The 72,089-nt window shown below is 46.8% G+C and overlaps 3 non-coding genes across 3 annotated transcripts; 1 reads left to right on the plus strand and 2 right to left on the minus strand.

Moving 5' to 3' along the window:
- Positions 1 to 29,116: 29,116 nt before the first annotated feature.
- trnan-guu (transfer RNA asparagine (anticodon GUU)) lies at positions 29,117 to 29,190 on the plus strand. The gene has a single exon. It is a non-coding gene; the product is annotated as a tRNA-Asn (tRNA).
- Positions 29,191 to 31,158: 1,968 nt separating this feature from the next.
- trnak-uuu (transfer RNA lysine (anticodon UUU)) lies at positions 31,159 to 31,231 on the minus strand. Its single transcript has one exon. It is a non-coding gene; the product is annotated as a tRNA-Lys (tRNA).
- Positions 31,232 to 40,128: 8,897 nt separating this feature from the next.
- On the minus strand, positions 40,129 to 40,202 carry trnan-guu (transfer RNA asparagine (anticodon GUU)). Its single transcript has one exon. It is a non-coding gene; the product is annotated as a tRNA-Asn (tRNA).
- Between the last annotated feature and the right edge of the window lie 31,887 nt (positions 40,203 to 72,089).

The following is a 72,089-nucleotide window of genomic DNA, read 5'->3' on the forward strand; positions in this document are numbered from 1 at the left end:
CTACACGTGCTCCTAAGCAAAGGTCGTGAATGGGTCTGGGAGTACAGCCAGGAAAGGGCTTTTAATAGAGCACACAATTTGTTCTGTTCCAACAATCTGTTAATGCGATATGACCCATGTAAGAAACTTGTGTTAACGTGCGATGAGTCGACCTATGGTGTCGGATGTGTGTTGCAGCCTGTCAATGCCAAGGGTCAGTTACAGCCGGTAGCTTATGACTCCAGAAGTCTGTCCCAGGCAGAAAGGGGCTATGGGATGCTAGAAAAGGAGGCGCTCGCATGTGTATATGCGGGAAAGAGCATGCACCAGTACCTGTTTGGCAGGAAATTTGAGCTGGAGACAGATCACAAACCCCTAACGTCACTTTTGGTCGACAACAAGGCCATAAATGCAAACGCACCGCATACAGAGGTGGGCACTCACGTTTGCCGCCTATGACTATACAATTCGGCAGAGACCGGGCACCGAAAACTGCGATGATTCACTCAACAGGCTCCCACTAGCCACCACTGAGGGGGCTACCGAGCATGCTGCTGAGATGGTCATGGCTGTTGAAGCTTTCAGAAGCAAAGGCTCACCCATGACAGCCCGTCAGATTAATGTCTGGACAAATAAAGACACGCTATTGTCTCTCGTCAAGTAATGTGTCCTGAATGGGGACTGGGCAGCCACGTACAGGGCATGCCCTGAGGAATTTAAACCATTTCACAGGGGCAGGAATGAACTCTCGATTCAGGCTGATTGCCGACTGTGGGGAAACCGCGTAGTCATGCCCCAGATGGGCAGAGAGGTGTTCATCAGAGAACTCCACAATGGGCATCCGGTCATTGTCATGATGAAGGCAATTGCCAGGTCACACGTTTGCTGGCCAGGGATAGATGCAGTTCTGGAACTTTGTGTTCGCAAGTGCAACACACGTGCCCAGCTGGGCAATGTGCCCAGGGAAGCCCCCCTTAGCCCCTGGCCATGGCCCGCCAAGCCTTGGTCATGCATCCATGTGGACTACGCAGGTCCTTTCAGAGGAAAAATATTTTTGGTTGTAGTAGACGCCTACTCCAAATGGATCGAGTGTGACATTTTAAATTTAAGCACATCCTCTACCACGGTAGAAATTCTACGGGCAATGTTCGCCGCCCATGGTCTACCGGACTTCTTGGTCAGCGATAATGGCCCGTGCTTCACAAGCACTGAATTCCAGGACTTCATGGTAGGCAATGGAATTAAAGTGCAGATAAGTGCAGAAAAGTGCAGATAATCAAACAGGGGATGCTCAGAATCCAAGTGGGTTCCCGACAAAGCAGGGAGACAGAGGGAAACAAAAAGGAGACAAAAGCAAAAGACAGAAAGGAGATGAAGAAAAATGGAGGGCAGAGAAACCCAAGGCAAAGAACAAAAAGGGCCATTGTACAGCAAAATTCTAAAAGGACAAAGGGTGTTAAAAAAACAAGTCTGAAGGCTTTGTGTCTTAATGCAAGGAGTATCCGCAATAAGGTGGATGAATTAATTGTGCAAATAGATGTTAACAAATATGATGTGATTGAGATTACGGAGACGTGGCTCCAGGATGATCAGGGCTGGGAACTCAACATTCAGGGGTATTCAACATTCAGGAAGGATAGAATAAAAGGAAAAGGAGGTGGGGTAGCAATGCTAGTTAAAGAGGAGATTAATGCAATAGTTAGGAAAGACATTAGCTTGGATGATGTGGAATCTATATGGGTAGAGCTGCAGAACACAAAAGGGCAAACAATGTTAGTGGGTGATGTGTACAGACCTCCAAACAGTAGTAGTGATGTTGGGGAGGGCATCAAACAGAAAATTAGGGGTGCATGCAATAAAGGTGCATTAGTTATAATGGGTGACTTTAATATGCACATAGATTGGGCTAGCCAAACTGGAAGCAATACGGTGGAGGAGGATTTCCTGGAGTGCATAAGGGATGGTTTTCTAGACCAATATGTTGAGGAACCAACTACGGGGGAGGCCATCTTAGACTGAGTGTTGTGTAATGAGAGAGGATTAATTAGCAATCTCATTGTGCGAGGCCCCTTGGGGAAGAGTGACCATAATATGGTGGAATTCTGCATTAGGATGGAGAATGAAACAGTAAATTCAGAGACCATGGTCCAGAACTTAAAGAAGGGTAACTTTGAAGGTATGAGGCGTGAATTGGCTAGGGTAGATTGGCGAATGATACTTAGGGGGTTGACTGTGGATGGGCAATGGCAGACATTTAGAGACCGCATGGATGAATTACAACAATTGTACATTCCTGTCTGGTGTAAAAATAAAAAAAGGAAGGTGGCTCAACCGTGGCTATCTAGGGAAATCAGGGATAGTATTAAAGCCAAGGAAGTGGCATACAAATTGGCCAGAAATAGCAGCGAACCTGGGGACTGGGAGAAATTTAGAACTCAGCAGAGGAGGACAAAGGGTTTGATTAGGGCAGGGAAAATGGATTACGAGAAGAAGCTTGCAGGGAACATAAAGGCGGATTGCAAAAGTTTCTATAGGTATGTAAAGAGAAAAAGGTTAGTAAAGACAAACGTAGGTCCCCTGCAGTCAGAATCAGGGGAAGTCATAACGGGGAACAAAGAAATGGCAGACCAATTGAACAAGTACTTTGGTTCGGAATTCACTAAGGAGGTTACAAACAACCTTGCGGATATAAAAGGGGTCAGAGGGTCTAGTAAGGAGGGGGAACTGAGGGAAATCTGTATTAGTCGGGAACTTGTGTTGGGGAAATTGATGGGATAGAAGGCCGATAAATCCCCAGGGCCTGATGGACTGCATCCCAGAGTACTTAAGGAGGTGGCCTTGGAAATAGCGGATGCATTGACAGTAATTTTCGAACATTCCATTGACTCTGGATCAGTTCCTATGGAGTGGAGGGTAGCCAATGTAACCCCACTTTTTAAAAAAGGAGGGAGAGAGAAAACAGGGAATTATAGACCAGTCAGCCTGACCTCAGTAGTGGGTAAAATGATGGAATCAATTATTAAGGATGTCATAGCAGTGCGTCTGGAAAATGGTGACATGATAGGTCCAAGTCAGCATGGATTTGTGGAAGGGAAATCATGCTTGACAAATCTTCTGGAATTTTTTGAGGATGTTTCCAGTAAAGTGGACAAAGGAGAACCAGTTGATGTGGTATATTTGGACTTTCAGAAGGCTTTCGACAAGGTCCCACACAAGAGATTAATGTGCAAAGTTAAAGCACATGGGATTGGGGATAGTGTGCTGACGTGGATTGAGAACTGGTTGTCAGACAGGATGCAAAGAGTAGGAGTCAACGGGTACTTTTCAGAATGGCAGGCAGTGACTAGTGGGGTGCCGCAAGGTTCTGTGCTGGGGCCCCAGCTGTTTACATTGTACATTAATGATTTAGACGAGGGGGTTAAATGCAGTATCTCCAAATTTGCGGATGACACTAAGTTGGGTGGCAGTGTGAGCTGCGAGGAGGATGCTATAAGGCTGCAGAGTGACTTGGATAGGTTAGGTGAGTGGGCACATGCATGGCAGATGAAGTATAATGTGGATAAATGTGAGGTTATCCACTTTGGTGGTAAAAACAGAGAGACAGACTATTATCTGAATGGTGACAGATTAGGAAAAGGGAACAGGGCATTGGTGAAGCCACACCTGGAGTATTGTGTACAGTTTTGGTCTCCTAACTTGAGGAAGGACATTCTTGCTATTGAGGGAGTGCAGCGAAGATTCACCAGACTGATTCCCGGGATGGCGGGACTGACCTATCAGGAAAGACTGGATCAACTGGGCTTGTATTCACTGGAGTTCAGAAGAATGAGAGGGGACCTCATGGAAACGTTCAAAATTCTGACGGGTTTAGACAGGTTAGATGCAGGAAGAATGTTCCCAATGTTGGGGAATTCCAGAAACAGGGGTCACAGACTGAGGATAAGGGGTAAGCCATTTAGGACCGAGATGAGGAGAAACTTCTTCACCCAGAGAGTGGTGAACCTGTGGAATTCTCTACCACAGAAAGTAGTTGAGTCCAATTCATTAAATATATTCAAAAGGGAGTTAGATGAAGTCCTTACTATTCGGGGGATCAAGGGTTATGGCGAGAAAGCAGGAAGGGGGTACTGAAGTTTCATGTTCAGCCATGAACTCATTGAATGGCGCTGCAGGCTAGAAGGGCTGAATGGCCTGCTCCTGCACCTATTTTCTATGTTTCTATGTTTCTATGTTTCCTGTTGGCCAATAGATCCCGACCACACTCGCTCACAGGGGTTCCACCCGCAGAGCTGCTAATGAAAAGGACGCTCAAAACCCGGTTATCCCTTAGACACTCCACCATGAAAGAAATTGTTGAGAGCGGCGCCAGTCACAATATAACTACCGTGACAGGAATGCGAGGGCGCGATGTATTGGTGTAAATGACCCTGTTTATGTCCACAATTACGCTGCAGGGCCTAAATGGCTCGCAGGCACTGTGATTGCCAAAGAGGGAAATAGGATTCTGGTAGTTAAACTTCCCAATCTGCCGCAAACACGTGGATCAAACAAAAAGGAGGTTCAGCAACCCCATAGAAGAAGCAGAGGAAGAACACGATATAGAGTTCACTCCACCACAGGTGACCGAACATTGGAACCAAAGGGAGGAGAGCCCAGTCACTGTGTGCAGTCCGGATAGACCTGAGGCACCGCAAACAGCAGACACACAGGCCAGCGCCCAACAACCGGAGCCCCAACTCAGGCGCTCTACACGAGAGCATAAACCACCAGAGAGACTCAGCCTGTGATCCCAATAAGACTTTGGGTTGGGAGGTGATGTCATGTATTCAACCAGCATTGTAACCCATGTATAAACTGTCAAGTTGTGCACTGTGAGAACAATGACCACTAGGTGGTGAACTTGTGGGAGACACTCCTAACCTGGACCTTCAGGTATAAAAGGGGAAGCTCCACCCGCTTCCATCCCTTGAGAGCGAAGGAATAAAGGACAGGTCACAGACTGACCTTCTCTCAAGCATGGGCCTCCTGTGCATTTATACTCTATAGTAAGGACGTATCACTTATGACTCCAGGAATCCGGTGCAACTTTTGTTAAAATTAACAGGACTGGCTATTTCACAGAAACAATCTTCTCGAACATAATGTTTTTAGATAATGCCTCGGTCGATCATTCTTCGGTGCAAAGTGGATGAACTGACCCTTCCTCACATTGAACCCCAGTAATCACAGTCAAGGAGATATTTAATCGATGTTTTCAGAATTATGGGGAAACTGTTTCCACGGGCAGGAGTGTCGGTAACCAGAGGAAACAGACATGAGATAATTGGTAAAAGGAAAAATCCGGGAAGGGGGATGTAGGGTGAGGAGATGTATTTTTACCTGCTCCTAATCCTTACATGTTTATCATCTTATGACCTTCCACAGGAGAACAATCTCGCCCCTGAGCAGGTATAAGGAGAAAGCTCCAGAAAATATTCCCACCCGGTGAGCTTTCGCGTGTGAGGCGAACGTGTTAACCGCGACACTGCGGAAACATCTCCACTTTCAGCACCAGGTCAGATGGTAATGTGAAGCGAGCAGGAGAACTGCTGAATCCCAATTTTAAGGAGTTGACGTGGTGCCAAGCAAATGAGTTTTGCTCAATGACGATAATAAAGAAGTGGGATTTGAACCTACGCTTCCAGAAAAAACTGCAAACTGAACACAGCACCTGACACCGCTCGGCCATCCTGACTATTTAATGCTGTATGTGGCCATCTGCAGGATGATTTTGAACTTTTGTGTCCTGTCACATGAAATAAATGAGGGCAGCAGGCGTATCTCTGCCTGACACCGGGGAAACAGTGAGACAGACCTTGGAGCAAGGGTCTGGTTATTGCTAAACAGCAAAGAAAATATTAATTCCGGAATTATCCAAAAGCAATGTGACCCCGACGTGAAATAATCCGGGGCACAGTTTTGCCAGTATTTTCACAACTTAATGTTGCAATGTGAAACAATGCAGGAAATCAGTGGTGAAGATAAAATCCCATGGTGCTCATTTTCAGATTCAACACAGTACGATTTGAAATAAAGTGAAAGAATTTTACAGTGAAAAGATTTGGAAGTGTTCCTTGTATTTGTGTCTTGAATTAAACTTTGTGGCGTCTGACTCCCGTTCATGCCATTGCTGAATAAGAAAGGAGGGTTTGACGTTGACCAGACTGCACTGCCCCTGATATTTGTGAGCTCATCCTTTATATTCAGTGGTTTCTCGCCCTTTGATGGGCTGCAGTGTAGCGGATATCACGTTGGCCTCACACGCAAAAGGTCCCCGGTGAATCCGTTTTCTCTCACTGAAAGTTTTCTATTTATTGAAGTGAAATAAAGGGCAATTAAGGAATAAGAGAGCCCTTTTGCCAGGAGAATAAATAGCAAATAAAAACAGCAAATGCTGAAAATCTCAGCAGGTCAGGCAGCATTTGCCAGGAGACTAAACTTGCCTCCGATTCTTCATCCACAGTAAGTTTAGGGAAATTCCAATTTCCTGGGCCCGTACAAAGTTTCTACGGATTGCGGGATTTATGCATATCTTGCCCAGCAAATATCCTCAAAAACCTTGCAGCTGAAAAAGCAAGCGCATAGCGTAATTTTACAGGCACAAGTGTTTAAAAACACTCATAACCACAATAAAATAAAATAAACACAATGTATTGTGAAAAACTCTGCCAAATAAGGTAAGTTTATTTTTAACCCGAATTACAAAGCTTAAAAAAAATTGGAATAATCTTGTTTTTTTCTAATGCGTTATTAACTTTAATTTCAATTAATTTTAATTATGTGAGGTATGTTTTTTATTATTTCTCAGTGTGTGTGTGTGTTTTGTTCTCATGAATAGCACTGAGAACCCGTAGGTACGCGAGTCCCATTGCTATTAATGGGAAAGCTGTGGAATACGTACCTGATTGGCTGAGCAGTCACACGTGGGATCCCTCCGGATGGGAGTGTGCTTCGCAGCGCGGGAAGAGAAGGCCTCCCCAGTGGAATCCACGATGCCTCCTAGACCACCAGGTAGGTTCGTAAAACATCTCCGGTCGGAAGGGAATTGCCCGTGGGAAGCCTCCAACCGGAATTTTTGGGCCAATATTCCCACCCGGATTGTTTTGCAGACTTACAGTCGATATTTCAAAAACTGAACTGTAATAATTTCAGGAGCTTTAATCATCGATGACATTTTACACCCTATCTGACTTAACACACTCTGTATTTTATGAGATTGGTTTAAAATGTCATTGCTCATAAGACAAGGAACCTGGGGTACTTGTGTTCAACTTATTTCACAGCAAATATATTCTAAAATGATGTTTCTGCACTGGCTTGAACTGGGGAACTTTTGTGTGTGAAAGACTAACATGATAACCGCTACACTACGGAAACCGCTGCTTAACTTCCTGCCCAGAGAGAAGTGTTAAACCAGAAGGTGTAATTCTGAATCCCTTTCTGTGAAAAAATCATTACACAAACATTGCCCTGACCGAAGCTGCACAAGTCAAAAATGTTCCTTTCAAAGTCGTTAAACTTCCAAATTTCCGTGCCCCCCGAATCTTCTGAATCAGAAAGCTCTAGTTGTACCGACTCAATCCATAAATAAAAAATAAAAACAGAATTGCTGGAAATCTCAGCTGGCCAGGCAGCATCAGCGTTTTTACCAGGAGACTAAGCTCCCCTCCGATTGTTCATCCACAGCAAGTTTAAACATAATATAGAATCATGGAACGGTTACAGCACGGAAGTAGGCCGTTCGGCCTGTCGAGCCCGTGCCGACTCTCAGCCAGTCCCACTCCTCCGGCCTTTACCCGTCCCCTTGAGATATTGTTCCTTCAGATACTTATCGAAATCCATTTTGAAAGATAAGATTAATTCTGCCTCCGCCACCCTTTCAGGCAGCGCATTCCGGATCCTAACCACTCGCTGCCAAATGGCCTTCTCCTGTTCCTATGTTTCTGTGTATAAAGTCTGGGAAACACGAGTTCTATTCCTGACACTCTCACAGCCTTCCTGAATATAGCACTGTCATTCTTTTCTCGTAAAACCAGCTCCTGAAGTATTGACCAGCTGTGTTGGTTAGAGCTCTGGTTATGTTCCTAAGACAACATCTACCACCGTGTGTCTGTAGTGTAGCGGTTATCATCTTCCCCAAACACACCAAAGGTCTCCAGCTGAAATCATTTTGAAAACATTAAAATAGGCCGAATGGCCGACTCCTGTTCCTAATTCTTGCGTTCTTATGATCTTATGTCCTTTCACTGGAGAACAATCTCTACCCTGAACATGCATGAGGAGAAAGTTCCAACAAAATATTTCCACCCGGTGAGCTTTCCCGTGTGTGAGGCGAACGTGTTAAACGCTACACTGCGGACACATCTCCACTTGCAGCACCAGGTCAGACGGAAATGTTAAGTGAGCAGCTGAACTTCTGAATCCCACTTTTAAGGACTTTGTCGTGGTGTCAGAACAAATTCTGGGTGAGCCTCCATTTGCCGGCGAAGTTTGAACTCTGCGGTTAGAACTTTTGCAAAGAATGACTTGCATTTTTACGTGGCCTTTCAACGACTCAGGATGTCCCCAAGTGATTTAAAGTCAATGAAGTACCGATGGAGCCTTGTAATGTGGGGAAAGATGGGCCCCAATCACCCCACACGCATCTGAACTCTTTCAGAAGCAAGAGAGTGTGTAACCTGGGTCTATAACATAAAGTAATGGGCTCATCAACGATTAAAGCCCATTATTAATCCTCTCACACACCTCAGTTATGTTTATGCAATGAATTGATGAAAATTTCAATAACTGAACTTTACTGAGTTAAGGATCTTTAATCATTGATGAAGTTTTATCCCCTATCTGATTTTACACACACTGTATTTTAGAAGAGTGAGTTAAAATGTTCATCGCTCATGATACAAGGAACCTGGGGCTACTTTTTGAAATGTATTCCACAGAAAAATATTCTCCAAAATAATGTTTCTGTCCGTACTCAAACCGGGGATATTTCACATGTGCGGTGAAGGTGATAACCGTTACACGACGGAAACCTCTGCTTACACCAAGACAAAAAGCATCCTGCACCGCTGCCTCACTTCCCAGCAACAGATCAAAGCCGCAAACAAACCCATCGATTATTCCCACTTCCCCACCTCCACAGATACTGCCCGACCTGCTGAGTGTTTCCAGCATTTTCTGTTTTTACTGAATACACAAACACAGGTATTTGTTCAAAATCAAACTGGAGGTGGCCACACACAGATTGAACAGAGCTAGACAGACAGACAGGATCGGGAAACTCCCGGAAATGGGGCGAAACCAACAGACGCCTGGCAGCAATCACCGACAGGGAAGTGTGATTTACATAATCCTGGCTAGCTCAGTCGATACAGCATGAGGCTCTTAATCTCACTATTGTGGGTTTAAGCCCCATGTTGGGTGAATCATTATCGTTAAATTTTATGTCGCTTTCTCGGGCAAACTTCATTAATTAACCGATCAGCCTATTTTGCACAGTGAAAGTAATGCTAACTGAGGGAGAGTCGATAATTGAATAATTGGTTCTGTGCTTTGCATGTTAACTGTTAAACCATATCCCATTTTACATACTGTACTTCAGGCATCTGATTCAGAATGTTCATTGTAACATGAACGTGCCCCTGGGGAAACAGTGAGACAGGTTTTAGAGCAAGGGTCTGGTTATTGTGAAACAGCAAACACAATATCAATTCCGGAAGAACAACAGCTAAATTAACTGATTTGAACACACAGCCTCCTGATCGGGAGTTCGACCTGTAACCGTTGCACCACGATGTCCAGATTCTACAGCAGTCCCAGCGGATTGGAAGGTAGAAAATGTAACATCGCTAATCAAGAAAGGAGGGAGAGAGAAAACCGGGAACTACAGGACAGTTTGTCTGACATCATTCTTCGGGAAAATGCTGTAATCCATTGTTAAGGAAGTGGTGTCAGGGCACTTCGAAAATTATAACATGATTCGACAGAGTCAACATGGTTTTATGTAAATGTCATGGGCAGTTACAGAAAATAATCAAATAAGACTAATGTTATGCTGGCCTTCAGATCTAGCGAACTAGATCACCAGCAATTGATCAGGAAGGCCAATGGAATCTTGGCCTTTATTGCAAAGGGGATTGAGTATAAAAGCAGGGAAATCTTGCTACATTTTTATTGGGTATTGATGAGGCAACACCTGGAATACTGCATGCAGTTTTGTTTTCCATATTTAAGAAAGGATATACTTGCTCTGGAGGCAGTTCAGAGAAGGTTCACTCGGTTGATTCTGGAGGTGAGGGGTTGAGTTATGAGGAAAGGTTGTTCAGGTTCTGCCTCTACTCATTAGAATTCAGAAGAGTGGGTGGTGATCTTATCGAAATGTATAAGTTTATGAGGGGGCTTGACAAGGTGGATGCAGAGAGGATGTTTCCACTGGTGGGGGAGAATAGAACTAGGGGGCATGATCTTAGAATAAGGGGCCACCCATTTAAAACTGAGATGGGGAGAAATGTCTTCCCTCAGATGGTTTTAATCTGTGGAATTCGCTGCCTCAGAGAGCTGTGGAAGCTGGGACATTGAATATATTCAAGACAGAAATCGATAATTTCTAAAATGATAAGGGAATAAGGGGTGATGGGGAGCGGGCGGGGAAGTGGAGCTGAGTCAATGATCAGATCAGCCATGATCTTATTAAATGGTGGAGCAGGCTCGAGGGACGGTGTGGCCGACTCCTGCTCCTATTTCTTATGTTCGTATAACTGGAACACAAGGGGACAGATGTTGTGTGCAGCTAAACAAAGCCCTGGTTAGACCTCACTTGGAGGACTGTGTTCAGTTCTGGTACCGCACAGGCAGCATCTGCTTTTTTGCCAGGAGACTAAACTCACCTCCGATTGTTCATCCACAGCAAGTTTAAACATAATGTTCCCGCCTGGGACAGAACCAGGAAATTTTCACATGTAAAGCAAACGTGATAACCGCTACACTACAGAAACCTCTGTTACAGGAAGCACAACAGAGGGGAGCTGAACAGTGAGCTCCCTCGGTGCTGATCGGGACCGATGCTGATGTGGAAGCAAGTCATCCTCGACTCCGGGGGACTGTCTCAGAAGAAGAGAGGAGGATCAGAAATGTGGTGGCTCAGCTTAAACAACTTCTGTCCCTCACTGAAAGCTCTCAATACTTCTCCTCCACTGCCCTTTACAGAAATGTCACGTAAATACCACCCACCATGTTCACTTCCACATCCTCACAGTGGGCCACAGAGACTCCTGCCGTCTCCCCGCGATCAGCGAATACACCCAGTTTGTAAAGTTACACCCGGAACAAGTGTCCCGCAAAGGACAGGAGAAGCCAGAGAGTCTGTAAACTCAGTGTGTAACAGGAAGTAACGGGATTATTAACGGTGATTACAGCAATTCATCATCATCATAGGCAGTCCCTCGAAATCGAGGAAGACTTGCTTCCACTCTAAAAGTGAGTTCTCAGGTGACTGAACCGTCCAATACGGGAATTACAGTCTCTGTCACAGGTGGGACAGACAGTGGTTGAAGGAAAGGGTGGGTGGGACTGGTTTGCCACACGCTCCTTCCGCTGCATGTGCATGTGTTCTGCATGCTCTCGACGATGAGACTCGAGGTGCTCAGCACCCTCCAGATGCTCTTCCTCCACTGAGGGTGGTCTTTATCCAGGGACTCCCAGCTGTTGGTGGGGATGTTGCATTTTATGAAGTGGCTTTGAGGGTCCTTGAAACGTTTCCTCTGCTCACCTGGGGCTCGCTTGCCGTGTAGGAGTTCCGAGTAGAGCGCTTGCTTTTGGAGTCTTGTGTCAGGCATGCGAACAATATGGCCCGTCCAACGGAGCTGGTCGAGTGTGGTCAGTGATTCGATGCTGGGGATGTTGGCCTGATTGAGGACGCTAACGTTGGTGCGTCTGTCCTCCGAGGGGATTTGCAGGATTTTGCAGAAACATCGTTGGTGGTTTTTCTCCAGCGACTTGAGGTGCCCACTGTATAAGGTCCATGTCTCAGAAATCGCAATTCTCCACTTTTTTTTTCTGCAGTTCTAGTGAGGTAGAACAGTTCTACTTAAAACATAATTTTTTCTTCAAAAGGGGGCGTGCCTGGCCACTGACGCCTGATTTCAAAGTTTCCACAGTGAAAACGTACTCCAAACTAAAGTAGAATGGAGCAAGTGAAGATTTTTGTAGAAGAGAAAAAACCTGCTCTACACATTAAAAAATCAGGCGCAGGTTACAAATTAGGCGTCCAGAACGAGGTGGGGGGGAGAGGGGGGAAGGGAACTCATTAAATTCTACAATCAATCCTTATTTATGCTTCTACAAATATTATACAAATAAATCCAACCTGAATAAACATTTATAAGCAAAGAAAAGATTAAATAAACCATCTTCCTACCTGTGTGAAAGTGCTTTTCAGCCATCGTTCGAAGGAAATCGCCGTTTGTTGCCGCGCAGGGGAGGGAGGGGAAGGAGACAGCGGCTTGTTGCCGTGGAGGGAGGGGAGGGAGGGGAAGGAGACAGTGGCTTGTTGCCGTGGAGGGAGGGGAGGGAGGGGAATGAGACAGTGGCTTGTTGCCGTGGAGGGAGGGGAGGGAGGGGAAGGAGACAGCGGCTTGCTGCCGTGGAGGGAGGGGACGGAGGGGAAGGAGACAGCGGCTTGTTGCCGTGGAGGGAGGGGAGGGAAGGGAAGGAGACAGCGGCTTGTTGCCGCGCAGGGTAGGGACGGGAAGGAGACAGTGGCTTGTTGCCGCGGAGGGGAGGGAGGGGAAGGAGACAGTGAGAAGGGAAGCCTCAGTGCTGATGTGCTGATGCGCTGATGGCAATGTGGTTTTATTAAAAAAATTTCAAAAATTAAAGAGCTCCAAAGAACTACAAAAATGGCCGAGTGCCAATGTTTTTTTTCACACTGAGCATGCGCGAACGCTCCAACGCGTACGCGCAGCGTTGCCGGCAGGAAAAAAACTAATTTAAATAGTACCCGCGCCCTCCCACTTACAAAATCGGTGCGAGTGTAGGTCCGCCCCCCTGGGCGCTGCGCCAAAAAGACAAGGAGCTGCAGAGCGCTCGAGAATAGCGCTTTTTTTTTCTGGCGCCGTTTTAGGCGCGTAAAACGGCTGCCCAGCTCGGAGGGGCGCCCATTTTTTATCCTGTGGAAACTTGGCCCTATATATATATATATTAATAGCAACATAGAATCAGAAATTTTCAGCACAGAAAAAGGCCATTTCAGCCCATCGTGTCCCCGCCGGCCGATCAAGAGCTATCCAGCCTAATCCCACTTTCCAGCTCTCGGTCCATAGCTCTATAGGTTGCGGCATTTTAAGTGCACATCCACATATCTTTTAAATGAGGTGAGGGTCCCTCCCTCTTCCACCCTTTCAGGCATTGAGTTCCAGACCCCCACCACCCTCTGGGTAATGAAATGTCCCCTGATATCTCCTCTAAACTTCCCCCAATTACTTTAAATCTACGCCCCTGCTTGTTGACCTCTCTGCCGAGGAAACAGGACCTTCCTATCCACTGAACCTAGGCTCCTCAATTTTATACAACTCAAACAGGTCTCTGCTCAGACTCCTCTGTTCCAAAGAAAACAGACTCAGCATCTCCAAACTATCCTCATAGCCAAAATTCTCCAGACCAGGCAACATTCTAGTAAATCTCCTCTGCACCCTTTCCAGTGAAATCACATCTTTCCTGTAATGTGGTGACCAGAACTGCACGCAGTACTCCCGCTGTGGTGTAGCCAGTGTTTTGTACAGTTCAAGCAGAACCTCCTTGCTCTTGTATTCCATGCCTTGACTAATAAAGGCAAGTATTCCATATGCCTTCTTAACCACATTATCTACCTGGCCTGCTACCTTCAGAAATCTGTGGACCTGCATTCCAAGGTCCCTTTGTTCCTCTACACTTTTCAGTATCGTACCATATAATGTGTATTCCCTTGCCTTGTTAAACCTCCCCAAATGCATTAAGTCACACTTTCCGAATTGAATTCCATTTGCCACAGTTCTGTCCACCTGACCAGTACATTGATATCTTCCTGCAGTTCGCCACTTTCTTATTCATTATCTACCACTCAGCGTATTTTAGTGTCATCTGCAAACTTCTTACTCATAGCCACAACATTTAAGTCCAAGTCATTGATGTATACTGCAAAAACCAAGGGTACCAGCACTGAGCCCTGCGGAACCCCACTGGATCACAAAATCACCCATCAACCATTACGCTTTGATTCCTGCCTCTGAACAAATTTTGGACCCAACTTGTCACTTTGCCCTTGAATCCCATGGGCTTTTACATCCGTAACCAGCCTGCCAAGTGAGACCTTATCAAAAGCTTTGCTAAAGTGCATATACATTACATCATACCACTGCCCTCATCAACCCTCCTGGTTACCTCCTCGAAAAATGCAATGAACTGAGTCAGACACCACCTACCCTTGACAAATTCAGGTTGACTATCCTTGATTAATCCATGCCTTTTCAAATGAAGATTTATCCTGTCCCTCAGGATTTTAAAAAATAATTGTAAAAGGTTCGGCTGGCCAGCCTGTATTTACTCAATCCCTTTCTCCCTTTTAAACAAAGGTACAAAGTTAGCAGTGCTCCAATCCTCTTGCCCCACACCTGTAGCCAGTGAGGATTGGACAATCGTGGTCAGAGCCTCTGCTATTTCCACTTTTGCTGCTCTTAGCAGCCTGGGATACATTTCATCCGGGCCTGGGGATTTATCCACTTTCAAAGCTGCTAAACCACCAATGCTTCCTCTCTCACTATGCTTATTTCATCTAATATTTCACACTTCTCCACCCTCATTGCAAAGTCCACATCGCCCCTCTCTTTTGTGAGAACAGATGCAAAGTATTCATAAAGAATCCTACCCAAGTCTTCCAACTCCGCGTACAGATTCCCTTTATAGACTCTAATAGGCTCCACTCTTTCTCCAGTTATCATCGTGCTCTTAATGTATTTATAAAACATCTTTGGGTTTTCCCAGATTTAATTGCCAACATTCTCTCATGCTCGCTCTTTGCTTTCCTGATATATTTTTTAATTGCACCTCTGCACCTCTAGAGTTTCTGCAGTATTGAGTTATCGGTATCTGTCATAAGCTTCCCTTTTTTTCGTTAACTTTCCCTGTATGTCCCCTGACATCCCGGGAGTTCTAGATTTGTTAGTCCCACCTTTGTTTTAAGGGAACATACTTGCTCTGTACCCTCAGGATCTCCTCCTTGAATGCCTCCCACTGCTCTGACACTGATTTACCAGCAAGTAGCCGTTCTCAGTCCACTTTGGCGAAATTCCATCTCAGCTCAGCAAAATTGGTTTTACCCCAATTGAGAACTTTTATTCCTGGTCCCCTTTGTCCATTTCCATAACTACCCTAAACCTTACTGAGTATGATCACTCGCACCAAAATGCTCTCCCACTGATACCCCTTATACCTGCCCCTCTTCGATCACAAGACCCAGTCCAGAACCGCCCCTCCCTTGATGGGCTTGTTACATACTGGATAAAGAAGTTCTCCTGAATGCATTTTAGGAATTCTCCACCATCTGTACCATTCACACTATTTTCCCAGTTAATATTCGGGTAGTTGAAATCCTCCACTATTACAGCTCTATAGGTTTTGTACTTCTCAACATTCTGCCCAGCTGGGCAATTTGCCCAGGGAAGCCCCCCTTAGCCCCTGGCCATGGCCCGCCAAGCCTTGGTCACGCATCCATGTGGACTACGCAGGTCCCTTAATAGGAAAAATGTTTTTGGTTGCAGTAGACGCCTACTCCAAATGGATCAAGTGTGACATTTTAAATTCAAGCACATGCTCTGCCACGGTAGAAAGTCTACGGGCAATGTTCGCCGCCCATGGTCTACTGGACATCTTGTTCAGCGACAATGGCCCGTGCTTCACAAGCACTGAATTCCAGGACTTCATGGCAGACAATGGAATTAACCATGTCAGAACGGCACCGTTCAAGCCAGCCTCAAACAGCCAATCAGAACGAAAAGTGCAGATAATCAAACAGGGGATGCTCAGAATCCAAGTGGGTTCCCTACAAAGCCACTTATCATGCTTCCTATTGGCCAAAAGATCCCGACCAAACTCGCTCACAGGGGTTCCACCCGCAGAGCTGCAAATGAAAAGGACGGTCAAAACCCGGTTATCCCTTCAACACTCCACCATAAAAGAAATTGTTGAGAGCAGGCACCAGTCACAATATAACTACCATGACAGGAATGTGAGGGCGCGATGTATTGGTGTAAATGACCCTGTTTTTGTCCACAACTACGCTGCAGGGCCTAAATGGCTCGCAGGCACTGTGATTAACAAAGAGGGAAATAGGATTCTGGTAGTTAAACTTACCAATCTGCCGCAAACACGTGGATCAAACAAAAAGGAGGTTCAGCAACCCCATAGAAGAAGCAGAGGAAGAACACGATATAGAGTTCACTCCACTACAGGAGACCGAACACCGGAACCATAGGGAGGAGAGCCCAGTCACTGTGCGCAGTCCGGATAGGCCTGAGGCACCGCAAACAGCAGACACACAGGCCAGCGCCCAACAACCGGAGTCCCAACTCAGGCGCTCTACAACAGAGCGTAAACCACCAGAGAGACTCAACCTGTGATCTCAATAAGACTTTGGGGTGGGAGGTGATGTCATGTATTCAACCAGCATTGTAACCCATGTATAAACTGACAAGTTGTACACTGTGAGAACAATGACCACTAGGTGGTGAACTTGTGGGAGACACTGCTTACCTGGACCTTCAGGTACAAAAGGGGAAGCTCCACCCAGTTCCATCACTTGAGTGCTAAGGAATAAAGGACAGGTCACAGACTGACCTTCTATCAAGCACGGGCCTCGTGTCCATTTATACTGTACAGTAAGGACATATCACTTATGACTCCAGGAACCCGGTGCAACTTTTGTTAAAATTAACAGGACCGGCTATTTCACAGAAAAAATCTTCTCTGACATAATTTTTTTAGATCATGCCCCGGTCGATCATTCTTCGGTGCAAAATGGATGAACTGACCCTTCCAAACATTGAACGCCATTAATCGCAGTCAAGGAGATATTTAATAGAGGTTTTCAGAATTATGGGGAAATTGTTTCCATGGGCAGAAGTGTCGGTAAGCAGAGGACACAGACATAAGATAATTGGTAAAAGGAAAAATCCGGGGCAGGGGACGTAGGGTGTGGAGATGTATTTTTACGTGCTCCTAATCCTGACATGTTTATGATCTTATGACCTTTCACAGGAGAACAATCTCGCTCCTGAGCATGGATGAGGAGAAAGCTCCAGCAAATATTCCCACCCGGTGAGCTGACGCGTGTGAGGCGAACGTGTTAACCACTGCACTGCGGAAACATCTTCACTTTCAGCACCCGGTCAGACGGAAATGTTAAGCGAGCAGGTGAACTGCTGAATCTCACTTTTAAGGAGTTGGTCGTGGTGCCAATCAAATGGGTTTTGCTGAATGACTATAATGAAGAAGTGGGATTTGAACCCATGCTTCCAGAAAATACTGCAAACTGAACACAGCACCTGAGACCACTCGGCCATCCTGACTATTACATGCTGTATGTGGCCATCTGCAGGATGATTTTGAACTTTTGTGTCCCGTCACATGAAATAAATGAGGGCAGCAGGCGTATCTCTGCCTGACACCGGGGAAACAATGAGACAGACCTTGGAGCAAGGGTCTGGTTATTGCTAAACAGCAAAGAAAATATTAATTCTGGAATTATACAAAAGCAATGTGACCCCGACGTAAAATAATCCGGGGCTCAGTTTTGCCAGTATTTTCACAACTTAATGTTGCAATGTGAAACAATGCAGGAAATAAGTGGTGAAGATAAAATCCCACGGTGCTCATTTTCAAATTCAACACAGTACGATTTGAAATAAAGTGAAAGAATTTTACAGTGAAAAGATTTGGAAGTGTTACTTGTATTTGTGTCTTTAATTCAACTTTGTGGCGTCTGACTCCCGTTCATGCCACTGCTGAATAAGAAAGGAGGGTTTGACGTTGACAAGACTGCACTGCCCCTGATATTTGTGAGCTCATCCTTTATATTCAGTGGTTTCTCACCCTTTGATGGGCTGCAGTGTGGCGGACATCACGTTGGCCTCACACACGAAAGGTTCCCGGTGGATCCGTTTTCTCTCACTGAAAGTTATCTAGTTATTGAAGTGAAATAAAGAGCATTTAAGGAATAAGGGAGCCCTTTTGCCAGGAGAATAAATAGCAAATAAAAACAGCAAATGCTGAAAATCTCATCAGGTCAGGCAGCATTTGCCAGGAGACTAAACTTGCCTCCGATTCTTCATCCACAGTAAGTTTAGGGAAATTCCAACGTCCTGGGCCCGTACAAAGTTTCTACAGATTGCGGGATTTACGCATATCTTGCCCAGCAAATATCCTCAAAAACCTTGCAGCTGAAAAAGCAAGCGCATAATGTAATTTTACAGGCGCAAGTGTTTAAAAACACTCATAACCACAATAAAATAAAATAAAATAAACACAATGTGTTGTGAAAAACTCTGCCAACTAAGGTAAGTTTATTTTTAACCCGAATTACAAAGCTTAAAAAAAATTGGAACTACCTTGTTTTTTTCTAATGCGTTTATTAACTTTAATTTCAATTAATTTTAATTATGTAAGGTCTGTTTTATATTATTTCTCAGTGTGTGTGTGTTTTTTGTTCTCATGAAGAGCACTGAGAACTCGTCGGTACGCGAGTCTCATTGCTATTAATGGGAAAGCTGTGGAATACGTACCTGATTGGCTGAGCAGTCACACGTGGGATCCCTCCGGACGGTAGCGTGCTTCGCAGCGCGGGAAGAGAAGGCCTCCCCAGCGGAATCCACGATGCCTCCTAGACCACCAGGTAGGTTCGTAAAACATCTCCGGTCGGAAGGGAATTGTCCGCGGGAAGCCTCCAACTGGAATTTTTCGGCCAATATTCCCACCCGGATTGTTTTGCAGACTTACAGTCGATATTTCAAAAACTGAACTGTAATAATTTCAGGAGCTTTATTCATCGATGACATTTTACACCCTATCTGACTTAACACACTCTGTATTTTATGAGATTGGTTTAAAATGTCATTGCTCATAAGACAAGGAACCTGGGGTACTTGTGTTCAACTTATTTCACAGCAAATATATTCTAAAATGATGTTTCTGCACTGGCTTGAACTGGGGAACTTTTGTGTGTGAAAGACTAACATGATAACCGCTACACTACGGAAACCGCTGCTTAACTTCCTGCCCAGAGAGAAGTGTTAAACCAGAAGGTGTAATTCTGAATCCCTTTCTGTGAAAAAATCATTACACAAACATTGCCCTGACCGAAGCTGCACAAGTCAAAAATGTTCCTTTCAAAGTCGTTAAACTTCCAAATTTCCGTGCCCCCCGAATCTTCTGAATCAGAAAGCTCTAGTTGTACCGACTCAATCCATAAATAAAAAATAAAAACAGAATTGCTGGAAATCTCAGCTGGCCAGGCAGCATCAGCGTTTTTACCAGGAGACTAAGCTCCCCTCCGATTGTTCATCCACAGCAAGTTTAAACATAATATAGAATCATGGAACGGTTACAGCACGGAAGTAGGCCGTTCGACCTGTCGAGCCCGTGCCGACTCTCAGCTAGTCCCACTCCTCCGGCCTTTACCCGTACCCCTGAGATATTTTTCCTTCAGATACTTATCCAAATCCATTTTGAAAGATAAGATTAATTCTGCCTCTGCCACCCTTTCAGGCAGCGCATTCCGGATCCAAACCACTCGCTGACAAATGGCCTCCTCCTGTTCCTATGTTCCTGTGTATAAAGTCTGGGAAACACGAGATCAATTCCTGCAACTCTCACAGCCTTCCTAAATATAGCACGGTCATTCTATTCTCGTAAAACCAGCTCCTGAAGTATCGGCCAGCTGTTTTGGTTGGAGCTCTGGTTATGTTCCTTAGACAACATCTACCACTGTGTGTCTGTAGGGTCGTGGTTATCATGTTCCCCAAACACACCAAAGGTCCCCTCGTGGAATCATTTTGAAAACTTTAAAATGGACCGAATGGCCGACTCCTGTTCCTAATTCTTACGTTCTTATGATCTTATGTCCTTTCACTGGAGAAGAATCTCTCCCCTGAACATGCATGAGGAGAAAGTTCCAACAAAATATTTCCACCGATGAGCTTTCCCGTGTGTGAGGCGAACGTGTTAAACGCTACACTGCGGACACATCTCCACTTGCAGCACCAGGTCAGACGGAGATGTTAAGCGAGCAGCCGAACTGCTGAATCCCACTTTTAAGGACTTTGTCGTGGTGTCAGAACAAATTCTGGGTGAGCCTCCATTTGCCGGCGAAGTTTGAACTTGCGGTTAGAACTTTTGCAAAGAATGACTGCATTTTTACGTGGCCTTTCAACAACTCAGGGTGTCCCCAAGTGATTTAAAGTCAATGAAGTACCGATGGAGCCTTGTAATGTGGGGGAAGATGTGCCCCAATCACCCCACATGCATCTGAACTCTTTCAGAAGCAGGAGAGTGTGTAACCTGGGTCTATAACATAAAGTAATGGGCTCATTAACGATTAAAGCCCATTATTAATCCTCTCACACACCTCAGTTATGTTTATGCAATGCATCGATGGAAACTTCAACAACTGAACTTTACTGCGTTAAGGAACTTTAATCATTGATGAACTTTTATCCCCTATCTGATTTTACACACACTGTATTTTAGGAGAGTGAGTTAAAATGCCCATCGCTCATGATACAAGGAACCTGGGGCGACTTTTTAAAATGTATCCCACAGAAAAATTTTCGCTAAAATAATGTTTCTGTCCGTGCTCAAACCGGGGATATTTCACATGTGCGGCGAAGGTGATAACCGTTACACGACGGAAACCTCTGTTTACACCTCGAAAAAAAGCATCCTGCAGCGCTGCCTCACTTCCCAGCAACAGATCAAAGCCGCAAACAAACCCATCAATTATTCCCACTTCCCCACCTCCACAGACACTGCCCGACCTGCTGAGTTTTTCCAGCATTTTCTGTTTTTACTGAATACACAAACACAGGTATTCGTTCAAAATCAAACTGGAGGTGGCCACACACAGATTAATCAGAGCCAGAGAGACAGACAGGATCGGGAAACATCGGGAAATGGGGCGAAACCAACAGGCGCCTGGCTGCAATCACCGACAGGGACGTGTGATTTACATAATCTTGGCTAGCTCAGTAGATATAACATGATGCTATTATTCTCAGGGTTGTGGGTTTGAGCCCCAGGTTGGGTGAATCATTATTGTTAAATTTTATGTCGCTTTCTCGGGCAAACTTCATTAATTAACCGATCAGCTTTTTTTGCACAGTGAAAGTAATGTTAACTGAGGGAAAGTCGATAATTGAATAATTGGTTCTGTGTTTTGCATGTTAACTGTTGAACCATATCCCATTTTACACACTGTGCTTCAGGCATCTGATTCAGAATGTTTATTGTAACATGAACGTGCCCCTGGGGAAACAGTGAGACAGGTTTTAGAGCAAGGGTCTGGTTATTGTGAAACAGCAAACACAATATCAATTCCAGAAGAACAACAGCTAAATTAACTGATTTGAACACACAGCCTCCTGATCGGGAGTTAGACCCGTAACCTTTGCACCACGATGTCCAGGTTCTACAACAGTCCCAGCGGATCGGAAGGTAGAAAATGTTACATCGCTATTCAAGAAAGGAGGGAGAGAGAAAACCGGGAACTACAGGACAGTTAGTCTGACATCAGTCATCGGGAAAATGCTGTAATCCATTGTTCAGGAAGTGGTTTCAGGGCACTTCAAAAATTATAACATGATTCGACAGAGTCAACATGGGTTTATGTAAATGTCATGGGCAGGTACAGAAAATAATCAAATAAGACTAATGTTAAGCTGGCCTTCATATCTCGCGAACTCGATCACCAGCAAGTGATCAGGAAGGCCAATGGAATCTTGGCCTTTATTGCAAAGGGGATGGAGTATAAAAGCAGGGAAATCTTGCTCCAGTTATACAGGGTATTGTTGAGGCAACACCTGGAATACTGCATGCAGTTTTGTTTTCCATATTTACGAAAGGATATACTTGCTCTGGAGGCAGTTCAGAGAAGGTTCACTGGTCGATTCCAGAGTTGAGGGTGATGCCTTCTGAGGAAAGTTGTTTAGATTGCGCCTCTACTCATTGGAATTCAGAAGAATGGGTGGTGATCTTATCCAAATGTATAAGATTATGTGGGGGCTCGACAAGGTGGATGCAGAGAGGATGTTTCCACTGGTGGGGGAGACTAGAACTAGATCTTAGAATAAGGGGCCGCCCATTTAAAACTGAGATGGGGAGAAATTTCTTCCCTCAGAGGATTGTAAATCTGTGGAATTCGCTGCCTTAGAGAGCTGTGGAAGCTGGGACATTGAATATATTTAAGACAGAAATCGATAATTTCTTAAATGATAAGGGGATAAGGGGTTATGGGGAGCGGGCGCAGAAGTGGAGCTGAGTCAATGATCAGATCAGCCATGATCTTATTAAATGGTGGAGCAGGGTCGAGGGACGGTGTGGCCAACTCCTGCTCCTATTTCTTATGTTCGTATAACTGGAACACAAGGGGACAGATGTTGTGTGCAGCTATACAAAGCCCTGGTTGGACCTCACTTGCGGGACTGTGTTCAGTTCTGGTACCGCACAGGCAGCATCTGCTTTTTTGCCAGGAGTCGAAACTCACCTCCGATTGTTCATCCACAGCAAGTTTAAACATAACGTTCCCGCCCGGGATAGAACCAGGAACTTTTCACATATAAAGCAAACGTGATAACCACTACACTACAGAAACCTCTGTTACAAGAAGCACAACAGAGGGGAGCTGAACAGTGAGCTCCCTCGGTGCTGATCGGGACCGATGCTGATGTGGAAGCAAGTCATCCTCGACTCCGGGGGACTGCCTCAGAAGAAGAGAGGAGGATCAGGAATGTGTTGGCTCACCTTAAACAACTTCTGTCCCTCACTGAAAGCTCTCAATCCTTCTCCTCCGCTGCCCTTTACAGAAATGTCACATAATTACCACCCACCATGTTCACTTCCACATCCTCACAGTGGGCCACAGAGACTCCTGCCGTCTCCCCGCGATCAGCGAACTCACCCAGTTTGTAAAGTTACACCCGGAACAAGTGTCCCGCAAAGGGCAGGAGAAGCCAGAGAGTCTGTAAACTCAGTGTGTAACAGGAAGTAACGGGGTTATTAACGGTGATTACAGCAATTCATCATCATCATAGGCAATCCCTCGAAATCGAGGAGACTTGCTTCCACTCTAAAAGTGAGTTCTCAGGTGACTGAACCGTCCAATACAGGAATTACAGTCTCTGTCACAGGTGGGACAGACCGTGGTTGAAGGAAAGGGTGGGTGGGACTGGTTTGCCACACGCTCCTTCCGCTGCCTGTGCATGTGTTCTGCATGTTCTCGACGATGAGACTCGAGGTGCTCAGCACCCTCCAGATGCTCTTCCTCCACTGAGGGTGGTCTTTATCCAGGGACTCCCAGCTGTTGTTGGGGAAGTTGCATTTTATGAAGTGGCTTTAAGGGTCCTTAAAACGTTTCCTCTGCTCACCTGGGGCTCGCTTGCCGTGCAGGATTTCAGAGTAGAGCGCTTGCTTTTGGAGTCTTGTGTCAGGCATGCGAACAATGAGGCCCGTCCAACGGAGCTGGTCGAGTGTGGTCAGTGCTTCAATGCTGGGGATGTTGGCCTGATTGAGGATGCTAACGTTGGTGCATCTTTCCTCCCAGGGGATTTGCAGGATTTATCAGAAAGATCATTGATGGTATTTCTTCAGCGACTTGAGGTGTCCACTGTATAAGGTCCACGTCTCTGAGCCATACAGGAGGACGGGTATAACTACAGCCCTGTAGACCATGAGCTTAGTGGCAGATTTGAGGGCCTGATCTTCGAACACTTTCTTCCTCAGTCGGCCGAAGGCTGCACTGACGCACTGGAGGCAGTGTTGAACCTCGTCGTCGATGCCTGCCATCGCTGATAATAGGCTCCCGAGGTATGCAATTATTCATCCTCTAACAGACCTCAATTATTTTCATGTGATAAACTGATTGAGAATAGAAAGAGGGTTAGTGCTCGGGATCTTAACCACTCGACCACCAAGGAAAAATGACGATAATGGTATATATTATATATATATATATCTATATTAATAGAATCATAGAATCAGAAAGTTTCAGCATAGAGTGAAGGCATTTCGGCCCATCGTGTCCCCGCCGGCGGACCAAGAGCTATCCAGCCTGATCCCACTTTCCAGTTCTCGGTCCAGAGCTCTGTAGGTTGCAACTCTTTAAGTGCACATCCACGTATCTTTTAAATGTGGTGAGGGTCCCTCTCTCTACCACCCTTTCAGGCATTGAGTTCCAGACGCCCACCACCCTCTGGGTGATGAAATGTCCCCTCATATCTCCTCTAAACCTCCCCCAATTACTTTAATTCTACGCCCCTTGGTTGTTGACCCCTCTGCCAAGGGAAACAGGACCTTCCTATCCACTCTATCCAGGCCCCTCAATTTTATACACCTCAATCAGGTCTCCACTCAGAAGCCTCTGTTGCAACGAAAACAGATTCAGCATCTCCAAACTATCCTCATAGCCAAAATTCTCCAGTCCAGGCAACATTCTAGTAAATCTCCTCTGCACCCTTTCCAGTGAAATCACATCTTTCCTGTAATGTGGTGACCAGAACTGCACGCAGTACTCCAGCTGTGGTGTAGCCAGTGTTTTGTACAGTTCAAGCATAACCTCCTTGCTCTTGTATTCCATGCCTTGACTAATATAGGCAAGTATTCCATATGCCTTCTTAACCACATTAACTACCTGGCCTGCTACCTTAAGGGATCTGCGGACCTGCACTCCAAGGTCCCTTTATTCCTCTACACTTTTCAGTGTCGTACCATTTAATGTGTATTCCCTTGCCTTGTTAAACCTCCCCAAATGCATTACCTCACACTTATCCGGATTGAATTCCATTTGCCACAGTACTGTCCAACTGACCAGTACATTGATCATCATTATCATAGGCGGTCCCTCGATCGAGGACGATTTGCTTCCATGAGTTCACAGGTGTTTCGATGAAGGACCCGATGTTCCAGTCCTGAATCCAATTGAGGGGGTGGAAGATGCCTTTGTGTGGATTTTTTTAACGTGGGGTGACCGTTGCACATCAGCCACCACACGGGCTTGACAGAGCTAGGTCTTGGTCCAGTGGCAAGGGTTAACCAAGACGACAGGAGACCAGCTCTGCTGCATGGACCCAGGGCCCACACATATCGCAGTGTGGGCTGGGCCCGTGCTGCCCCTGGGCCCTCGGCTCTTCTGGGCCCCGTCCCCTCATCTGTCACACCTCCTCCACGATCTGTCACCGCTCTTCCACCATAAACATTCACCGCATCTCGCCACAAACACTCACCGCTCATCCGCCCCGACCTTCCCACTCCTCTCTACCTGGGCCCTGCCGATGTTCTTGCTCACGCTCCAAAATGACGACCAGGGTTAACATAAAACTGTTAACATATATGGAATAAAACTTGAAGCACCTCCCGGAATTCCTTCTAAGATGGGATTTGGTTTGTTCATCCAGATTCCAGAATCCATGGAGAGATGTTACCCGTGGTATAAGGTGGTGTGGCTGGATTCCGATGGACTGCATGGATAGCTTACCAACTTCGCTTGTTGTTTTAGTATCATCGCGCTGGTCCCTCGGAGAATAGTGTGAAGTGGTGGGAGGATCAATGTGGCCAGGATTCGTGTCCTGGTCAATATTTATCCCTCAATCAACATCACAGAGACAGATGATCTGGTCATCATCACAATGCTGCCTATAGGAGCCTGCCGTGTGCAAATTGGCGGCTGTGTCTCCCACACTACAATAGTGACCGCACTTCAAAAAGTACTTTTGGCTGCAAAGCACCTTGAGACATCCATTGATATCTTCCTGTAGTCCGCCACTTTCTTCTTCATTATCAACCACTCAGCCTATTTTAGTATCATCTGCAAACTTCTTACTCATACCCTCAACATTTCAGTCCAAGTCATTGATGTATATCACAAAAAGCAAGGGACCCAGCACTGAGCCCTGCGGAACCCCACTGGATCACAAAATCACCCATCAACCATTATGCTTTGATTCCTGCCTCTGAACAAATTTTGGACCTAACTTGCCACTTTGCCCTTGAATCCCATGGGCTTTTACATTCGTAACCAGTCTGCCAAGTGCGACCTTATCAAAAGCTTTGCTAAAGTGCATATACATTACATCATACCACTACCCTCATCAACCCTCCTGGTTACCTCCTCGAAAAATGCAATCAACTTAGTCAGACCTTCCCTTGACAAATACATGTTGACTATCCTTGATTAATCCATGTCTTTCCAAATGAAGATATATCCTGTCCCTCAGGATTTTTACAAATAAATGTAAAAGGTTCGGCTGGCCAGCCTGTATTTATTCAATCCCTTTCTCCCTTTCTAAACAAAGGTACAACGTTAGCAGTGCTCCAATCCTCTGGCCCTGCACCTGTAGCCAGTGAGGATTGGACAATGGTGGTCAGAGCCTCTGCTATTTCCTCTTTTGCTGCTCTCATCAGCCTGGGATACATTTCATCCGGGCCTGGGGATTTATCCACTTTCAAAGCTGCTAAAGCACCAATACTTCCTCTCTCACCATGTTTATTTCATCTAATATTTCACACTTCTCCACCCTCATTGCAAAGTCCACATCGCCCCTCACTTTTGTGACAACAGATGCAAAGTATTCACAAAGAATCCTACCCAAGTCTTCCGCCTCCGCGTACAGATTCCCTTTATGGACTCTAATAGGCCCCACTCTTTATCTTGTTATCATCGTGCTCTTAATGTATTTATAAAACATCTTTGGGTTTTCCCAGATTTAGTTGCCAACATTCTCTCATGCTCTCTCTTTGCTTTCCTGATATATTTTTTAATTGCACCTCTGCACCTCTAGAATTTCTGCAGTATTGAGTTATCGGTATCTGTCATAAGCTTCCCTTTTTTTCGTTAACTTTCCCTGTATGTCCCCTGACATCCCGGGAGCTCTAGATTTGTTAGTCCCACCTTTGTTTTAAGGGAACATACTTGCTCTGTACCCTCAGGATCTCCTCCTTGAATGCCTCCCACTGCTCTGACACTGATTTACCAGCAAGTAGCCATTCTCAGTCCACTTTGGAAAAATTCCATCTCAGCTCAGCAAAATTGGCTTTACCCCAATTGAGAACTTTTATTCCTGGTCCCCTTTGTCCTTTTCTATAACTACCCTAAACCTTACTGAGTATGATCACTCGCACCAAAATGCTTTCCCACTGATACCCCTTCTACCTGCCCCTCTTCGATCACAAGACCCAGTCCAGAACCGCCCCTCCCTTGATGGGCTTGTGACATACTGGATAAAGAAGTTCTCCTGAATGCATTTGAGGAATTCTCCACCATCTGTACCATTCACACTATCATTTTTCCAGTTAATATTCGGGTAGTTAAAACCTCCACTCTTTCAGCTCTATAGGTTTTGCACTTCTCAACAATCTGCCCATATATTTGTTCTCCTCTCTCCCTCTAACTGCCCGGGGGTCTATAGTGCACTCCCAGTCGTGTGATCGCCCCTTTTTTGTTCTTTAATTCAACCCACATGGCCTCGTTTGATGACCCCTCTAACACATCTTTCCTTTTCACAGCTGCAGGATCCGTCAATAATCTCACAACTCAACTGAAAGCAGCTGGAATGTACAGCTTTGAGAGTGGCTTTCTGCACCGTCAGGGCTGGAAACTGTAGAGTTTGAATGTGTACCGAACTAGACAGAGTATTCAACAAATATAGCAGGGCTGGGAGACATTGTGCTTTGTTAATACTGAACCAGAAATGCTTCTCATATTTAATTGAACACGTTTTCAGCTGGTTTTAAACGGGAACCTTTTGCGTGTTAAGCGAATGTGATGACCACTGCACTACGGAACCCAAGTTTTCAAAGCAGACTGCAACCTGAATGCAGCAACTTAAACCGCTCGGCCATCCTGACTGCTCAATATTATGTGTGGCCACCTGCAGTTTGATTTTGAACTTTTGTGTCCTGTCACATGAAGTCAATGAGGACAGCAGGCGTATCTCTGCCTGACACCGGGGAAACAGTGAGGCAGACCTTGGAGCAAGGGTCTGGTTATTGCCAAACAGCAAAGAAAATAATAATTTTGAAAGAACAGTGACCCCGACGTGATTGGGCGAACACATTATTCTGCTGCGAATTATGAATAACATAGAACTTTTGCAAAGAAGGACTTGCATTTCTGCAACACCTTTCAGGAACTCATAATGCCCCAAAGCGCTTTACAGTCGTTGAGTTATGTTTGAAGTGTTGTAGTGTGGGGAAAGATGTGCCCAAACCACCGCACACGAACCTCAACTCTTTGCGAAGGAGTTCGGTGCAAATAATCAGGTGCCTCAGGGACTTGGACTTTCATTGAATGAGTTCTGCTTGTACCTCTATTCAAGCTTGAAACAGCAACTGGGCTTCCATCTCACGGGAGCAGCGTGTGGCAGTTAGCGAGTCGGTGACGAGGTTTGGGGTTGATGTGCATCACTTTCAATCTTTGAAATTTCACCAAGCAAAGAAATGATGAATCCAACTGTCCCTGTAATCCTTTTGTTCAGGTTTAATCACAGGAATATCTGCAGTCAGGAGCTGAAAAGTAATTAAAACCAACGACTTGCTTCTGGACAATCAGAATACTTTGTCACAGACAAGGCACCGGAAGGCTGGAAGGTAGATCACACCGGTTGTGGGAGAGTTGGTTGGTGGTGACATGGAAGTGTCTGCAGTGTGCGGGACCAGACTGCTTCCACACATCCACAATGAATGTCCCACCCTTTATTTGGGAAAAGTACAACTGAGAGTGGACAAGTTCCATCCCGGTCAGAGCAATCTGAAGCTTTAACTGACTGACACCCTGGTTTGGGATGTCTTGCAATTTACATTTAAGTCAATCTCTGTGGCGCAATGGGTTAGAGCATTCGGCTGTTAACCGAAAGGTTGGTGGTTCGAGCCCACCCAGGGACGATGCCTTTAACTGTTTTTTTCCCGAGGATTCGGTGCCGCACAGTTCCAGGTTGTCATTGTGCGTTTTGGCTGCACGAATATATTCCGCAAACATTGCCAGCTGTGCTGTTATCCAGTGAGTTCCCACTCCAATACTTTTATGAACATTTAGTTCATGGAAAACGATAACAATTTTTTACATGGACCATGGTCCTCCATCCAGTCCACGAGAAATAAATTGCGTTATTGTGTTTAAAGGAACTGGTGGAAATTGTCTGACCGATCGTTGTGGCTTTGCTCAGATTCTGAGAGTCAACAGATTGCGAAGAATTATCTCATGGCCAATGCCAAGCATGAAAATGTCTCTCAGCATTTGTTCTCGGAATCCCTCAAATTCGCAATGTCCTGCGAGGCGCCTTAATTCGGCGACACAGCTCGCCACTTCCTGGCCCTCCGACCGTTGGCACGTGTGGAACCGATACCTCGCCATCAGATCGCTTTCTTTCGGGTTTAGATGCTCGCAGACCAGCGTACACATTCTTCATAGGATTTAGTTGTTGGTTTCACCAGAGCTAGAAGATTCTTCATGAGGCCATAGGTTGCTGCCCCACAGACGGTAAGGAGGATCGCCCTTCATTTGGCAGTGTTCTCGTCGCCTTCCAGCTCATTGGCCACGAAGTATTGGTCGAGTATCTCCACAAAGGCTTCGCAATCGTCCACTTCTGAGAACTTCTCCAGGATACCAACTGTTCCTTGCATTTTTGCGTGGTTGTTCATTGTCTCGTCGCCAATTGATACGCTCATAATAAAGGATGAAACTTAGTATTGTGAATAATGAGTAAGTGTGACCTTCGCTCCTTCAATAAGACTCCAGAGTACAGGTACCTCATGGGTGGCCTGCTTACATACTGTGCTACCAAGGGATACTGGGATCCCTTGGGACTCGGACAGGTAGGCCCTCTGGTGGTGGTGTGTACAGGTTGTCATGGGTTAAATACATAACACAAGATGTGTCCAGAAATCAAGTATCAAAAGCCCTGTCATGAATCGCAAGGGGTTTCCTGCAATTTTCTGATCGCAAAGCGCTTTCAGTCCTTGTCCTTAAAATTGCAGACGCAGAAATTGGGGAGTTTAATGACTTTGAAAGGAGGACATTGTTGTTTGGTGCCGTTCTGGTCAGAGAAATGTTTGTGAAAGGAACTTTTTGCAGAGAGAGGGATTGAGCATTTCAGCTTGTTCCTGAACACTTCTCTCTGGGCACTGAGCTCAGCAGCAATTTCTGTCGTGTCGAGGTTATCACATTTCCTTCACACGGGAAAAGTTCCCGGTTCAAGCCTGCGCAGAAACATTATTTCTCAAGCAAAAACTTGTCTGCAATAAAATTAAATAAAAGCTGTTTTGGTACATTGTTGCATGAGCAATGAACATTTAAAACCAGTCTCCTCCAATACAGATTGTGTAAAATCAGATCGGGGATAAAACTTCATCAAGGATTAAAGTTTCATGAATTATTAAAGTTCACTTATTGAAGTTTTGACTGTCCCTGTCAGCATTTCATTCATTCTGTGAAACAATGCTCTCGGTTCACACCAGCAGATCTAAGCTGCATTTGAAACCACAAACAACTCATTAATTATTCGCTCTTCCCCAGTTCCAGAGCTCAGATGGTTATTGTCCATCCCTGGGATGCAAGCTACCTCGGACCCGGGTAAAAGCTCCCCGTACACCAAGCACAGGCTCAGGAAAACCCCGGGGGAGAGGTTATCCCGGTCACTGGGCCTTCCAGCAGCCCTGAACAAGCACACGGTCTGAAACTTTCCAGAGTAATAACTTGTAACTGGAGCATCTAACAGTAAGGATGGCCGAGTGGTCTGATTAAATTATCAACTCTCCCTCTGTTCGCATTTTTATCATTGTGCAAAAGAAGATCATGGGTTCATTAATGATATTTACCCGCGAAAGCAACATAAAAGTTTACTTTTCATTAAACGCACAACGTGGGGCTCGAACCCACGACCCTGAGATTAAAAGTCTCATGATCTACCGACTGAGCTAGCCGGGCTTCTCAACATCTACCCTGTCAATCCCCTTCAGAATATTGTCTGTTTCAATGAGATCACCTCTCATTCTTCGAAACTCCAGCGAGTATCGGCACATTCTACACAATCTCTCACCATAGGACAGTCCTCTCATCCCAGGAATCAATTTGGTGAACCTCCGTTGTACCACCTCCCAGGCAAATATATCCTTCCTCAGATAAGGAGACCAAAACTGTGCGCAGTACTCCAGGTGTGGTCTCACCAGGGCCCTGTACAATTGGAGCAAGACTTCCTTACTCTTGCACTGTGGGCGGAATATTAGGTACTGTGGGCGGAATATCCTGTTTTTCTGCTGATTCTACGGTTGTATAAAAAGTTATAAAAATTTGACAGTCACTCAGCAAACATATTTGTATTTCCTTCAGTGTGCAACACATGTGGGTGGATTAATGATGATAACAGTTATTCAGGATCTCACAGACTTGAAATATATTTGTCAGCTTGCTCTGTAAAAATGCTTTCCCTGACCAGGAATCAAACCCAGACCACGGCAGTGAGAGCACCATACCCTAACCACTAGATTACCAGGGAACACTGCTTGCAGCCTCTGCGATAGCTTTAAATATAGTCAGCTTACAATCACAGCTGAGAATTGTGCGGTGACACGGGGTGTAACTGGAATTGCTGGGAGCAGCGTGGAGGCCCCGACCTGCGTGAGAACACCAGCGGCAGGTCGGGGCCATAAAAGGAGCGGTGAGCCGTGGCCTGGGAGCAGCGTGGTGGTGTACCACGGCAAGGTACAGCGCGAGCTGGTGAAGGAGGGCGACGGCAGCGAAGAGTGATGTCATCAAAGTCCAGGTCGGTGATTGGAGCGTGGGCAGGTACAGCAGGAGCAGCGAGAGACTGTGGATGGATGTGATCGGGGCCCAGGGGTGGTGTGAGTTCAGGGCCAGGGGCCCAGGGGCAGCACGGGCCAGCCCACACTGCGATATGTGTGGGCACTGGGTCCGTGCAGCAGAGCTGGTCTCCAGTCGTCTTTGATAACCCTTGCCACTGGACCAAGACCTCGCTCTGTCAAGCCCGTGTGATGGCTGGGGTGCAACGGTCACCACACGTTAAAAAAATCCACGCACAGGTATCTTCCACCCTTCAACATACAGTTCGGGACCTGGAACGTTAGGTCCATCATTGAAACACCTGTGAACTCATCCTTTTTTGGCGTGGAAGCAAGTCATCCTCGCTTCGAGGGACTGCCTATGATGATGATGAACTGGATTTGCTGCAGTCCGCGGGCAGCAGGTGATGAAAGCGGGCGTGAGAGTGTGAGTGACAGGTGGGCACTGCTTCTGATGCTGTCTGACCCACGGTGGGAGTGGCCGGGGATTTTAAAGCCCTTTCATTGCACCAATGCAGGGTAAATGAAACTGTGTTTCAGGAACCTTCATGCATACAAACATGGGCACTCTGCACTGCAGACCTCGTGGTGTAACGGTAGTGTGTCTGACTCCAGATCAGAAGGCTGCGTGTTTATATCACGTCGGGGTCACTGTACTTTTCCATATTGTTCTTCCGGAATTGAGATTTACTTTGCTGTATCACAATTTACTTTCCCACCCATCTTTGTATCATCAGCAAACTTGGCTCCATTACACTCGGTCCCTGTATCCCTGGGATAGGGGAGGGAAGACACACCGGAGAAGTGTGAGCTTGTGGACCGGAGAAGTTGCAGCTGCTGGAGCTGTGCGTTTTATCGGGGAGGGACGGGGGGAGAGCCCGCCGAGCGACCGGAGAAGCTGAGAAGCTGCTGTGCTTTTCATCGGGTTTGACACTGTTTAAAAATGGCAGAGTGCCAAGTTTTCTCTCCCTACTGCCCATGCGCGAAGGTGCCGGCAGTGTTTTCGGCGCAGGCATTTGGCTCCGCCCCCCACTTCACACCACGCCAGGACTTCGGGGACTGTACAGAGCGGCCAGGATGGGGCGAGTTTTTCCCCGCACCGTTTCCAGCGCGCAAAGTCAGTGCGCTTGAGGTCAGTGCGCCGACAAAACTGCTTGGGGAAAACCTAGCCCTTGAAGAGTAAGGAATACACTGAAGGAAATACAAATATGTTTCCCGAGCAACTGTCAAATTTTAATAACTTTTTATACAACCATCGAATCAGCAAAAAAACAGGGCACTCGGCCCATAGAACCTAATATATAGCCCACAGTACAAGAGTAAGGAATTCTTGCTACAATTGTACAGGGCCATGGTGAGACCACACCTGGAGTACTGCACACAGTTTTGGTCTCCTTATTTGAGGAAGGATATACTTGCCTGGGAGGTGGTACAACGGAGGTTCACCAGATTGATTCCTGGGATGAGAGGACTGTCCTATGGTGAGAGATTGTGTAGAATGGGCCGATACTCTCGGGAGTTTAGAAGAATGAGAGGTGATCTCATTGAAACACACAATATTCAGAAGGGGATTGACAGGGTAGATGGTGAGGGTTGTTTTCCCCGAGCTGGTGTGTCTAGAACCAGGGGGCACAGTCTCAGGTTAAGGGGTCGGCCATTTAAGATAGAGATGAGGAGGGATTTCTTCACTCAGAAGGATATGAATCTTTGAAATTCTCTGCCCCACAGGCCTGTGGATGCTGAGTCTCTGAATATATTCAAGGCTGCGTTAGATAGATTTTTCGAGTCTCGGGGAATCAAGGGATCGAGAGATCACTGGAGTTTGGAAGAATGAGAGGGGATCTCATGGAAACATATAAAATTCTGACGGGACTGGACAAGTCCCGATGTTGGGGAAGTCCAGAACCAGGGGTCAGAATCTAAGGGATAAGGGGTAAGCCATTTAGGTCTGAGATGAGGAGAAACTTCTTCGCTCAGAGAGTTGTTAACCTGTGGAATTCTCTGCCGCAGAGTTGTTGATGCCAGTTTGTTCGACATATTCAAGAGGAAGTTAGATGTGGCCCTTATGGCTGAAGAGATCAAGGGGTATGGAGAGAAAGCAGGAAAGGGCTACTGAGCTGAATGATCATCCATGATCTTATTGAATGGTGGTGCGGCTCGAAGAACCGAATGGCCTACTCCTGCACCTATTTTCTATGTTTCAATGTTTCTATGTCCTGCTCCTGCTTCTTTAATAATGGATTCCAACATTTGCCCAACCACAGATGTTTGGCTAACTGGTCTATAGTTTCCTGATTTTTGTCTGCGTCCTTTTATAAATAGGGACATTACATTTGCAGTTTTCCAATCTGCTGGGTCCTCCCCAGAATCCAGGCAGTGCATGTCCACAGATCACAGAAAGTAGCAGGCCAGATAGCTAAGGTGGTTGAGAAGAAATATGGAATGCTTGCCTTTATTAGCCGAGGCATAGAATACAAGAGATATGGTCGGTGGGGCAGGTTAGGTCACAGCTGGAGTACTGCGTGCAGTTCTGGTCGCCATATTACAGGAAGGACATGATTGCACTGAAGATGGTGCAGAGGAGATTTATGAAGATGTTGCCGGGAGTGGAGAATCTTCGCCTTGAGGACAGATTAGATAGGCTGGATTTGGTTTCCATGGAACAGAGCCTGAGGGGAGACCTCAATGACGTATATAAAATTATGAGGGGCTCAGATATAGTGGATAGAAAGGAACTATTTCCCTTAGCAGAGGGATCAACAACAAGGAGGCATAAATTTAAAGTAATTGGGCGAAAGTTTAGACGGGAAATTTCTTCACCCAGAGGGTTGTGGGGGTCTGGAACTCTCTGCTTGAAAGGGTGGTAGAGGCAGAAACCCTCACCACATTTAAAAAGTGCTTGGATGCACACCTGAAGTGCCGTAACCTGCAGGGTTATGGACCTAGAGCTGGAAAGTGGGATTAGGCTGGAGAGCCTCTTGTTGGCCGACGCGGACACGTTGGGCCGAAATGGCCTCCTTCCGTGCTGTAAACTTCTTTGATTCTATGAACTCATTTGCAAAGAGTTGAGGTGCGTGTGAGGTGATTTGGGAACATCTTCCTTCACATGACAACATTTCAAAGGCAACTGAATGGCTGTAAAGCACTTTGTGTCGTCATGAGTTCCTGACAGACTTCTTTGCAAAATTTCAACGCAAACTCAAGGCTGGTTTGGGATTTGAAACCAGGATCTTTCTGCAAATTTGAAGTAACAACCACAAAGCAAGAATCATACCCCTAGACCAACAAACCACCTGCTTAGCAGATGTGGAGATAAGATGTAACCATTATTGAAGCATTTTTAGTGTGTGTTGCTGTTCTTGATCGGAGGAGCACATGAGACGGAATCAGTGACTTTGCCTTTTCGACATGTCCTCTGAAGCTCCGCACGGTCCCACTCCTGCAGTCAATGAGCTGTCGGGACGTTAATGTATCCATCATCATCATAGGCGGTCCCACGAAACGAGATGACTTGCTTCCACGCCGAAAAAGGATGAGTTCACAGGTGTTTCAATGAAGGACCCGAACTACATCCCAAAGGGTGGAAGATGCCTGTGCGTGGATTTTTTTAACGTGTGGTGGCCGTTGCACCCCAGCCATCACACGGGCTTGACAGAGCGAGGTCTTGGTCCAGTGGCAAGGGTTAAGCAAGACGACAGGCGACCAGCTCTGCTGCACGGACCTAGTGCACAGTGTGGGCTGGGCCGTGCTAACCCTGGGCCCCTGGCCCCAAAATCATGCCTCCGCTGGGCCCCGATCACATCCCTCTACAGTCTCTCGCCGCTCCTTCGCCCCGATCTCGCCACTCGTGCTGTATCTGCCCACGCTCCAATCACAGACCTGGACCTTGATGACATCACTCTTCGCTGCGTCCGCCCTCCTGCACCAGCTCGCGCTGCTCCCTGGAGGAGTCTCCCGGGACCTCCAAGCTGCTCCCAGGGCCGCTCGCCGTTCCTTTTATGGTCCCGACCTGCCGCTGGTGTTCTCCCGTTAGTATATCCAGGCTGTGGGTGGCCACCCTGAGCACAGCAGAGGGGTTTCTGCATTAGTTCTGGGTGGGGACAGTATCTTTCCCCTTCTCTCTTCCTCTTGTCTCGATCCCTGTGCTTTTATTTCTCTATTTTTTCCCCCTGTCTCAGTTTCTCGTGTTTAAAAGGGAACAAAAGATGAAATTGGTGTCTCTGTGGAACAACTTCTCTCACTCAAAGTTAGACGCACTGCTGTTCGCCATGAGGTCTAGGTAGCTAGCCGTTGATATTCAGGTTCATATATAAATATATATAAATATATCTACATGTATCATAACCGTTCCCTGGTGGTCGAGGGGTTAAGATCCGGCGCACTAAACTGGTTTCAATTCTCGATCAATTCATCGCATAAAAATAATTGAGGTCTGTGAGAAGATTATTAATTGCTGTAATCACCATGAATACCAATACTTTCTGCGATAGACCGAGCTTACAGACTATCTGGCTTCTCCTGCCCTTTGCCAGGCACGTGTTCGGGGTTTAATTTAGTAAACTGGGCGAGTTCACTGATGGCGGGGAGACGGTAGGAGCCTCTGTGGCCCCACTGTGAGGATGTGGAAGTGAACACGGTGGCTGGGTGATCCGTGATATTTCTGTAAAGGGCAGCGGAGGAGAAGGATTGAGAACTTTCAGTGTGGGACAGAAGTTGTTTAACGTGAGCCAACACATTCCCGATCAGCACAGAGGGAGCTCACTGGTCAGCTCCCCTCTGTTGGGGCTGCTGTGCCAGAGGTTTCTGTAATGCAGTGGTTATCACATTTGCTTTATACGTGAAAAGTACCCGGTTTGATTCTGGGTAGAAACATTATGTTTAAACTTGCTATAAGGGAACAATCGGAGGAGAGTTTAGTCTCCTGGAAAATGCTGCCTGACCTGCTGAGATTTCCAGCATTTGCTGTTTTTATTTGCTATTTATTCTGCTGGTAAAAAGGCTCCCTTATTCCTGAATTGCTCTTTATTTAACCAATAAATAGATAACTTTCAGTGAGAGAAAACGGATCCACCGGGGACCTTTCGTGTGTGAGGCCAACGTGATATCCGCTACACTGCAGCCCATCAAAGGGCGAGAAACCACTGAATATAAAGGATGAGCTCACAAATATCAGGGGCAGTGCTGTCTGGTCAACGTCAGACCCTCCTTTCTTATTCAGCAGAGTCATGAACGGGAGTCAGATGCCACAAAGTTTAATTAAAGATACAAATACAAATAAAACTTCCAAATCTTTTCACTGTAAAATTCTTTCACTTTATTTGAAATCCTACTGCGTTGAATCTGAAAATGAGCACTGTGGGATTTTATCTTCACCACTGATTCTATTTTCTCTGCACGGAAGGAATAACCGGTGCTGTTAAATTTGACAAAAGTTGCCCCAGATTCCTGGTGACATCGGCAATACAGTGTGTAAAATGGGTTAACATGCTGAAGAACATAAGAACAAAAGAAATTGGAGCAGAAGTCGGTCATACGCCCCTCGAGCCTGCTCCGACATTTAATACGATCATGGCCGATGCGATCATGGACTCAGGTCCACTTCCCTGCCCGTTCCCCAAAGCACAGGACAAATGATTGAAGTATCGACTGTCTCTCAGTTAGCATTTCTTTCATTGTGCAAAAGAAGGTGACGGGTTAATTAATGATGCTTTTCCATGAACGCAACACAAAAGTTTAAGAAAAAAACATCCGGTGACTGGCAGGTGAGCGTTGCTTCTGATACCTGGTGGGAATGGGCGGGGATTTTAAAGCCCCTTGTGTTGTGAAAGCTTCATATAGAGGAACATCTCACAATCATTGTGTAGGCCTAATGGTGCAATGATAGTGCATCTGACTCCAGATCAGAAGGTTGCGTGTTCAAATCACGTCAGGGTCACTGTTCTTTCAGAGTTAATATTTTCTTTGCTGTTTGGCAATAACCAGACCATTGTTCCAAGGTCTGTCTCATTGTTTCCCCGGTGTCAGGCAGAGATACGCCTGCTGTCCTCATTTACTTCATGTGACAGGGCACACAAGTTCAAAATCAACTTGCAGGTGGCCACACACACCGCCGAGCGGTCGAAGGTGCTGTGATTAGATCGCAGTTTTCTCTGGAGGTGTGGGTTTGAATCCAACTTCTGACATTTCTTATTTTTAATCATTCAGCGAAACTCATTGTTTGACACCACGACCAACTCCTTAAAAGTGGGATTCAGCAGTTCACCTGCTCGCTTAACATTTCCGTCTGACCTGGTGCTGAAAGTGGAGATGTTTCCGCAGTGTCGCGGTTAACACGTTCGCCTCACACGCGAAAGCTCACCGGGTGGGAATATTTTCTGGAGCTATCTCCTCATGCATGCTCAGGGCGAGTTTGTTCTCCTGTGAAAGGTCATAAGGTCATAAACATGTAACGATTAGGGGCCGGAGTGGGCCATTCGGCCCCTCGAGCCTGGTCCACCATTCAAGAAGATCCTGGCAGTTCCTTGTCAGCAAGTTTAAACATCTGGGGCGGAGCCAACAGGCACCTGGCTGCAATCAACGACAAAAACGTCTATTTGGCAGAAGCCCCGTGAGATCAATCGGTCGAGCATGAGAACCTTAATCTCGAATTTGGGGTTCGAGCCCCACGTTAACTGTGAAAGCATGTCCCATTTTGCACAGTGTGTTTTTGGTGTCTGGTTCAAAATGTTCATTGCTGGTACATCAACAGGAGACTGGAAAAACAGTGAGAAAGACTTTAGAGCAAAGGTCTGGTTATTGTGAAACACCAAAGGAAATATAAATTCAAGAAACATAGAAAACATAGAAAATAGGTGCAGAGATAGGCCATTCGGCCCTTTGAGCCTGCACCGCCATTCAATGAGTTCATGGCTGAACATGTAACTTCAATACCCCATTCCTGCTTTCTCGCCATGGCCCTTGATCCCCCTTGTCTGAAGGACTACATCTAAATCCTTTTTGAGAAGTATAACCGGGAAAAGAAATGTGAACCCGACACCCAGGAAGAAGTGTTAAGGCAGAAGATTAAATGCTGCATTCCTCTGTTCAGAAAAATCCTTTCACAAACATTTCTCTGACCGTAACTGCACAAAACAAAAATGTTCCTTTCAAAGTCATTAAACTTCCGAATTTTCATGCCCCCCGGATCTCCTGAATCAGATGCCTCTAGTTTTGCCGACGCAATCCATGTCCCTTTGAAATGTTCTGCTTCCACCCACACGATGAAATGTGCCACTAACTTATAGAATCATGGAATGATTACAGCACGGAAGGCCATTCGGCCCGTCGAGCCCGTGCCGACTCTCAGCGAGTCCCACTCCCCCGCCCTTTCCCTGTAGCCCTGCAATTGTTTTTCCTTCAGACACTGATCCAGCTCCCGTTTGAAAGATAAGATTGAGTCTGCCTCCACCATCCTTTCAAGCAGTACATTCCAGATCCTAACCACCCGCTGCTAAATGGCCACCTCCTGTTCCTATGTGTAAAGTCTGGGAAACACTAGATCAATTCCTGCCACACTCACAGCCTTCCTAAATATAGCACCATCACTCTATTCTCATAAAACCAGGTCCTGAAGAAAAGGCCAGCTGTGTAGGTTAAAGCTCTGGTTATGTTCCGAACATTGCTGTAGTGTTTCCGTAATGTAGTGGTTATTAGATTCACCTCACACGCGAAATGTCCCTGCTTCAAAACTGCGCGGAAACATTTTGAAAACATGTTCAATTAAATATTTGAAGAAATGGATTTATTCATATTAGTGGTTCAATATTAACAAAAAACAATGTCCCACAACCTTGTTAAATATTCTGATATCTCTGTTCAGTTCTGTATACACTCAAACTGAATGCTCATAAAAGTATTGGAGTGGGAACTCACTGGATAACAGCACAGCTGGCAATGTTTGTGGAATATATTCGCGCAGCCGAAACGCAAAATGACAACCTGGAATCGTGCAGCACCGAATCCACGGGGAAAAACAGTTAAATGCTTCGTCCCTGGGTGGGCTCGAACCACCAACTTTTCAGTTAACAGCCGAACGCGCTAACCCATTGCGCCACAGAGACTGACTTAATTACACATTGCAAGACATCCCAAACCAGGGTGTCAGTCAGTTAAAGCTTCAGATTTTTCTGACCGGGATGGAACTTGTCCACTCTCAGTTGCCCTTTTCCCAAGTAAAGGGTGTGATATTCATTGTGGATGTGTGGAAGCAGTCTGATCCCGCACACTGCAGACACTTCCATGTCACCACCAACCAGCTCTCCCACAACCGGTGTGATCTACCTTCCAGCCTTCCGGTGCCTTGTCTGTGACGAAGTATTCTGATTGTCCTGAAGTCGGTATTAGGTTTTAATTCCTTTTCAGCTCCTGACTGCGGACAGTTCAATTCACCGTTTCTTTGCTTGGTGAATTTTCAAAGATTGAAAGCGACGCACATCAACCCCAAACCTCGTCACCAACTCGCTAACTCGACAAAACTTTGCATTTTCTTTCCATGCCAAGCATTTTACATAAACACATTGCAATGCCAACGCACTTTTTACCTGGCAAGACTTCAGTGTGATGAAGAGTGTGAAACAGAAACAGCTACTTGTAAAACCATAGCCTCGATGGCATCTGTGTGAATTGCTCTGCATCGATAATTAGCAGAGAGCAAAGAGAGGAAACTGATGGTGTGGATGAGAAAAGGCCGAGCCAAAGTGTACTGTTGGAGATGATTTTGTTGTTTTTGAGAATTGTTTCAAATATTTTACCATGGTTGGTTCCATAGTGCAATGGTGAGCACTCTGGGATCTGAGTTCAAATCTCGGTGGAACCTGATTCCTTGTTGTCCCAGCTGCTGAAAATTTGGGACAAACAAGTGAAAGACACCTGGTGCTGGTGGGCAGTTTTGTTGCCTTTGTCATTGATGCTTGATCTACAAGTCTAGTTATCAAATCGTGTGCTCAACCATCAGTTACCTGTTACAAAATGTTGTAAACATCTGTCTTGCTCTTTTTGCTTCGTTGCTTTTAACCTCCAATTACCCGCACACATTCAGTTGTAGTAAAGGCAGGATCGGGTCTTTTATTTGAACATTCATACCAAACAAACCAAGTATGAAAGTTACTGAAAACACGTCACAAAGGCAGCTTGCTTCGATTTCCGTGGCTGCTTGAGACACACACCTTCCGAATATCCACTGTCTCTGGTGTCTGTGTGTGTGAGTCTCATCTTTATACTCTTATTTCATTACATTTAGACAATCACAGCAAACGGCTTTGTGAATTGTTTAACACACAGACTTAATATTGCTTGTTTAACCTACAGATGTCATTAAATAGTAACAAAGGTACAATCAAATATTTAACATACAGACAATGACCAGTTACTCATTTCAATGGCTGAAGGCACCACATTGTCTAACAGTCTCTTTCGATCCAAACTTCAATTTCCTGTTTTTTAATTCAAACTTCAGAATGCGTGCTGAAGCAAAGAGTTCAGCAATGCGGGACTGTGCTCCCACATTCCCGCACTTCTTCTCCTCGCCTCTCTGCAGGTCTTATCTGGGTAACATACATTTGCATGGTGGCTCGAGCTCGTTCAACAGCATTGTCCAGTTGTTGTCCTTGTTTTTCAACACAACATCCGCAGTAAATCAAAATGACCAGCACGGTCAGCTGAACCAGCACCAGCATAAGGACAGGGTGTATCATTGTGTTCATCACGCCTGTTGCCGTCAGGCTCCATCCCAACAATGACTCCCACCAACTCACATATTCAGTCTGCTCCAAAGTTGTGTGAACCTTCTCGATTTCCGCAGTGTGATGGTTAATGTCCACAACGATTGCTTGATTCAAACTCTGTAGCTGTTGAAATGTTGTATTCCATTTCCGTATTTCCTTCTTCCAAATAGCAGCACGCTTCGGGTCAAAGTCGGGTTCTTGTAGATTCAGATTCTCAGGATGCCATTTTAAAGTCCGTTGGTCTGTGATCACCATATCCATTTTTACTTAAAAGTCAATTTTCAATTTTTGATTTTTCCAACTGAATTCCATGCTGTTTACATTCAGAAATGTAAACTCACAATCGGTGTCTTCGACTAAGTCTGTTACCCTCTGCACAGGTTTTAACAATTTCCTCTGCTTTGTGGGAGAAGTGTAACAACATGCAGTAAAGGATGACGGAAATGCTGAATAGTCAGTCGAGAGACCCAGTCCTTCTCTCAGTTCACCCTTCGGAACTGCTGTAATTCACTCTCTCGACATTTGCAACAATCCAACTTCTATTTCACATCCGTTAAGATCATGTTTGTAACTCCTACATTTGAGCTTTTCACTGAACATCTCATCAGTTCTGAGACAGCCCATTCCTGCAGAAACTTTAAATGTTTCTGAACAAGCTTCTCCCACTGCTTTCATCTCTGCCTGTTCAGTAACTGCTCCTCGTGTATCTGGGGTGTTGGGGAACTGTCTCTGAAGAGGGGAATCCCCTTCCTCCAGGAGCACCTTCATTTGTCCGGCTGACCCGGTGTCCATTTCCCGCTGCCCTTCCACACAAGCCTCGATAAGGTTATGGCCACCCCTATCCTGAAGTAAGGATCCTAAAGGAAGGACATGTGTGGTTGAGGCACGGCATCCCTATAGGGATCATCCCTCACCTGCGGAATCTACCCCCGACCTCAGCAACTGAACCGAGGTATCATTCCTGTCTGTGTCTCCAGCTTCTCTTTCCTGATTCTTCAACTTTTCTTTTAACTTTCCTAATTCTTTAGCCAGTCTATCCCTGTCCTCTATCAACTGACGGCCACCACCTGGTCCTGCTCCTTTTATGTGACTCCTCGCGGGATTCATCCACTCAGGCCCTTTTGCCTTCCATCACTGTAACCCCTGTCTCACTTCCATGACTGAAATTCCTGCAGCTCCCTGATACAAGCTTTCTACCCTTGCCAACCATTATTCCCACCGTAACAAGGTACTCAAATATATAACATCCAGACAATGACCAGTTGCTCATCTCACTGGCTGAAGGCACCACATTGTCTAACAGTCTCTTTTCCATCCAAACTTCAATCTTCCTGTTTTTTAATCCAAACTTCAGACTGCGTGCTGAAGCAAAGAGTTCAGCAATGCGGGACTGTGCTCCCACAGAGCACACGATTTGACAACGAGACTTGTCGAGCAAGCATCAATGATAAAGGCAATAAAATTGCCCACCAGCACCAGGTATTTTTGACTTGTTTGTCCCAAATTTTCAGCAGCTGGGACAACAAGAATTGAGGTTCCACTGATATTTGAACTCAGATTGCTGGATTCAATGTCCAGAGTGCTCACCATTACACCATGGAACCTACCACACATTAAAATATTTGATAAAATTCTCAAAAACAACAAAATCATCGCCACCATTACACTTTGGCTCGGCCATTTCTCATGTCTCGCGTCAGTTTCCCCTCTTTACGCTCTGCTAATTATCGGCGCAGAGCAATTCACACAGATACCGTCGAGGCTATGGTTTCTAAGCAGCTGTTTCTGTTTCACATTGTTCATCACAGCTTGAACTTCAGTCTTGCCAGGTAAAAAGTGCATTGGCATTGCAATGCATTAATGTAAAATGCTTGGCATGAAAAGAAAACGTTTTGTCGAATGCGAAGGTTCACTAGACTGATTCCCGGGATGGCAGGACCGACATATGAGGAGAGACTGGATCGACTGTACCTTTATTCACTGGCGTTTAGAAAGATGAGATGGGATCTCACAGAAACATATAAAATTCTGATGGGAATGGACAGGTTAGATGCAGGAAGAATGTTCCCAATGTTGGGGAAGTCCAGAACCATGGAACACAGTTTAAGCCATTTAGGACCAAGATGAGGAGAACCTTCTTCACTCAGAGAGTTGTTAACCTGTGCAATTCACTACTGCAGAGAGTTTTTGATGACAGTTCATTGGATATATTGAAGAGGGAGTTAGATGTGGCCATTACGGCTAAAGGGATCAAGGGGTATGGAGACAAAGCAGGAAATGGGTACTGAGGTGAATGATCAGCCATGATCTTATTGAGTGATGGTGCAGGCTCGAAGGGTCGAATGGCCAACCCTTGCAAGTATTTTCTGTGTTTCTTTGTTTCGATGCAGTGCCTGCATTTCAAACAGCATTGCTTTTATTGATCCTGCGGAATGCATATTGCACAGATAATCTCAGCACACATTGTGCAGACAAAGGCAGCATTAGACAACAAAGTGATTTGTCCTCCGCTGATTTGGAGCAGATAACTGACGGTTGAACACACGATTTGACAACTAGACTTGTAGATCAAGCATCAATGACAAAGGCAACAAAACTGCCCACCAGCACCAGGTGTCTTTCACTTGTTTGTCCCAAACGTTCAGCAGCTGGGACAACAAGCATTCAGGTTCGACTGAGATTTGAACTCAGATCATTAAATTTAGAGTCCAGAGTGCTCACCATTACACCATGGCAACGACCATGACAAAATCTTTGAAACATTTCTCAAAAACAACAAAACCATCTGCAACATTACAATTTGGCTCGGCCTTTTCTCTTCCATCGCGTCAGTTTTCCCTCTTTACGCTCTGCGAATTATCGATGCAGAGCAATTTACACAGGTGCCGTCGAGGCTATGGGTTCTCAAGTAGCTGTTTCTGTTTCACACTGTTCATCACAGCTTGTACTTCAGTCTTGCCAGGTAAAAAGTGCATTGGCATTGCAATGCATTAATGTAAAATGATTGGCATGAAAAGAAAATGCTCATTTTTTCGAGTACAAATCATGCAGTGCCTGCATTTCAAAAAGCGTTGCTTTTATTTATCCTGCTGAATGCATATTGCACAGATAATCTCAGCACACGTTGTGCAGACAACGGCAGCATTAGACAACAAAGTGATTTGTCCTCCGCTGATTTGTAGCAGATAACTGACGGTGGAACACACGATTTCACAACTAGACTTGTGGATCAAGCATCAATGACAAAGGCAACAAAACTGCCCACCAGCACCAGGTGTCTTTCACTTGTTTGTCCCAAATTTTCAGCAGCTGGGACAACAAGAATTGAGGTTCCACCACAATTTGAACTCAGATCACTGGTTTACTGATTCCAGAATGCTCACCATTACACCATGGAACCAATCATGCCAAAGTTTTTGAAACATAGAAACATCGAAACATAGAAACATAGAAAATATGTGCAGGAGTAGGATTGCAAAAATTCGTGGGACAACCTCCCCTGTGTTTGGACTCATTGGAAAGGAAATTTAATTTGGAACTATCAATCAGAAATTTGGGGATCCTAACTGGAAGAAACTACGAGTTTTAATCGAATTTGGGATTTTACAAGGCAGATTGGGTCCGTGTGGAAAGGGCTGAGAACTAAAGGATCGTTCAAAGAAACCAGTTTGGGTATTGAAGCTGTCTGGGATATTGAAGCTGAACAAATTGTCTGGGGAATTGTGTAAACTCGAAAACCCATCTCCCCGGGAGACATTAACATAGCAACAATCAACCCAGAGATAGCCAGCCATCACTCAGAGCAGGAAACCCATCCAGCGTATACACAATGACAATGGCCCATCCAGCCCGCATGGAAAATCCAGGCCGAGGCTGCCATTGCAAATACCAAAAATCTAATTTTCCCGATCAAGAAACAAATTCAAAAGATCGACACATCCGAGACAGGTTACCATTAATGGGCCCGCCAAAATATAACAAAGAGATATCAAGCCCGCCAAAATTAAAATCAAAAATTGCGGCTCATTTGGCGCGCAGATTAGAACGGCTCCCAAAGTATAACTGGGGCCCTGTTTTTTAATGAAAGAAGGAGAAGGGGAACGAGGGAAAAAGAAGAGAGACCACTGCAGCAGTTTGTAATAAGCCTTCCAGAGAGCTTGCTACACAGCCTCCTATGCAGGTCTTCTGAGCTCCAACATCTTCAGCCTCGACGACAGTCCTGGACCACACTGCCCTGCTACCGAAGGAGAAGAAAGAACATTATCACAGCAGAGAAAGCAGTTCTCAGTAACTTCCGACATCATCATCGCGGCAGCAACTGACCACAGCCAACGTGGTAACATCGAAAACACCGCGACCGACAAATTCTAAGATAAACAGTCCTCAAGAAGAAACCAAAGATTCGAAAGTTTCCCCTCTACAATCTGTTCCTCGATACCAACAGGTGAAACATTACCCAAAAGAACTTTAAAACCAATTGCTGACAGAAGAAAGTGGGTACTCACCCATAAATCCAATACGCACCCTACTGCATCAGCGGACACCACCCAACTGAAGACGACGCAGCAAGAAGTCTTTCACAACATTCAGGGTATGGCAAGCAGAACTTACAGAGTCCAGTGAACAACAACATTGCGAACCACCGCCAACTGACAATAAGTGGATTGGCGAGCATAATCCCTGTTTGCCCGAGAGTTTGACCTAGTCAGAGTTAGGCATTGGGATGTGAGAGGTGTATTATTATTCTGTAACCGCATGAATTTTTGGTAAAGTGTTTTTTATTCTAGTAATTACAAGCTTGACATTGTACATTGTTACCCTTGTTAAAATTGATGTTCTTTGCACCAAAACTAGCTGTCTCTTGTTCTTTGTCACATCGCCAAATAAATCTAAAGTCTAGAACCCAGGAAGTGCGAGTGATTCAATCCGCTCAGAAGGTCAGAGGTGAAACTGATCCCACACACCACCCCCTAGAGAATGGCGACCGCGGCAGGACTTTGGTGTGAAGGATGTCATGCAGAGATTGCTGTTTTGGAGGAAAGAACCAAGATGACAGAAAGGATCTCCTCCGATGTGTATAAGAAAGTGAATGTCACGCAGGAATGCTTGAAACTATCATTAAGGAAGAAATAGCGAGACATCTAGATAGGAAGAGTGCAATCAAGCAGACGCATGGATTCATGAAGGGGAAATCATGTTTAACTAATTTACTGGAATTCTTTGAGGATATAATGAGCATGGTGGATAGAGGTGTACCGATGGATGTGGTGTATTTAGATTTCCAAAAGGCATTCGATAAGGTGCCACACAAAGGTTACTGCAAAAGATAAAGGTACGTAGAGTCAGAGGAAATGTATTAGCATGGATAGAGAATTGGCTGGCTAACAGAAAGGAGAGAGTCGGGATAAATGGGTCCTTTTCGGATTGGAAATCGGTGGTTAGTAATGTGCCACAGGGATCGGTGCTGGGACCACAACTGTGCACAATATACATAGATGACCTGGAGGAGGGGACAGAGTGTAGTGGAACAAAATTTGCAGATGACACAAAGATTACTGGGAAGAAAGCGGGTTGTGTAGAGGACACAGAGAGGCTGCAAAGAGATTTAGATAGGTTAAGCGAATGGGCTAAGGTTTGGCAGATGGACTACAATGTCGGAAAGTGTGAGGTCATCCACCTTGGGAGAAAAAACAGTAAAAGGGAATATTATTTGAATGGGGAGAAATTACAACATGCTGTGGTGCAGAGGGACCTGGGGGTCCTTGTTCATGAATCCCCAAAAGTTTGTTTGCAGGTGCAGCAGGTAATCAGGAAGGCGAATGGAATGTTGGCCTTCATTGCGAGAGGGATGAAGTACAAAAGTATGGAGGTCCTGCTGCAACTGTATAGGGTATTGGTGAGGCTGCACTTGGCATACTGCGCGCAGTTTTGGTCACCTTCCTACAGGAAGGATATACTGGCTTTGGAGTGGGTACAGAGACGATTCACTAGTCTGATTCCGGAGATGAGGGGGTTACCTTATAATGATAGATTGAGTAGACTGGGTCTTTTCTCGTTGGAGTTCAGAAGGATGAGGGGTGATCTTATAGAAACATTTAAAATCATGAAAGGGACAGACAAGATAGAGGCAGAGAGATTGTTTCCACTGGTCGGGGAGACTAGAACTAGGGGGCACAGCCTCAAAAGATGGGGGAGCCAATTTAAAAGCGAGTTGAGAAGGAATTTCTTCTCCCAGAGGCTTGTGAATCTATGGAATTCTCTGTGCAAGGAAGCAGTTGAGGCTAGCTCATTGAATGTATTCAAGTCACAGATAGATAGATTTTTAACCAATAAGGGAATTAATGGTTATGGGGAGCGGGCGGATAAGTGGAGCTGAGTCCACGGCCAGATCAGCCATGATCTTGTTGAATGGTGGAGTAGGCTCGAGGGGCTCGATGGCCTACTCCTGTTCCTAATTCTTATGTTCTTATTTAATGGGTGCTTGGTCTGTTGCGCGCTGAGCATCCAGGATACGCAGCGGCCCTGGACACCCAGCAAGGACCATAAGGAATCAGTAGAAAAGGCAATTTGGTTGGCCTGCCTACAGCGACGGGTCCAGCTCCTAGATAAGAACATCGAGTCACTGCAGGCCGAACGATGTGAATGTGCAGAAACATCACATGACAGGGCTATGGCAGAAGAAAGGTGTGGGGAGAACTCTGTAAGCTAAAACATGGAAAGACACAGCGAATGGAAAGGTTCAAAAACAGCCAGGACTATTTTCAGTGTCAGGTTACCGAGGCTAAGAATAATGAAAAGATACTGTGGGAGGAAAACACTCGCCTCACCCTTCAAGTAAAAGATTTGGAGGAGAAGTTAAGAGACGTACAGCAGCTTATAAAGTAGCCAGCACTATTGAGTCAGGAGACCACGGTCCCTGCCAGCAACAAATCAAAAGTTTAACCCTTGCAAAAGACATGGTATTCCTAATAAACCCGGGTACGGCCCGGGTAAAACTGGAAGAGAAGGAGGAAACTGTTCAACCACCACCTGTGGTGCCGGTGACTATACCGGTTCGGCAGCAGGAGGGGTGAACGAGTTGTGGGGCGGACAGGGATAGCGGACCACCACCACCTGTGGCACCGAGTTTCAGCTTGGCTTGGCAGCAGGGAGGAGGGGTAGGCGAGCCAGAACAGGAAGGGCCAGAACCAGGGCCAATGTGTCCGGTCCGGAAACAAACGCTTGGCCCGCCCAACCGTGCTGGGGGTCTGGGGCACCTGGAAAGTCAGTTTTTGGTTCCCCACATGACCCAACACCTTCGGGCTATGATAAGTCACCTGGGAAAGCTCACCTCAAAGGGGGACACCTCGGTCCACTTTATGGAAGTGGAACAGGCAGGGGATATTAACGCGTGTGATGATGCCGAGATAGCAAAGATGCACCTCCTTTCACTGGACAGCAAGCTGTACAGGTCCCTCTCTGCCGAGAGCAAAAGGGGGCAGAGGACATGCGCCGCTGTCCAGGAAGATATTCGAGAAGCCATGGGCTGTAATGACGGGAGTCCCTTCTCCAGACCCATGGAAGTGTAGCGCAGGGAAGAGTTCTCCAGCCCCTGCCCAAAAGACCGAGACTGAGAAGCCAGCCCCTCCCCACCCGTTTGATACATTTCTGACTGCGCTGCGAACAATGCTGGATGGCTCTGGGAGGATAGCCACTGCCACCGGTACAGAAATCCCATCTGCCCCATCCCAGCCAAAACAGTGACTAGAACAGACACAGCCTGTCCACCTGTGTTCCCTCGAGTACGATGCATGGGGGAGACCGACCGTTCAGATGGAGGTGGAAAAGGTGAAAGGGACTGACCTGCTGGATACCGGTGCATCAAGCACCCTTGTCTATGTAAATAACCCCGCCGACTCACCTCTGTCTGGCGGGGTTCCCTAGAGCTTGGTGGGTTTCACAGGCACCGAGAAGGTTCACTCTTTCTCCGTTCCGTTCTCCATTCGTTTCGGAACACGCCACACAAAAATGGACTTGTGTCCTGATGAAGTGGGAACAGGAAGGGAGAAGGATCCTGGGGGCTGACTTCATTCGAGGCCATGGGATCCTCGTGGATTTAAGAAACCATTGTCTTTCGGGGTCAGTATGTATGGGACAGGAGTGTGATGTGATGGTTATCCCAGAAAAATGGGGAAAAGGGACGGTGTGTACCATGAAGCCAAGGAGTGTTACAACCTTGAATCACTGGTCAGTAACACTCCAATGGAGTACCAAGAGTATGTGAGGGCAAACCTTGCAGCTTTTGCCACTCACAAACATGACTGTGGGAGGATAAACGGGGTCGAGGTTAGCATAGATGGTGATCCTATGACTCGACCGTAGAAACAGTATAACTTCCCCAGGGAGGCGGAGGCAGACATGGAAACAGCCTTGGGTTCTTTAGTGAAACAAGGGGTATTGAGACCAATAGCTACCCATGTGAACTCTCCGTTGTGGCCGGTTAAGAAACGGGACAACACCTGGAGAGCCACGGTGGACTATCGAGTACTCAACCGTAACATCCCCGGCTGTGCACCCACTGTTGCTGCCGTTGGATGACCTCATTGGACGTATCCCAGCCTCCGCGACCACCTTCACGGTGCTGGATATTTCCAACGGGTTCTGGCCCATAGCTTTAAGAAGGAACGATCAGTACAAGTTTGCTTTTACCTTTAAAGGGCAGCAATACACTTGGAACTGTCTCCCTCAGGGCTTCCACAACAGCCCCAGTATTTTCCATCAATGTATGGCCAACTGTTTAAAGAGCTTCAGCAGACCCCAGCAGCTGGTACAGTATGTGGACGACCTGCTCCTGTTCACCGATGAGGGGGAGGAGCATGGCCCACTGCTGGCTGAACTGCTGGAGCTGCTCAAAGAAGAAGGGTTTAAAGTGAATCCCACAAAGGCACAGATCGGTCTGAAGGACATAAAATTCCTGGGACAGGCTGTGCGCGCTGGGGAAAGGGCCATTGACAAAGCTAGAAGGGAAGCAGTGCAGAAGTTACCAGCTCCCGACACAGTGACAGAAGCAAGATCTTTCCTCGGGCTAACCGGGAACAGCAGAGATTTCATTGAGGATTGTGCAGCCACAGCAGCCCCTCTGCTCCGACTCCTACACAAGGGAGTGGAGTGGGAATGGGACGAAGGCTGAGAGGCCGCATTTATCCAACTCAATAAAGACCTGCAGACCGTGCCAGCTCTCGGGGCTATTGTTGGGGGTAAAGGGTTTTCCTGGAGGTAGCAGCCAGTGGGGACAGCCTGAGTGCAGTATTGCTCCAAGAGCGGCACGGCCGGCTGAGACCAGTGGTCTACTCCTCCAGGATACTCACGGATGTGGAGAAGGGATACTCCAACTTTGAGAGGCACCTCCTAGCCACTCACTGGGCTGTGAAAAGATCACTGATCTTCAAAGGGGATACCCTATCACACTCCTTACCCACCATACGCCCATCAAAATGCTCCTGGACGGGAGGATCAAGGACGGGACAGAGAGCAGTGCCCGCATTGCTCGCTGGACCCTACCCCTCTCCCAGATGGACTTAAGGGGTAAGAGTCTCTGCGAGCCAAGACTCGCAGCCAACATGATCTATCCAGGGACCGCCCACCGGTGTTCCATAGAAGGGATATGGGAAATTAGCATAGGTTTTCGGGCTGGGTTACATCCCACAAGCCGAGAGATCTTTGTGGACGGTTCAAGCACGGATCTGCGGGTGAACGACTCACAGGCTGTGGAGTTTATGACCCAGAGGCAGGCATTTACCTGGTGATTAAACTCCCCAGTACGATGAGTGCCCAGCACGCTGAACTGTCTGCGGTGGTGTATGTAGTCACACACCCCGAAGAATTCCCCACCCGACACACGATTTTCTCGGACTGTATGTTCACATGCAATTCGTGTCTGGAGTACTTGGCTATCTGGTCCCTTCGCGGATACACATCTGCAGACGGGAGACCCCTGGCAATTAAGCCCCGACTGGAAAAGATCATGACAGCCGAGGGGAAGGAAGGGAAGATCTATATACATAAAGTGAAGGCACATTCCACCACTGAACCCTGGAGCGAGGGAAACCAGCAGGCTGACATGTTGGCCAAGCAAGGTGCGCGCACGGGCAAGCTCTAGGATCCGTACAACCCAGGCCCCATCGCAGCAGTCAGGGGCAGGATTGGGATGACAGGGAGGGCAGGGGTAGCATTGTCCCCGGACCTAAAAACGGTTCAGATCCAAGACCCCGTCCCTAAAACTGTCCTGAACACGCTAGAAAAAGGGGAAAGCGTAGACAGCCTGTACAGAAGAAATGCGTTTCAGTGGGGAGCAATGGGTAGTTCCCCAACAACAGCGGAGAGAATTCCTCCAGCTGGCCCACGAGGGTCCAGGAGCAGGACACCACTTGGCAATGGGTGGTACAGGCAGGGTGGTGGCCAGGACTCAGGGAAGACGTCCGCGAGTTCTGTGCCAGCTGTCTGGTGTGCGCTGCCAACAACCCCGACGCCCAGAAAAGGAAGGTGTCTATGGGACATATCAGGAGGGTAGAGGGATCCTGGCAGTCGATCCAGGTCGATTACATTGGGCCCCTACCCACTGCCCAGGGAGGTTACAAGTACTGCCTCGTGTTGGTGGATGTATTCACCAAAAGGGTGGAAGCCTTCCCATGCCGAACAGCCACTGCCCTGGGAACAGCCAGGATCCTGGTCAGGGAGGTGTTCTCCCGATGGGGACTACCCCAGTACGTGGATTCCGACCAGGGGAGCAACTTCACCAGGCAGGTGATGCAGGAGACCATTAAGGTGCTCAGCATCAAAGGGAAATGGCATGTCGCCCACAACCCGCAGTCATCCGGGCCCGTGGAGCGTTTAAACCGCAACATCAAAGAAAGACTGCGAAAAAAGACAGGGGACTCACCCAAGAGGTGGGTAGAGGTCCGACCACTGGTCCTCATAGGGATCCGGGCCAGCCAGTCAAAGATCACGGGGTATTCCCCGTATGAGCTCATGACCGGCAGAGCCAGGCGAACCCCCACCCATGTGTTAGCCCCGGTACTCACGGAAGGTCAGCTTAGGGAAGCGAGCTGGGACAGCTTTGTCAGGAACCTGTTTGAACACATTAAACAGATTCACTGGCAGGCTGCTGACAATATGGGAAAACAGCATCGGAGCAACCGACGGCTGTTAGAACCCCGCAAACACCACGAATGGGAGATAGGGGACCAGGTTATGGTAAGGAACTACGCTCGAGTAGGGGTTTATGAGGCACTGTACATGGGGCCGTACCACATTGTCGACAAGGCAAGCCCCATGGTCTGTGCCGTGAAAATGCCTCGCCGTACAAAGTGGTCCCACATAAACCAGTGCAAACTTTTCAACCCCTGGACAGCAGCTAAACGTAAGGGACAGCCAGGAACAGGGAACCGTGCTAAAGGCAGGGACCCTCAGCCAGCACCCCCCGACTGTGGAAATCCCACAGGGGACGTGGCAGACCCACAGACTGTACCCAGAGGGGCGATGGACTGAGTTACTGGAGGAGCTATCCCCCCAATCATTTGGGACTTGGACGCACCTCCAGGGGTCAAAACCCTTAGAAGAACTCTCCGCACGCCACGGCCTAGGGCACCGTGGTCACCAGCGCCCCAATTTAAGTGGTTTAGCCCCGGGAGAGGGACCTGCCGTGAAGTTGTACCTAAGATCAGGGACCAGCCTGCGAGCAGGGACACCCAGCCGGTAGCCTCGGGCGACGAGGGACCCCCAGAAGAGATAGTGGTGGACCAGCCACTAATTGGGGGTCCCCGGCCCACGGCCCTCAACCAGGCAGAATCCCCAGGGGACAAAATGAACCAGGCAGCCACCCCCAAAGGAGCGGTGTGTTGTATCACCGGAGGGGACATTCCCCCAATAGTGTGGAACTCAGACCCACCTCCGGTCAGGACACTCCAGGTCCTGCGGTACAGTCCGACCTACGACCGGCCCCGCTGGAAACACAGAGGCCAGGGAAGAAAAGAGAAGGACAGGAATTAACCTGACCACCCGGAGATGGGTGGCAGATGTACATAAATAATACGATATGTGTTAAGGTATGTTTTGTAAGAATCTAGCGTAGTGTAGATTATGCGTGTAATGATTTCAGGGCACCACAACCGAAAAGAAATCACACGTATGGAAGGTGTGAAACGAGTAGAATAGGATCAGGATGTTTATATGAATATAGAAGTTAAGAGTTTAAGCCGACAGCCGTTGACTAAATAGTGACAGATGGATTGGGGAAAGGAAAAGACCCCACCTTGTCGGCAGTAAAAGAGGCACTACAAGATCGATAACAACATGAACAGGGTCCTGTTCCTGCTCACCCTGATAAGGATGAGCAGTGACAGCTGAGGAGACGTGGAAGAATCCCCCATTTACGGTCTCAGGAGAGAGAGCACCGATCGTGACTGCAGCGGGTGACAGCCCGGGTGTGGAAGAGCTCGCCGTGTACGCCCACGAGGGAAGGTGGCCAGGGTGGATGGGGTCTCATTCCACCCACTACTCCAGCCAGGAATGGTTTACCTCTGGGGAGGCCTCCGTTCCATGCCCCAGGATACGGGTCGTTGCTGCGTGGGTCAGTGTCACGGAGGGAAAACGTGTATGTTTGACTTGTAAAGGAAAGATTCCCCTGGGTAGATGGTGCTGGCTCAGGAAGCTGAGCAAGGATGTGGGGGATCAGCACTCTGACTGGGAAAGACTCGGGAATGACACGTACCTTACCATCATGGGGACACGGGGAGGAGTGAAGGTGTGTTAGAACAAGTGGTGGGAGTCTGAACAAGGAATTTACGTCTGCATGTGGTGGTCAGAGGAGATCTGTCCTGCAGGCATATCAATCACATTTGCCAGGCAATGGCAAGATGAGGGGGAAGGGATGGGGTGGGATTCCAGCCTACACGGGTGTGTGGTCCCACACTCTCCACTCCCAATTAACACCACCGAACTTATAGCACACATTAAGAAACCCCTGCCCACGACCCCGCCAGTGAGAACAATAGAAAGGTGTCCGACCACCACCAAGTGACTCGGGAATGGGTTAGTATTGGTACCAACCGAAAAGGTGTTATACCAGGGGCTACATTATGCAGTAGCTTCAGTTATTTTAAACTTTACCGAGGTGCAAATACCTGACTGGTGCCCGAAGGAAACAGAGCAGCTATACCAGGCCCTACTCAGAGAAATGTTCAAGAACTTTTATGAGTTAGAATTTGAGAATGTAGTCAAAACAGATATATACATCCTATACGCTAGGGACACCATGGGCACAGGAAGACCTAGAAGGGGCACCTTGAACGACATTTTAACTGCATATCATGCAGGATCCTCTGAGATAAATAGCCTGGACGATATAGAACTACACATGCAGATAAATGGTCGAAAGATCCAACTGAGAAACATCATGAAAGAAGAAAACACAGGAGAAGGCTCAGAGCTACACGAGGACCAGGCTATGATGATCCATTGAAAGGAAATCATGGCTGAGCTGGAAAAACATGCACAGACAGGGAATGCATTCATACGGGAGGATAGGAATGCTTCTAACCAGGTTGCACAGAATGAGGTGTGTGTGCTGTACGGGGCATGGTTGTTGGGCGAGGGCCGCAACAACCTGGAGGATTTAAAACAAGGTTTAGTCCCCTCCTGGATCAGTAACAAGCACCGTGCAGCCCTCCACCCATACAGTAACTCACTAAGCCCGTGCCAGCTCGGCCTTGCTTCTGAAACTTACCCTGTCCCAGTCGATCGCGATGTTCTAATCACACCATCATGGGGATAGTACTAAGGATGTCGGTCATGGGTGGGACAGCCCTTCCCACACTGTATACAGGGTGGAGAACATTGGAGTCATTCAAGGAGGTGCACATGTTCATTTCACAGCAGTCCCACCCTATGTCATAAATTGGGAACACGCTGTGACGGGTACTGACCTCTCCGGGTGCACACATAATACTGTGTCCCCAGCACTTGAACACCTATTCTAAACCACAGTGTGGGTTTAAAGCTACTGGTGCACAGTCTATCAACTGTACCATGGAGGTAATGGCACAAAACCATGTCCCTCCACAGGGAGCATACATCGGGGGTGGGACATATTGTGTCACCACCAGTGCGCCCCACTACCAACATGGACACTTCTGGTGTCCGGTCAGTGACAGCAGTTTTTGCTTTAAACCCGAGGCAGAAGTTCAAGTGTCCCAGGAACGGATTGTCCCTATTCCTGAACATAACACTGTTCACCTCACTGTGAGAGAGAACATCACAAACCTGCAGGATTATGTTGTACATTTGGCGATGAAATTCCCCCACTAGACGAACAACTTACTGCTCTGCTAGCAGCTGTAGTAATCTCACAAAAACATTTCGATTCTCGAGAACAGAAAACAATTGAGATAGGGAGAAATATTCTAGAGATCACAATTCCACATTGGTGGGACATTTTCAGAAATATAGAAGTTCCTGCCGGGATCAGAATAGCTTCCCCCTTTTTGGTTGTCTGTCAACTCGCGATTATTCTTTACTTATGGTGTCTCACTTGTTGAGTGAAACGCAGAGGCCGTCAGGTCAGGATGTACGCTCCCTGGCCAAACGTGGGGATCGCACAGGGAGGAGTAACACCATACTACCATGAACTCATCCTTTTTTGGCTTGGAAGCAAGTCATCCTCATTTCGAGGGACCGCCTATGATGATGATGATGATGGATACATTAACGTCCCGACAGCTCATTGACTGCAGGAGTGAGACCGTGTGACGCTTCAGAAGACATCTCAAAAAGACAAAGTCACTGATTCCGTCTCATGTGCTCCTCCAATCAGGAATAGCAACAAACTAAAAATGCTTAATAATGGTTACACCTTATCTCTAAATAAGCTACATAGTTGGCTTGTTGGTCTAGAGGTGTGATTCTCGCTTTGGGGTTGTTATTTGAAATATGCGAGAGGTCCCGGGTTCAAATCCCAAACGAGTCCTCATTTTGCCGCGAATTTTGAATTTGCATCGAACTTTTGCAAAGAAGGACTTGCATTTCTGCAGCGTCTGTCAGGAACTCATGATGCCCCAAAGTGCTTTACAGTCGTTGAGTTGCCTTTGAAATGTTGTCACGTGAGGAAAGATGTGCCCAAGACACCTCACACGCACCTCAACTCTTTGTGAAGGAGATCATAGAATCATAGAAGTTTACAGCACGGAAGGAGGCCATTTCGGCCCATCGTGTCCGCGTCGGCCAACAAGAGGCTATCCAGCCTAATCCCACTTTCCAGCTCGAGGTCCATAACCCTGCAGGTTACGGCACTTCAGGTGCACATCCAAGCACTTTTAAAATGTGGTGAGGGTTTCTGCCTTTACCACCCTTTCAGGCAGTGAGTTCCAGACCCCCACAACCCTCTGCGTGAAGAAATTTCCCCTCTAAACTTTCTACCAATTACTTTAAATTTATGCCTCCTTGTTGATGACCCCTCTGCTAAGGGAAATAGGCCCTTTCTATCCACTATATCTAGGCCCCTCATAATTTTATACACCTCAATGAAGTCTCCCCTCAGGCTCTGTTCCATGGAAAACAAACCCAGCCTATCCAATCTGTCCTCATGGCGAAGATTCTCCACTCCTGGCAACAGACTCGTAAATCTCCTCTGTATCCTCTTCAGTGCAATCATGTCCTTCCTGTAATATGGCGACCAGAACTGCACGCAGTACTCCAGCAGTGGCCAAACCTGCCCCACCGACCACATCTCTTGTATTCTATTCCTCGGATAATAAAGGCAAGCATTCCATATTCCTTCTTAACCACCTTATCGACCTGGCCTGCTACTTACAGGGATCTGTGGACATGCACTGCCTGGATTCTGCGGAGGACCCAGCAGATTGGAAAACTGCAAATGTAATGCCCCTATTTAAAAAAGGAGGAAGACAAAAAGCAGGAAACTATAGACCAGTTAGCCTAACGTCTGTGGTTGGGAAATGGTTGGCGTCCATTATTAAAAAAGCAGTAGCAGGACATAGAAACATAGAAACGTAGAAAATAGGTGCAGGAGAAGGCCATTCGGCCCTTCGAGCTTGCACCATCATTCAATAAGATCATGGCTGATCATTCAGCTCAGTACCCCTTTCCTGCTTTCTATCCATACCTCTTGATCCCTTTAGCCTTAAGGGCCACATCTAACTCCCTCTTGAATATATCTAACGAACTGGCATCAACAACTCTCTGTGGTAAAGAATTCCACAGGTTAACAACTCTCTGAGTGAAGAAGTTTCTCCACATCTCTGTCCTAAATGGCTTCCCCCTTATCCCTTAGACTCTGACCCCTGGTTCTGGACTTCCCCAAACATCGGGAACATTCTTCCTGCCTCTAACCTGCCCAGCACCGTCAGAATTTTATATGTTTCTATGACATCCCCTCTCATTCTTCTAAACTCCAGTGAATGCAGGCCCAGTCGATCCAGTCTCTCCTCATATGTCAGTCCTGCCATCCCGTGAATAAGTCTGGTGAACCTTCGCCGCACTCCCTCAATAGCAAGAACATCCTTCCTCAGATTTGGAGACCAAAATTGATACACAATATTCCAGGTGACGCCTCACCAAGGCCCTTTAAATCTGCAGTAAGACCTCCCTGCTCCAATACTCAAATTCCCCAGCAATGAAGGCCAACATGCCATGTGTCTTCTTCACCGCCTGCTGTACCTGCATGCCAAATTTTAATGATTGATGTACCATGACACCCAGGTCACGTTGCAACTCCCCTTTTCCGAATCTGTCACCATTCAGATAATATTCTGCCTTCACGTTTTTGCCACCAAAGTGGATAACCTCACATATATCTACACTATACTGCATCTGCCATGTATTTGCCCACTTACTGAACCTGTGCAAGTCACCCTACAGCCTATTAGCATCCTCCTCACAGCTCACACCGCCACCCAGCTTAGAGTCACCTGCAAACTTGGAGATATTACAATCAATTCCGTTGATTCCATCTAAATCGTTGATGTATATTGTAAATAGCTGGGGTCCCAACACTGAGTCCAGTGGCATCCCACTAGTCACTGCCTGCGATACTGAGAAGGACCCATTTATCCCTGCTCCCTGCTGCCTGTCTGCCAACCAGTTCTCTACCCACGTCAATACATTACCCCCAATACCATATGCTTTAATTTTGCAAACTAATCTCTTGTGTGGGACCTTGTCAAAAGTCTTTTGAATTTTCAAACACATTACATCCACTGGTTTTCCCTTGTCCACTCTGCTAGTTGCATCCTAAAAAAATTCTCGAAGATTTGTCAAGCATGATTTCCCTTTCATAAATCCTTGCTGACTTGGACAGATCTTGTCACTGCTTTCCTAATGTGCTGCTATTTCATCTTTAATAATTGATTCCAGCATTTTCCCCACTACTGATGTCAGGCTAACCAGTCTATAATTATACATTTTCTCTGTCCCTCCTTTTTTAAAAAGTGTTGTTACATTAGTTCCCCTCCAGTCCACAGGAACTGATCCAGAGTCGATAGACTGTTGGAAAATGATCACCAATGCATCCACTATTTCTAGGGCTACTTCCTTAAATACTCTGGGATGCAGACTATCAGGCTCTGTGGATTTATTGGCCTTCAATCCCATCAATTTGCCTAACACAATTTCCTGACTAATAAAGATTTCCTTCAGTTCCTAATTCTCGCTAGACCCTCGGTTTCCAAGTATTTCCGGAAGGTAATATGTATCTTCCTTCGTGAAAACAGAACTAAAGTATTTGTTCAATTGGTCTGCCATTTCTTTGTTCCCCATTATAAATTCACCTGATTCTGACTGCAAGTGACCTACGTTTGTCTTCACTAATCTTTTTCTCTTCACATATCTACAGAAGCTTTTGCAGTCAGTTTTTAATGTTCCCTGCAAGCTTCCTCTTCTATTCTATTTTTCCGCTCCTAATTAAACCCTTTGTCCTCCTCGACTGAATTCTAAATTTCACCCAGTCCTCAGGTTTGCTGCTTTTTCTGGCCAATTTATATGCCTCTCTTTGGAATTAACACTATCCCTAATTTCCCTTCTTAGCCACGGTTGAGCCACATTCCCCGTTTCATTTTTTTTTCCAGACAGGGATGTACAATTGTTGAAGTTCATCCATATGATCTTTAAATGTTTGCCATTGCCTATCCACCGTCAACCCTTTAAGTCTCATTTGCCAGTCTATTCTAGCCAATTCACATCTCATACCATTGAAGTTACTAATCCTCAAGTTCAGGATTCTCGTCTCTGAATTAACTGTGCCACTCTCCATCTTAATAAAGAATTGTGCCATATTGTGGTCACTCTTCCCCAAGAGGCCTCACACAACAAAATTGCTATTAGTCCTTTCTCATTCCACATCACCGAGTCTAGGATAGCCAGCCCTCTAGTTGGTTCCTCGACATATTGGTCAAGAAAACCATTCCTAATACACTCCAGGAAATCCTCCTCCACTGTATTTAGAAACATAGAAACATAGAAAATAGGTGCAGGAGTAGGCTATTCGGACCTTTTAGCCTGCACCACCATTCAATTAGTTCATGGCTGAACATGCACCTTCAGTACCCCATTCCTGCTTTCTCACCATACCCCTTGATTCCCCTTGTAGTAAGGACTTCATCTAACTCCTTTTTGAATATATTTAGTGAATTGGCCTCAACAACTTCCTGTGGTAGAGAATTCCACAGGTTCCCCACTCTTTGGGTGAAGAAATTCCTCCTCATCTCGGTCCTAAATGGCTTACCCCTGATCCTTAGACTGTGTCCCCTGGTTCTGGACTTCCCAAACATTGGGAACATTCTTCCTGCATCTAATCTGTCTAACCCCGTCAGAATTTTAAACGTTTCTATGAGGTCACCTCTCATTCTTCTGAACTCCAGTGAATACAAGCCCAGTTGATCCAGTCTTTCTTGATACGTCAGTCCCGCCATCCCGGGAATCAGTCTGGTGAACCTTCGCTGCACTCCCTCAATAGCAAGAATATCCTTCCTCAGGTTAGGAGACCAAAGTTGTACACAATACTCCAGGTGTGGCCTCACCAGGGCCCTGTACAACTGTAGCAACACCTCCCTGCCCCTGTACTCAAATCCCCTGGCTATGAAGGCCAACATGCCATTTGCTTTCTTAACCGCCTGGTGTACCTGCATGCCAACCTTCAATGACTCAAGTACCATGAGACCCAGGTCTCGTTGTACCTCCCCTTTTCCTAATCTGTCACCATTCAGATAATAGTCTGTCTCTCTGTTTTTACCACCAAAGTGGATAACCTCACATTTATCCATATTGTACTTCTTCTGCCATGCATTTGCCCATTCACCTAACCTATCCAAGTCGCTCTGCAGCCTCATAGCATCCTCCTCGCAGCTCACACTGCCACCCAACTTAGTGTCATCCGCAAATTTGGAGATACTACATTTAATACCCTCGTCTAAATCATTAATATAATGTGTAAACAGCTGGGGCCCCAGCACAGAACCTTGCGGTACCCCACTAGTCACTGTCTGCCATTCTGAAAAGTCCCCATTTACTCCTACTCTTTGCTTCCTGTCTGACAACCAATTCTCAATTCATGTCAGCACACTACCCCCAATCCCATGTGCTTTAACTTTGCACATTAATCTCTTGTGTGGGACCTTGTCGAAAGCCTTCTGAAAGTCCAAATATACCACTTCAACTGGTTCTCCCTTGTCCACTTTACTGGAAACATCCTCAAAAAATTCCAGAAGATTTGTCAAGCATGATTTCCCTTTCACAAATCCAAGCTGACTTGGACCTATCATATCACCTCTTTTCAAATGCACTGCTATGACATCCTTAATAATTGATTCCATCATTTTACCCACTACCGATGTCAGGCTGACCGGTCTATAATTCCCTGTTATCTCTCCCTCCTTTTTTAAAAAGTGGGGTTGCATTGGCTACCCTCCACTCCATAGGAACTGATCCAGAGTCAATGGAATATTGGAAAATGATTGTTAATGCATCCACTATTTCCAAGGCCACCTCCTTAAGTACTCTGGGATGCAGTCCATCAGGCCCTGGGGATTTATCGGCCTTCAATCCCATCAATTTCCCCAACACAATTTCCCGACTAATAAGGATTTCCCTCAGTTCCTCCTCCTTACTTGACCCTCTGACCCCTTTTATATCCGGAAGGTTGTTTGTGTCCTCCTCAGTGAATACCAAATCAAAGTACTTGTTCAATTGGTCTGCCATTTCTTTGTTCCCCGTTATGACTTCCCATGATTCTGACTGCAGGGTACCTACGTTTGTCTTTACTAACCTTTTTCTCTTTACATATCTATAGAAACTTTTGCAATCCGTCTTAATATTCCCTGCAAGCTTCTTCTCGTACTCCATTTTCCCTGCCCTAATCAAACCCTTTGTCCTCCTCTGCTGAGTTCTAAATATCTCCCAGTCCCCAGGTTCGCTGCTATTTCTGGCCAATTTGTATGCCAGTTCCTTGGCTTTAATACTATCCCTGATTTCCCCTGCTAGCCACGGTTGAGCTTCCTTCCCTTTTTTATTTTTACGCCAGACAGGCATGTACAATTGTTGTAGTTCATCCATGCGGTCTCTAAATGTCTGCCATTGCCCATCCACAGTCAACCCCTTCAGTATCATTCGCGAATCTATCCTAGCCAATTCACGCCTCATACCTTCAAAGTTACCCTTCTTTAAGTTCTGGACCATGGTCTCTGAATTAACTGTTTCATTCTCCATCCTAATGCAGAATTCCACCATATTATGGTCACTCTTCCCCAAGGGGCCTCGCACAACGAGATTGCTAATTAATCCTCTCTCATTACACAACACCCAGTCTAAGATGGCCTCCCCCCTAGTTGGTTCCTCGACATATTGGTCTAAAAAACCATCCCTTATGCACTCCAGGAAATCCTCCTCCACCGTATTGCTTCCAGTTTGGTTAACCAAATCTATGTGCATATTAAAGTCACCCATTATAACTGCTGCACCTTTATTGCACGCACCCCTAATTTCATGTTTGATGCCCTCACCAACATCACTGCTACCATTTGGAGGTCTGTACACAACTCCCACTAACGTTTTTTGCCCTTTGGTATTCTGCAGCTCTACCCATATAGATTCCACATCATCCAATCTAATGTCCTTCCAAACTATTGCCTTAATTTCCTCCTTAACCAGCAATGCTACCCCACCTCCTTTTCCTTTTATTCTATCTTTCCTGAATGTTGAATACCCCTGGATGTTGAGTTCCCAGCCCTGAGCATACTGGAGCCACGTCTCCGTAATCCCAATCACATCATATTTGTTAACAACTATTTGCACAGTTAATTCATCCACTTTATTGTGGATACTCCTTCCATTAAGACACAAAACCTTCAGGCTTGTTTTTTTAACACCCTTTGTCCTTTTAGAATTTTGCTGTACAGTGGCCCTTTTTGTTCTTTGCCTTGGGTTTCTCTGCCCTCCACTTTTCCTCATCTCCTTTCTGTCTTTTGCTGTTGCCTCCTTTTTGTTTCCCTCTGACTCCCTGCATTGGTTCCCATCCACCTGCCATATTAGTTTAAATCCTCCCCAACAGCACTAGCAAACACTCGCCCGAGGACATTGGTTCCGGTCCTGCCCAGGTGCAGACCGTCCGGTTTGTACTGGTCCCACCTCCCACAGAACCGGTTCCAATGCCCCAGGAATTTGAATCCCTCCCTGCTGCACCACTGCTCAAGCCACGTATTCATCTGCGCTTTCCTGCGATTCCTACTCTGACTATCCCGTGGCACTGTTAGCAATCCCGAGATTCCTACTTTTGAGGTCCTACTTTTTAATTTAGCTCCTAGCTCCTTAAATTCGTTTTGTAGGACCTCATCCCTTTTTTTACCTATGTCGTTGGTACCAATGTGCACCACGACAACTGGCTGTTCTCCCTCCCATTTCAGAATGTCCTGCACCCGCTCCGAGACATCCTTGACCCTTGCACCAGGGAGGCAACATACCATCCTGGAGTCTCGGTTGCGGCCGCAGAAACGCCTATCTATTCCCCTCACCATCGAATCCCCTATCACTATCGCTCTCCCACTCTTTTTCCTGCCCTCCTGTGCAACAGAGCCAGCCACGGTGCCATGAACTTGGCTGCTGCTGCCCTTCCCTGATGAATCACCCCCTCAACAGTACCCAAAGCAGTGTATCTGTTTTGCAAGGGGATGACCACAGGGGACTCCTGCACTACCTTCCTTGCACTACTCTTCCTGCTGGTCTTTCATTCCCTAGCTGGCTGTGGACCCTTCTCCTGCGGTAAGACCAACTCGCTACACATGATACTCACGTCATTCTCAGCATCGTGGATGCTCCAGAGTGAATCCACCCTCAGCTCCAATTCCGCAACGCAGACCGTCAGGAGCTTGAGGTGGATACACTTTCTGCAAATATAGTCGTCAGGGACACTGGAGTCGTCCCTGAGTTCCCACATGGTACAGGAGGAGCATAACACCCGACCGAGCTCTCCTGCCATGACTTAACCCTTAGATGCACTTAAATTGACAACAACAATGTTAAAAGTTACTCACTGATATAGAAGAGAAAAAAGAAAAGAGAAAAACTACTCACCAATCACTCACCCTCTTGGCTGTGACGTCACCTTTTGATTTCTTTCTACTTCTTTTTTGCCTTCTCTCCCCGCTGCAGCGGCACAGGTACGCCTCTCGGACTGCCGCCGCCTCGCGCTGCCGCTGGGTCTTTATAGTCCTCACCAACCACGCACTCCCGCCTCTCGCACTGCCGCCGCCTCTCGCTGCCGCTGGGTCTTTATAGGCCTCACCAACCACGCACTCCCGCCTCTCGGACTGCCGCCGCCTCTCGCTGCCGCTGGGCCTTTTATAGGCCTCACCAACCACGCACTCCCGCCTCTCGGACTGCCGCCGCCTCTCGCTGCCGCTGGGCCTTTTATAGGCCTCACCAACCACGCACTCCCGCCTCTCAGACTGCCGCCGCTTCTTGCTGCCGCTGGGCCTTTTATAGGCCTCACCAACCATGCACTCCCGCCTCTCGGTTTGTTTAGCCCAATGTCTATGCAGATTAAAGTTGCCCATGATAACTGCTGTACCTTTACGCATCCATAATTTCTTGTTTGATGCTGTCCCCAAACTCACTACTACTGTTTGGTTGTCTGTGCACAACTCCCATGAGTGATTTCTGCCCTCTGGTATTCCGCAGCTCTATCCATACAGATTCCACACCATCCAAGCTAATGTCCTTCTTTAATATTGCATTAATTTCCTCTTTAACCAGCAACGTTACCTGACCTCCATTTCCTTTCTGTCTATCCTTCTTGAATGTTGAATACCTCTGGATGTTGAGTTCCCAGCCTTGGTCACCCTGGAGCCATGTCTCTGTAATCCCAATTATATCATATTTGTTAATTGCTGTTGATGCAGTTAATTCGTCCACCTTATTACGAATACTCCTCGCATTGAGGCACAGAGCCATCAGGCTTGTCTTTTTAATATACTTTCTCCCTTTAGAATTTTGCTGTAATGTGGTCCTTTTTGAATTTTGCCTTGTGTTTCTCTGCCCTCCACTTTTATTTTTCTTCTTTCTATCTTTTGCTTCTGCACCCATTTTACTGCCTTCTATCTCCCTGCAGAGGTTCCCATCCCCCTGCCATATTAGTTTAACCCCTCCTTAACAGCACTAGCAAACACTCCCCGAGACATTGGTTCCGGTTCTGACCAGGTGCAGACCGTCCGGTTTGTACTGGTCCCACCTCCCCCAGAACCGGTTCCCATGTCCCAGGAATTTGAATCCCTCCCCCCTGCACTACACATCAAGCCACATAGTCATCTGAGCTGTCCTGCAATTTCTACTCCGACTAGCACGTGGCACTGGTTGCAATCCTGAGATTACTACCTTTGAGATCCTACTTTTTAATTTAACTCCTAGCTCCCTAAACTCAGCTTGTAGGACCTCATCCCGTTTTTTCCTATATCGTTGGTACCTATATGTACCACGACAGCTGGCTGTTCACCCTTCCCCTCGAGAATACACTGCAGCCGCTCCGAGACATCCTTGACTTTTGCACCAGGGAGGCAACAGACTATTCTGGAGTCTCGATTTCAGCCGCAGAAACATCTATCTTTTCCCATTACAATAGAATCCCCTATCACTATAGTTCTCCCACTCTTTTTCCTGCCCTCCTGTGCAGCAGAGCCACCCATGGTGCCATGGACTTGGCTGCTGCTGCCTTCCCCTGATGAGTCATCTCCTCCAACAGTACCCAAGGTGGTGTATCTGTTTTGCAGGGGGATGACACCAGGGTACTCCTGCACTACCTTCCTTCCACTGCTCTTCCTGATGGTCACCCATTCCCTATCCGCCTGAATAACCTTTACCCGCGGAGTGACCAACTCACTAAACGTGCTATTCACGACATCCTCAGCATCGCGGATGCTCCAGAGTGACACCATGCGCAGCTCCAGTGCCGCAATGCGGCCTGTTAGGTGCTGCAGCTGGATACACTTCCTGCACATGTAGTCATCAGGAACACTGGAAGCGCCCCTGACTTCCCACATAGCACAGGAGGAGCATGACACGTGTCCGAGCTCTCCTGCCATGACTTAACCATTAGATTACTTAATTTGGCAACATGACAAAAGTTTCTTGCTGCTAAGAACAAGAAGAAAGACAAAGAAACAGAAAACTACTCACCACTCAACCAGCCAATCACTTACCCTCTTGGCTGTGACGTCACCCTTTGATTACTTGTGACTTCTTTCTTACTTTTGACTCTGCACTAGCTGTAGCTCGCTGCTCGCTGCTCCTCCAGCCGCTGCTCCTCCGACTGCCGCAGATCCCCGGACTCCCGCTGGGCCTTTATAGGCCGCTGCTCACACCTCCTCCGGTCACTGCTCCTCCGACTTTTGGAAACAAATAATTCAGTCAGGCAGAGTCTGCATAGATTTATGAAAGGGAAGTCATGTTTGACAAATTTGCTGGAATTCTTTAAGGATGTAATGAACAGGGAGGATAAAGGGGAACCAGTGGATGTGGTGTATTTGGACTTCCAGAAGGCATTTTGACAAGGTGCCACATAAAAGTTTACTGCACAAGATAAAAGTTCACGGGGTTGGGGGTAATATATTAGCATGGATAGAGGATTGGCTAACTAACAGAAAACAGAAGGTCGGGATAAATGGTTCATTCTCTGGTTGGTAAACAGTAACTAGTGGGGTGCTGCAGGGATCAGTGCTGGGACCCCAATTATTTATAATCTATATTAACGACTTGGATGAAGGGACCGAGTGTAACGTAGTCAAAGATTGGAGGAAAAGCAATGTGTGAGGAGGACACAACAAATCTGCAAAACAACATAGCCAGGCTTAGTGAGTGGGCAAAAATTTGGCAGATGGAGTATAATGTTGGAAAGTGCAAGGTTATGCATTTTGGCAGAAAAAATCAAAGACAAGTTATTATTTAAATGGAGAAAAATTGCACAGTGCTGCAGTAACAGCGGGACCTGCGGGTACTTGTGCATGAAACACAAAAGGTTAGTATGCAGGTACAGCAATTGATCAGAAGGCCAATGGAATCTTGGCCTTTATTGCAAAGGGGATGGAGTAGAAAAGCAGAGACGTCTTGTTGCAGTTATAAAGGAGATTGGTAAGGCAAGACCTGGAATACGGCGTGCAGTTTTGGTTTCCATATTTAATACTGCTTTACTTGCTTTGGAGATGTAGAATTTACCAATATTTCGCAAAGATTCCTTGTACCTGTTCCCCTGCAGAGGAGAAGAATCCCTTTCTGGACTTTTAAAATGGGAGGACAAACTTCGGGACACAAATGAGTTTAAAGAGTAAGACGAGGCCTGCAGGGGATAAAAGGGGATGCATTCATGGAGCCCCCACAGTGTTTTAACTCATAAGAAAGATAATTTAATTTGTACCTAAATTACAGAAGCCTGAGATCCCCTAAACATCTCTGGGAAGCAGCATATCAATTTTAAGATTCAACAACATTTTGGCTGCGAAAACAGAGTTACCGAATACATGACATGGGGCTAACCTCTGTGAAGCAAATTCGTGTATTAAGGATCCCAGACTGTCTGGTGGAACTATGCAACACCAATTCACCCCCTAATAGATAATCAAATTATCAACCATTATCTAAATGACACAACTCAATCAAATTACTGCTGAACAAGCCCGACAAATTCTGACAAAGAAGAGAGCTCAAAACTAATGAGCAGCTCCCTTGAAACAAAGAGCTGGGCCAGATTTGGTGGGAGATAAGGAAGCCTTTTTGGGATATATCTATTCCCAGTTTTACAAGGAAAAGGACACAAGCAGCCGGAGGTGGGGAGTGAAGAAATGGAGTCGTGGAGAAAAGTGCAAGAAATCATCAAGGACCGACCGAGCATGCAAACAGCACGAGGCCCACGAAACGGAAGGTTGTCAGCAACCAAATTGACAACTCGGGCCACCACAACCAGCGAAACGACCAACCGAAACCAACTCAGCAAAAACCGAAGAATCGACATTTATTTCCACTCTCCAATCTACTTCTGAACGACCAACGGGTGAGAAATTACCAAAAAGGACTAACTAAAACTATTCCTAACCAAAGAAAGTGGGTACTTACTCCATACATCCAAAACGCAACTTACCGCATCACCCCAACTGAAGACTACGCAGTCCGAAGTCCTCTCCTCCGTCCGGGATACGGCTCGCCTAGAAGGCCAAGTGCAGTGAACCCCGAAACCGCGATTCACCTGCAACTGTCAAAAGCGATTGGTGAGCATAGCTCCTGAACCCCCAGAGCTATAACTTAGTTAGTCAGGGGAATTGAGAGCGGGGGAGGCTAGGATAACTTGTGTAAATGTATCTGCATTCTCCTCTTTACCCCATTTAGAGTTTAAGCTGTATTCTTTTCTCCATAGGCTGTATGTTGACAATTTATTCAACATGTTGTACCCCTTAGTGTCTATTGCTATTACTATTCTGTGTGTGTTATTAAAGATGTGCCTTTTACTTCCTTTTAAACACAATAAAGCCATACCTGCTTCCTATCTTGAAACCGATTGTTTGCCCAAGTCTATCACAGCCCCTATATAATTCAAGTGTCTAGAACCAAGGGTGTGGGAGCGATTCATTTAAGGGCAGAAGGGAATGCTGACCCTCCGAAAACCACCCCTTACATAATGGTGACCAACATGGGCCTCTGGGGCAAATGACGTGATAAGAGAGAGAGTGGTTTCATGAAAAGAAGCAAAAAGGAAGAGGGGCTTTCCTCGTATGTGTTTAAGAGGGTAAATGTGGCTAAGGAGTGGGTACTCGATCTATTGTATGCTGAGCGTCCAGAAGATGCTGCAGCACAATTGACTGAGAGCAAGGACCATAAAAAGTCAATAGAGAAGGCCATTTGGCTAATTTGCCTTCAGCGACAGATCCGGCTTCTCGATGAGGAGAATGAGAAATTAAAGGGATTATTGAGGCAGGCAGAAGAGAGGTCCAGTGCAAGGGACACAGTCGGGGAAAGGCTGTGGACTGAGGTGGGACAGTGAAAGGAAAGTAGAGAGCTCACTAAAGAAAGGCACAAAACCCAACTAGACCTTTTACAGTGTCAGATTATTGAAGCCAAGAATAGCGAACTTGCATTGCGGGAATATAATTCCTGCCTTGCCAAGCAAGTTAAAGATTATGGGGAGATGGTGAAAGACATTCAGATAGCCTATAAGGTAGCCAGTACCAGGGAATTTGAGGCTAGTGACCATGGCCCCCGCCAACAGCTGATCCAAGGCTTGAACCTTGCTCTATCCCGGGCTAAAGGCATGGTGTGCCTGATAAACCCGGGTTCAGCCCAGGAATACCTGGTAGAGCAAGGAGAAACCCTGCAGTCACCGCCTGCAGCTCCCGGGAACAGCCCAGAGCAGCGGGGGTGTCAACCAGAGTGCAGGGCAGGTAACGATTGCGAACTACCAACACCGGCGGCCCCGAGTTTTAAATCGGTTTGGTAGCAAGGGGAAACAGGCAAGCCAATACAAGGAGGGCTGGAACCAGGGCCAATGCACTCGGTCCGGCAGCAGACGTTTGGCCCACCTGGTGCAAATGGGGCAGCAGGACCCCTCGTAAGCAATTTCATAGCCCCCATGACACCCAAAAACCTAAGTAAGCTCACCCAACAGGGAGATCCCTCGGTACACTTCCTGGAAGTGGAACACACAGGGGATATTAACGGGTGCGATAATTCGGAGCAGGCTAAGCTGTTGCTCTTCTCGCTAGACACCAAGCTGTGCCATTCCCTCTCTGCAGACAGCAGAAAGGGGCGAAACACGTACGCTCGGTTAAGGAGGAGGTTCTAGAAGCCATGAGTATGAACGACGGGAGTCCTTTCTCCCGAGTGGAGAAGACAGTACAGCTCTATGGGGAGACTCCACAGGCTTTTGCCGACAGGTTGTGGCCGGTCTGCGAAAGGGCCTGTAGTGGTGTTCTTGACCGGGCCCACCTGGCCCCTAACGAGCTGGCTCACTCGCTCCGCAGCCTGGTGGCAAACAGCTTACCTGGAGTGAAGGCCAAAGCCCAGGTCTGGTTCGATCCAAGAGATCCCAGAACCACCGAGAAGGCAGTGTTCAGACAGTTGACCCTGGCTTACCGGAACGGTAAGGTCCATCAGATTAAACCCAGCCAAGGCAAGAGAGAGTGGCATCAGGAAGGTGGGAACCCTCCCCACAAAGGGGGTGAATGTTTTGTGTGTGGGAAAAGTGGGCACTGGAGGAAGGACTGTAGGAACCCATGGAAAGAGACTAAGGGAAAGGCCACTTCAGCCCCAGCCCGTAAGGCCGGGGCAGGAACACCCGACTCATATGAGACACTCGTAGCCACCCTATAGACACTTATAAATGGACTGGGAGCAGTAGCTACCGCAACCGGTACAGTAGCCGGTACGGTAAATCCCTCTGCTCCAACCCACCCATGTGTATGACGAGAGCCAGCGCAGCCTGTGTACCTGTGTCCCCGAGAGTACGATGCCTGGAAGAGACCGTGCGTTACAATGGAGGTGGAGAAAGTGAACGGGACCTACCTGCTAGATACTGGTGCTTCCTGCACCCTTGCACATGCAGATAACCCGGCTACCTTACCTCTATCGAACGGGGTCCCGTACAGTCTAGTGGGGTTCACAGGCAACGAGCAAACTGGTTCGTTTCCCATCCCGCTCACCATTCAGTTAGGGACACTCAAAACCAAATGGAAGTGTGTACTGATGAAATGGGAGCAGGAGGGATAATGTGTCCTGGGGGCTGATTTTATCATTAGCCACTAGATCCTTTTGGATCTGCGGAACCACTGTCGATGGGGAGCCATAGAGACAGACAGAGAAGGTGAGGTGGCGGTGATCCCAGAAAAAGTGGCCAAGGGAACGTTGTGTACCGTGAAGCCAAAGGAGGGTTATGACTTGGAATTACTGGTCAGTAACACCCCAGTGGAGTACCAGGCATATGTACGGGCACACCTTGCAGCATTCGCCACCCACAAACATGACTGTGGCAGGGTAACGGGGGTGGAAGTTAGTTTAGAAGGGGACCCCATGACCCAACCACAAAAGCAATATAACTTCCCCAGGGAGGCAGAGGTAGTCCTGACAACGGCGCTGGGTTCACTGGTAGAGCAAGGGGTGTTAAGACCAATAGCAACCCATGTGAACTCTCCACTGTGGCCGGTTAAGAAATGGGTCAACTCATGGAGGCCACCGTGGACTATCGAGTGCTAAATAAGAATATCCCTGCCTGTGCTCCCACTGTAGCAGCCGTAGCGGACCTCAGAGGGAGTATTCCAGCATCCGCGACCACTTTCACGGTGTTGGACATTTCAAATGGGCTCTGGTCCATTCTTTTAAATCGGGAGGACCAGTACAAGTTCGCCTTTACCTTTAAGGGCCAACAATACACGTGGAACTGTCTTCGCCAAAGCTTCCACAACAGCCCAGCATTTTACACCAATGTATGGCGAACTGTTTAAAGGGATTTAGCAGACCCCAGCAGTTGGTGCAGTATGTGGATGACCTGCTCCTGTTCAACGATCAGGGAGAGGAGCATGGCCCACTGCTGGCTGAGCTGCTGGAGCTGCTAAAAGAAGAAGGGTTTAAAGTAAACCCGAATAAGGCACAGATCGGCCAGAAGGAAGTCAAATTCCTGGGGCTGACTGTGCGCGCTGGGGAAAGGGCCACAGACAA

The sequence above is a fragment of the Pristiophorus japonicus genome, unplaced genomic scaffold (genome assembly GCF_044704955.1).
Source record: "Pristiophorus japonicus isolate sPriJap1 unplaced genomic scaffold, sPriJap1.hap1 HAP1_SCAFFOLD_332, whole genome shotgun sequence".
Classification (NCBI taxonomy): domain Eukaryota; kingdom Metazoa; phylum Chordata; class Chondrichthyes; family Pristiophoridae; genus Pristiophorus; species Pristiophorus japonicus.